Source organism: Gopherus flavomarginatus, chromosome 2, assembly GCF_025201925.1.
Source record: "Gopherus flavomarginatus isolate rGopFla2 chromosome 2, rGopFla2.mat.asm, whole genome shotgun sequence".
Taxonomy (NCBI): Eukaryota; Metazoa; Chordata; order Testudines; family Testudinidae; genus Gopherus; species Gopherus flavomarginatus.
The window spans coordinates 222,570,060-222,640,613 of NC_066618.1; the positions used below are offsets into that span (position 1 = coordinate 222,570,060).

At 44.7% G+C, this 70,554-nt stretch overlaps 1 protein-coding gene across 1 annotated transcript; it reads left to right on the forward strand.

Annotated features, from left to right (window-relative positions):
- The first annotated feature begins 7,589 nt into the window (after positions 1-7,589).
- On the forward strand, positions 7,590-47,961 carry MEP1B (meprin A subunit beta). The gene is made up of 15 exons (XM_050939778.1): positions 7,590-7,646; positions 10,266-10,284; positions 10,463-10,513; positions 10,611-10,654; positions 11,947-12,019; positions 12,739-12,856; positions 28,437-28,615; positions 31,827-32,045; positions 33,980-34,132; positions 36,014-36,229; positions 40,738-41,199; positions 42,969-43,148; positions 43,790-43,940; positions 46,130-46,334; positions 47,884-47,961. The coding sequence occupies exons 1-15, from the start codon at positions 7,590-7,592 to the stop codon at positions 47,959-47,961; spliced, it is 2,205 nt and encodes a 734-aa protein (XP_050795735.1).
- Positions 47,962-70,554: the final 22,593 nt, after the last annotated feature.

Below are 70,554 nucleotides of genomic sequence, written 5' to 3' on the forward strand. Positions count from 1 at the left end.
ACACCCCTTCCCGCCCCCAACTCCTTCCCACAACCTGCACCCCTCACTCTTTTCCCACACAACCCCACCTGATTTAGTGGGTGTTGGTCCTGTTTTGAGCAGGGGATTGGACTAGATGACCTCCTGAGGTTTCTTCCTACCCTAATATTCTATGATCCCACCCCCAACTCTCTCCCAGAGCCTATACCCCAGCCCTTTCCCACACACCTCCTTCCACCCCAACTCCTCCCCAGTGCCTGCATCACCTCCCTCCGCACCCGCTCCCATCCCCAAACTCCCTCCCAGAGCCTGCACCCCCACCCCTTTCCCACACATCCCCTCCTGCCCCCAACTCCCTCCCAGATCCTGCACCCCTCACCCCTTCCTACACTCCCACCCCTTTTCCCAGCCCAGAGCCTGCACCCAAACTCCATTCCAGAGCCTGCACCCCCTCTCTTCGCACCCCCTCCCATCCCCAAACTCCCTTCCGGAGTCTGCACCCAAACTCCATCCCAGAGCCTGAACCCAAACTCTCTCCTGCACACCCATCCCCAGCCCAGAGCCTGCACCCAGCACCCAACCCCCCTCCCACAGCCTGCATCCCAGCCCTGTGCACTCCCTCCCAAAACCTGCACCCAAACTCCCTCCCAGAGCTTGCACCTCTCACCCCCCACTCCTTGCCCCAGCCCAGAGTCCACACCCAAACTCCATCTCAGAGCCTGCACCCCCCCTACCCAGCCTACAGTCTGCACCCAGCACCCAAACTCTGTCCCAGTGCCTGCATCCCAGACTCCCCTCCCCCATCCAAACTCCCTTCCAGAGCCTTAGGCAGGTGGGGGGCGGTTAGAGTTTGGGGGGAGGAGTTGGAGGGGCAGGTTCTGGGCATTCTGGGCACAACCAAAATTTATACAAACCTGCCGCCCTTGCCCACAGAGGCAAGGCCGGGGCTCCTGTAGGTTTGAAGATATTTACTGGAGCTCTGTTCTCTATGTCTCCAATTGAATTTAAGCCCTGGTTTGTGTCTATGAGACATTGCAAACTCTTCCCCAAACACCCTGCACTAGATGGTGGCGAGTTGCACAGTGAAATAGCTAACCCACAGTGCTCTGCTCTCTGCGTTAATGCAAGTGCTGCTAATATGGATGCACACCGGTGACACAAGGATCATAGTGTGGACATACAGCAGCTGTTTAATTACTGCAGCAGCTGAACTTCGACGTAACTTAAGTCGACTTAATTTTGTAGTGTAGACAAGGCCTTAGCCAAGGGTTCATGCAAGATTATCAACATTACTATTTGTGACAAAGCCCTGACCTTGTCTCAGTGGGTCCCGCGCTTCCAGGCAGATTTTCGCTAGCCTCAGAGGCTCACTGTGACCCTCCACATAGCCCCCTTCTCTCTCTAGAGGCAAGGGTCACAGCCTACTGAGCCATTTTCATCATAAGCCAGCAAGGGAGGTGGGAAGAGGCAACCCTCTCTCGCACAGTCTCTGTTGTCTCACAGTCTCTGTGATTAATCGGGGGGGGAGGGGAGAAGAGGTGGGGGTGGAGCCCAGGCCCACCCTCCACTCCAGGCTCCAGTCCAGGCAGGGCCGGCTTTAGGAACTGCAGGGCCCAATTCGAATACCTGGTGGCGATCTGGGTCTTCAGTGGCACTTTGGCGGCGAGGGGTCCTTCACTCACTCCGGACCCCATGCCACCAAAATGCCGCTGAAGACCCAGAGCGAGTGAAGGACCCCCCCGCCGCTGAAGTGCCACTGAAGACCTGGACTGCCCTTAGCATATGTAAAAAATAAAAATTAAAAAGGTGCCTAAGGTGCGGGGTCCTCTTAGGTGCGGGCACGGGGCTCAATTCCTGGGAATCGGGGGAATCGGCCTAAAGCCGGCCCAGAGTCCAGGGACCCTAATAGTAGAAGCTATTGGTAGCTGACCTTTTGAAACAGGATGAGTACAATTCCCTGGGCCACTTCCCCACAGCAGCCCCCACTTCCTCAATATCTACTTCACCCTTACTTCAGGCCCTCCTTCCTTGTGCCTGATAGGGTTTGTACTGCCTAGTTTCTCCTACAGCTCCTAATATGCGCACCTCACTGACTAACTGGGAGGCTTTAACTAGTTCCCAGTGGCAGGTTTACAATGTCTCCAGGGGCTCCATGGAGCTGGGCCCATGCTGAGAAGGGGCCCCAGCCAGCTCCGCTTGCACTGCGCCGTGAGACACCACTGGCTCCCTCCCACCCACCACTTGCTCCTTTTGGCCTGCCTCCTGGCTGGCCAAGGGCTCCTCTCCACCCCCTGGCCCCACTCCCTGCTCCTCTCAGCCCCCTGGCTGGATCCCAGTGCACCTCCGGCTCTGGGCAGTCTCTGCTTCCCAACACCTGTGGGACCCCACCTGTCTCCTCGGAGCTGAGCCATCTTGGACTGGTGCAGAAACCTGGCCAGTCTCAGCTAGGTGTGGGGTGGAGACAGTGCGGAGGGCTTGGGTGGGCCCCTCCAGGCAAGTGCGTCTTGAGGGAGCCACTCCGGGGCAGGACCTGGCATGGCTGATTGCCAGAGGTGTAGCGAGCGTCCTCCGTACCCTCCAACTGAAGGGGGCCCCACAAGGAAGGGGGCCCCTAAAAGTGGCCAAAAAAATGTAAGGTATAACTAGGTAAGTGACATTTATTGACGCTATTGCACAATCCATGTCAGTTTTACTGACAAAACCGTGAAGTCATTATGAGACATCATAATGCTATTAGCTACATCAGTTGTCTGTCGGTCAGTTTCGAATTTTAGTTGGACCCATTCCAAGAATGTGTATTTGCATTCATAATGGCGGTCGGCGGATAAATGTTATTAATTTAGTTGTTTAGTTTTTTATTGTTTCCAATGCAGAAGCTTGCTTTGTGATGTCTAAGAGAATGTATAAGAGCGGAGCTAGTAAACGAAAGGCAGCAAAAGATGCCGAGAAGAAACTTGAGAAAATTCCAAAGTTGTCAACGTATTTTGCACTGCAATCCAACGTACAGGTACAGGCACATGAAACGGACAGCGCTAGCAGCGACGAATCGTATCCAGAAGTATCCAGAAGTGCTTCAAGTGAGGTCGAAGGTGAAGCCAGTTGTTCTACCAAACAAACTGTGACAGATATTCCAGCTGCTGCCGGGAAAGAAGTATCTGAATCTGAACCACTGACTGATGATCCAGGAGACTGGCCGTCTATAATATCGGACAGGCAAGTGTGTGACATTGTTGCACGTGGCCCACCGCAGCAGAATGAAAGTTACGAATTTCCATTTAATGAGGAAAGACGGAGGTTCACAAGTACTCATTTCTATCAAACCATGGCAAATGGCGAGAAAATAAGACGTTCATGGTTAATGTACTCAGTTCAGAAAAATGCCATTTTTTGTTTTTGTTGTAAATTATTTGGCACTGGCGACACACCGCTACGTCATGGAACATCTGCTTGGAAAGTACTGTCAAAAAGACTTCAGCAGCATGAAACAGGCAAAGGTCATCAAGACTGTATGGTGAAATGGTTTGACCTTCGGTCAGGCATAGTAAACCGTACTTCTATTGACCAACTCGAATTGCAGGCTTTTCTGAAAGAAAGAGATTTCTGGAGAAATGTTGTCAAACGCATGGTTGATGTTGTTATTTTCTTGTCCGAAAGAAACTTGGCATTTCGAGGAAGTAATGAAAAGCTCGGCGATCCTTCTAATGGCAACTTTTTGGGACTGTTTGAATTGCTTGCAAAGTATGATACTGTCCTGAGCGAACTTTTACAGAGGATTAAGAAGGCAGAGACACATGTTCAGTACCTCAGTCCACAGATCCAAAACGAGCTGATTCAACTTGTTGCCAGTAACTTTCAAGAGGCCAACATAGCGCAGCTTAAAAAAGCAAAATATTATTCAGTTATTTTGGACTGTACTCCCGACGTGTCACATGAAGAACAGATGTCTGTGGTGTTACGCTTTGTTGAATGCAACGGTGAAGATGGTGTCAATATTCGTGAAGCGTTTGTTGGTTTTCTTAATGTTCATGATACAACTGGCAAGGCCTTATTGGAAGCGTTTCTTGAAAAGGCAAACAACTTAGGACTAGACATTGCTGACATGAGAGGCCAAGCTTATGATAACGGCGCAAATATGAGAGGAAAGAATAAAGGAGTTCAAGCCCGCATGCTAGAAATAAATGACTGTGCCTTGTATGTACCATGTGGAGCTCACACTTGGAATCTTGTGATCTCAGACGCGGCAAAGTCATCGAAATATGCCATTGACTTTTTCGGTCTGATTAACAGAATATACGTTATCTTTTCTTCTTCACCTTCACTTTGGGATATACTTCAAGAACATATGCCAATATCTGTTAAAGGGTTATCGGACACTTGTTGGGAGTCGAGAATTGATGCTGTGAAGCCATTGTGTTATCACCTTGAAGAATTGTGCAATGCTTTGTCATCTTTGCGAGAATATGTGCTCGAAAAGAAAGATGGCAATACAGCAACAGAAGCCGGTGCGCTTTTAGACCATGTTACTACGTGGCCTTTTGATCTGACTGTGTACACGTGGTACGATATACTATTTCACGTCAATAAAACCAGCAAATTAATTCAGTCACCAGATGTGTCAATTGACTGCAGGCAGAAGTCGGTGCTACAATGAAGTTTTTGGAAGACTATCGAAATACAGGATATAACTCTGAAGTCACAAATGCACGTGAAATAGCAGAACACATGGGTATTGAGCAGGTGTTTCCAGAAATCAGGGTGCGACATTAAGAAGAGAATGTTTGATTACGAATGTGCTGATGATTTGAGTCATCTTTCTGCCGAAGAAAAATTCAAATCGCAGTTCTTTCTTGTTCTCACTGATCAGGCCATATCTTCTGTTTCATCGCGATTTGACCAACTTGTGGAGTGGTATAAGTTGTTTGGATTTCTGTACAACGCTAACAGCCTGAAGCAGTGTCACAGAGAAAATGAACTGGAGAATCACAGCAAAAAATTTTGAAAGAAAAATGGAAGACATTGATGCCAACGAACTCATAATGGAATTGAATCGTTTTATTTATGTCATCGAGAAAGAGAGAGGACTTGTCACGGCAAACAATTTTTTAACGTACATATACAAGAACAGCCTTCAGGAGATATATCCGAATCTTTGCATTTGCATCAGAATTCTTCTGACCACACCAGTTACTGTCGCTGGTGCTGAAAGGAACTTCAGCGGAATGAAACTGATCAAGAATATCCTGCGCTCAACCATGACAGATGACAGGCTTTCTGCACTTGCAGTTATCTCAACCGAAAACAAGATTGCCGGATCTCTGGACTATGACGCATTGATTAACCAATTTGCAGAGAAAAAGGCTCGAAAGAAGCGCTTTGCGTAAATACGGAATACATGTACACTGTAGGCCTATATATACATAATATGAACCCTGTATATTGTCTAAAATAAATACCGCATTCCAGTTTCTGCATTGTAAGGGGCCCCGGACATATGTTCGGAGGGGGCCACGTTCTTTGTTGCTACGGCCCTGCTGATTGCACCACTCCCAAGAGACCGAGTGATTCCCAGCCCTGGGACCAGCCCTGGCTGCGCTGTCGGCTCAGCCCGGCAGACACAGTCACCTCCCAGAAGGGCTGGTGAGAGTGGCCAGGAGGCAGACTGTAGGGGAGTGGGTCTGTGGGAAGTGTGGGGGGGTGCTGGGCTGTGAAGGGGCAAGGAAGATCTGTGTGTTTTGGGGCACGAGGGAGTGGGGGGTGCTGGGCATTTGTGGTGGGGCTGTGGGCAGGGGTGGTGTGGTGCAGGATGCTGTGCATTTGTGGCTGGCTCTGGGGTGGGCGCTGGGAATAGTGGGTCCAGGGGGCCTCTGGCCATAGGCAGTCGGGGGGTGTCGGGCAAGGGGGCTGTGTGGTATGGCACGGGCCTGCCCCAGAGGGGAAGGGGCATGCTGGGAGCACAGGGCTGGCCAGGCCACTATGCATCTGGCACCTGCTGGTTTGTAAATAGTGTCCTCCCATTGGACGGAGCAGAGCTGCCCCTGCCCTGCCCTGCCCTGCCCCATTGCCTCTGGCTGGCCCCTCACTTTGGGGACTGAGCTCCCTGCACCATGCTCCATTGTCTCCATGAGGGCCCACAAATATGTTTGGCACCGAGTCCACAAAAGGTTAATCTGGCCCTGCCCTTGATTGGCTTCAGGTGTCCCAATCAACCTAGCTATCTCCACTGCTTTCTAGAAGGATCTTGATTGGCCCCAGGTGTCTTGATTAACCTGGAATAACTGCCATTTGGTTACCATGGTACCAGGGATTTGTTTAGCCTGGGGCTAACATACCTGTTCCTCACTACTTTCCTACAGCCTTCTGGCCTTGCCCCGCCACATATCTCAACAAAGCACTTAGATTCTATTATAATCAGAGTATAATTCCAACCAGACAACCTACAAAAAGGATTGCAATGTGATAAATCCACATAAATAAACCCTCGGAAGATTCCAGAGAGAGACAACATAGTAACCTCACAGCTTCCAAAGAGCATTGACTAGGTGACACCCTACAAGATCATTATTTGTGGATAGAGAATGACCATCCTCAGGGCTGCCAATTTGGTACCCACATATGAAACAATAGAGACCAACTCCATAATTATTCCCAAAGATACGAGAAAAGCATCATGTACCTGAACAGCTAGAAAATATTCCATTGTCCCCATTATCTACCATCAGCCAGTTCTTCTTCAGCAGTGCTGATACTCAAATTTATGGGACATTTTATTAATTCAAGTTTGTTCAGCTTTGAGACCCCACTATCCAAAATTGGGACAGTAGATATATAAATCTAATGTCTAATACAGAAAAATTGTAATCATTACATTTTTGAGGAATCTTGATCAGATGCAGCACATTAAACTCATGGTTACCTAATTTTACCAAATGTAGGTACCTTTTATTCTAAGTATGAGGAACATTTGTGGTAATCATTTGTGTTGGCAAATGGTGATCACTGTATATGCAAAATAGTAGAAGGCTTAACTGAGGCTTGCAAGATGTTAAACAAAATCTAGACAGAAGTAGAACTGTGATCAAGGATAACAAAATGGTAATGACAAAATGAACAAATTCAATCTGAGGAAACTTGTAAATGATCCAGCAGGATACCATGACTCAACTTACTGACAAATGCAGTACTTCAAGTTAGAGAAAGGCATTATATAGAGAAGCATGGTCTCAACTTTGAGTATTGGCTCTGACTAGTCCTCTTATATGGCCTTAGGAAAGTCACAAACTTTCTCTCTCTGTAAAATAGATATATTAATAATAATTTCTCTGCCTCACAAGAGTCTTGTGATTAGTTTCCAAAATTAAATGCTAAGTATTATTACTCTTATTTTTCATAAGGAAAAGTTACTTGTAAAATACGCATTAATGATCTGTATGGTGGTAATAAATCTGATAAAAGAAATAGACTTTACTCATTGGACAATTTAAGATAAAGATACAAAACCACTAACTACAGATACCAGGGCAAAGGTTCTGAAGTGTTAAATTTATGTCCTTAATTAGAAAGTTGCTCTGAAATTGAGTCCATAACCTTTCGCAGAGTAAAGCAAGATGGGTATGTTGTCTATGCCTTTGCTCCTGACTTGGTGTCTTCTTCAGTTTGGCTGTGGTCTGGTAAGAAAACAAAGACAATCTTTACATTTTGAAGTGTAATATATGTCATGACAAGCTTGTAAAAAAAAAAGAAAAGAAAAACTGATGCATATAGTTCCTGCAAATGACGGTTTCTCTCCAATTGTTAAGAACATCAAGGAGGAACACAGAACATTTTGTTTTCTGAGTAGATTTCTTACTGCTGCTACTTATAATCAAGTCCAGCTCTATATCTAGAGAGCCTGATCCTACACTCCTTACTCAGGCAGAACTACCACTGATTTTTGTATAGTAATTTTGGCTACATACATAGTCTAGCACTGGGACAAGGGTAAGTGGTAACATCTATTCTACTATTTGGAATACAGATAGTCATATCAAGTATTTTGTTTAATATAATAAATATGTCAATGAAGCGAATGCCCTCTTAGTCAAGCTGGACATGCTTTTCTTTGGCTGTACTAGCAGCTTCCCCAACCTGTGGTGAGCTATTTTATGACAACGTTCAACAATAGCAACTTTGAAATGGTATACTGCCTTATGTTTTTCCAGAGAAATGTAGTATTTTCCCACTTCTGTGCATAAGACTCAGTGTGATTTGCAAGAATTTGGAGCACACAATATTCTGAATCTGTGGGTCAGACAAACACTGTGTGAATGGAAGTGGAGTTTGATTATACTGCTATTACTTTGCCAGGATCTGGTACCTTTTCTCATGTCGGTATCACTGGGACAACTCATGGAGCAATATATTACTTAATATGAGTTAAGGTGGCCGAATATGGCCGCCTTACATTTTAATGTAGGTAACATCATTCACGTGCCTCAAAGTGTTTCCCATAGTTAGGCTGAATTAACCTCAAACGGTAAATTATTCGGAAATGAGGAAATGTCTGCTGGGTAGATTTTAAAATAGTAATTCAGTGGACTAACTGGATTTCTCCATGACACACCCTTAATTAGTGTTAGCTGGCAGTGTTATTCTTAATTGTGAATTTGTTATAAATGTACAAAATTGCAGCTATTCCTAAAATAGTAGGTGCTGGCATTCTGGTAAATTGTGTTGGCTTTGAGGCTATGGACACCTGCAGCTGGATCCTGCAGCTGGTGCTCCCCTGAGTAATCTTTACACGCACAAGTATTCCCACTAAAATAAGTAATCTCACTGGGACTTGTTGGATTCAATAGCCATGAGTAAGGATTAGACCCTATCTAGCAGGAAATCACCAACTCCTTCAACATTGAAGCCATCAGTTGGTGACAGTTTTCAGTCACTATTGAGCTGGGCTGGATTTGATTACATGAGGAATTAGAAATAATTTTGTATTTGAATAATCTCACACTCATGCTTTTTCTTACTCACCAGGAGTGTATAGGTTGGAATCAATTAAATTGTTTTATGGTTCTACTTATGAAAGTTTTGATGTAGCTGGAAAATCTTGTCCAGGGACTGAAAAAAAATTAGCTTTGTGATGTATGTGTTGTTTGCATAATGGATTTTGAAGCCTGGAGGCATTGTGATTGTAATCATAGTGACCACAGAAATGCTTTACCTTTCATTAATGGTACTAAAGGTATTCAGCACTTTGGATAAAGTTTGTTTTTTTTTTAAATTTATGTTTATAGAAATTTTTGGATAAAACATCATGAAACTGACAATATTAATTAAATCATTCTTGGGGGATTAATTTTAGTCAGATTAACTATCAAGGCAATTATTAATTACTTCCAAACCAGATCACCATTAATTGAATTATGAAACTTTTTTGCTGTTTGGAAATAAATTGGCTTCTCTGTGTATTCAGTTCAGCTGCAAATTACACTCTTTCATTACCAGTCTCTGGCCTCTGAACCAATACATGGAACACTTCTTATTAGTAGGGGTTGGTTTTTTTTTATTTCCCTACATTCATCCTCACCTTGCACTCATTTACTCCTCTCAGTGAAACTGCTCTGATTTGGCCACTTAAGAGCCTGATCTGAACCCCATTGAAGACACTAGAAAGTCTCCTACTGACTTCAATGGACATTGGATCAGCCTCCATGTAAAAGAAAATTAAATAAGCCTAGGAAAATGAACAGGATGACAACTATGTATTCTATGCAAGCTGGGCTGTAGCCTGCCAACCCTTACTTGTGTATGGGTAGTCTTTACCCATATAAATGAGCGCTACATGTGTAAGAGTTGACAAGATCGGATTTTTCAAAAGTAGACAGAGGCTGTAAAAATCTTTGGCATCATTCCCATGGTATACGTGTATCTGTTAGACATTGTACTATGGAATAACATTTTTTTAAAGGTAGATTTATGAGATTGTTGCACATAAATGCCATAAAACTTTAGTACTTAATGGAGGGCTATTGACATTATAGAATCAGGGAAGATTGGGCTGAAAAGGATCACTTGTCTTATCTAGTCTATACTCTGTACTGGAACATCTGAGTACATGCACACACACAAACAGCCAAATGGTTCCCAGTGCAACCTGATTGTAGCCTATAAACACATACTCAAAGTGGCCAGCAATAAATGCTGTTAGTTGAGCTCAAGCTGGATCTGCAATATTATTAAAAGAATAATTTCATAGGATTTCATTTTGTGTATCCTGATAATCTCTCTCTTTTTTTCTCCCTTGCTAGCCTACTCCAGAGTCATTTGGTGAGTTCTGTTTAGAGTTCTATATGAGTGCACTGAAGGCAGCCAACAAAAACAGCTGCTCATAAACACAGCAGGGACAGATTTATAATTACTATTATTGTTATTACATTAATTTTCACACTTCATAAAGATAATAGCAAAGACTAATGTCCTGTCTCACTTGTCTCTTGTTTTTCAGAAGTAGATGTAGATGGTGGAAGTGATCAAGATATCTTGGACATCAATGAAGGTTATTTTTTAATTTTCTTTTTCATATTTTGAAAGTTTCATTGTAACAGTGAGAGATCAGTACAATGTCTGAATGTTAATCAGCATTTACTTTTTAGCTTTAGGACTGAACCTTTTTGAGGGAGATATCAAACTTGACAGGGTGAGTTCAAACATAAAATATAAAACCAGAAATATGTCATTGACTTATGTAATATAAAGCACATATGAACATGCTCAGACCATCCAGCTTGAACTAGCCATAAATGTTGTTTATGTAACAATAAATTGAAATAATTTGGGAATGTATTTGTACAAAATGTCATAGATAATGAGTCACGTACATTTACAGAAGCATTAACTAGAATAAAAATCAGTTCAGCCATTAGATCAATGTAATAAACTTCTTATTTCCCTTACTATGATTTAGACTTGTAGTTTAAAGAGTATTGGCATTAATCACATAGACAGGTGTGCTTGAGATATCCTTAGTTTATCTGCAATTCTGCACAATATTTGTCAGCGTATGAAACCTCAGACTCTTCCCTGCATACCCTTCCTCCTCATGTGAGTTGTCTCCTCATTCAAGTTTAGGTCCTTGATTAGCATCTCATCTTAGAACATCCCTCTAGTATCTCTATTGACCTCAAAAAATCACTGCATTATATAATGCATTATATCTCAAAGAATCCCAGTGGGAATGCCTGACAATCTACTTTAGCCTAATTCCTTTGAAGTCAATAGCAATGTTGCCATCTAATTCAATGGCAGATGATTATTAGTCACTGCTGAATTACTTCTGGGATGGAGGATGGAAATCAATCTGCACATGGTACATCAGTGACAGTAAGGAAAGTTTTAGTCAAGGCCACTGGAACAAATTCCTACACTTATGAAAAAGGTCATGGAATTGTTAATGTTCAGGCAGAGTAGATAGGACTTTATATTATAATAATATACTGAAAGATAGACCCTCATAAACAGCAAGGAATTTAGGATTTAGCTGACCCTGCTGGGATTTGAAACTCTGGTCCTGGGAAGTCTCTAGCATAGGCGTTGACTTTCTAATGTTCTAAAAGGCCTCACCCCCACTCCACCTCTTCCCCCAAGATCTCATCCCCACCTCGCCTCTTCTCGCCCCTTCCTTGCCCCATTCTGCTCCATCCCCCGAGCACACCCCAACCTCGCTCCTCCATCCACACAGCACCACTTGTACACCGTGGAACAGCTGTTGACAGTGAGCAGGAGGTGCTGGGGGGAGCAGGAGGCACTGATAAGGGGGCTGCCAGTGGGTGCCCAGTACCCACCATTTTTTTCCCATGGGTGCGAGCACTCATGGAGTCGGTACCTATGGTTAGAGGTAGCAGGTTAGAGCTACTAAATTTTCTTTTTACTACCTACTCCTATGTCATCCCTTACTGAACTCTTTACATTTATTTTTCTTCTCAAATACAGGAACGAAACTCCATTATTGGTGACAACTATCGGTGGCCCCTCACCATCCCATATGTCCTTGAGGATAGCCTGGGTACCGTATTTGCCTTTGAAATAAATAAATAAATAGATATAATAGTGTCTGCTTTGGTTGAAAAGTTGCACTAGTTTTAAATACAAGTTTGTTTTTAAAGTCATCTGCCTCGGGTATGACACTGCATTAAGTGAAAAGAAAGAAAAACTTTCTTGGGGATCTTTTTAATTTAGTGAATCTCACCTTTCCATTTGCACAGTTCAGAGTCACCAAAAGTTTGGATATGAATAGATGAAGGGGAAGATTAACCGATTTAAGCCAAGCAAGTCTCCTAGAGGAGATGACCCAGATGTATTGCTAGCATTAAAGGATCTGAACAGTGCCACTGAGGTGTTTATAACTCTTTACTTGCTCTGGATGAATCTGAGGTTTTTACTCAGTTTTTATTCAGTCCTTGGTCCTATAAACTCTACTGAAGTCAGTAGCAGTTGAGAGCACTCAGCAACTGTCAGGATCAAGCATTATGTACTCATCATCTTATATTGTATACATGAAAATCCCACATGAAACGTATTGTATTATGTTTAAACAAAACAAAGGTAGAATCCAATTTTCCAGCAGTCCAGATTCTTAGACCTTTACTGAATTTTTGCTCAATCCTTAATATGTCAAAGTCCAAGATTTTAATAGCACTTGTCAGAGTGAGGTCTATAAAAGCTCAGCAAGGACCTCAGGATTTGGCTTTATATTTATAACAATTCTATTTGTTTCCCTTACAGAAATGAATGCTAAAGGACTTATCCTCAAAGCATTTGAACGGTATCGCCTAAAAACCTGTATTGACTTCAAACCTTGGGAAGGAGAAAAAAATTATATATCAGTGTTCAAGGGCAGTGGGTAAGAGGAAAAATGTGACAAAACTCATTCCATTTGGCTATATGGCCAGTTTTTATATGCGCTAATTAGTATGTTCTCCAAAACCAGGGAACTGAATATAATTCTTTATCTCAACCTAGTCATTCTCAGATTTTACACATTGGAAACTATAATAGTCCAAAACCTGGTATGAACTTGGTAAAGGTTAAGTTTTCCCTTATCATACTTGTTTTCAAACAAACACTCTAGGACCCAATGGAAGTTGTACCAATGCAACTGAGTACAGAACTGAATCCTTAACAGACATGGTACCTTACCTTTCACTGTAAATCAAGCTATTTGATCAAATCATTTTTTCTTGTTTGGTCTTTGGGCATATGAAGTTCTATTCTCATGTTCTCATGCTAATTTTGCCTTATAAAAAAAATCCCTGCAGTGGAAATGCCATAGCCTAGACTGCAGGACTGCAATTTTTCCAACCATAATAAAGGGAATTACACATGGATAGTGACATAGCAGGGTTGTTTTGACTCCAACCTGAGCCTGGAAAATGATACAAAGTCAGCGCCAGGCTATTTGTCACTATAAATATTTTACTTTATAGACCTGTGTACTAACTGTAAACCACCAAGGTGCAAGTGTGATCTGAATGCTATGGGCTAGAACCACAAAGGGATTTAGGCATGTAACTCCAAAATATAGAGCCTCAAAACCTCCACTCATATGCCACCTAACCCTGTAGTTACCTAAATTTCCGCCACTGGACAAGCCCACAGCCACTTCAGTCCTCATACCCAGCTCACATCCATGCCCCGGTAAGATCTTCAAACTAGGCACTGCCCCATCTATCTTGCTTGTGGGGCCCATTCCAGTAGGCATATTGAGAGTATGACTAGTAGATCAGGCTTCACATGAAATGCTATCAGTGGTGGTCGTGCCACCTCCTTGTAACTTTTAGCCCAATGGTTAGCACATGCACCTAGGAGTGGGGAGAGTCAGGTTCAAATCCCACCTCTGTCTGATGTGGAGCAGGAATCTGAAGTCAGGTGTCCCACCTGACAGGTGACTGCCCTAACCACTGCACTAAAAAGTATTCAGAGATGCCTGTCTCTCAGTCTTTCCTGTTGAATCTCTTCCAGCTTGTATGAAATACTTAAGGCATTGGGCCAGAGAGACAATGATAATGACTCTTGGAACTACCCATCCCACCTGGGACGTGTGAGGTCCAAGTTCCAGGCCCTGTTCTAATGACTATCGATACAAAGTGGAACAGGTATTATTTTAGATGTCTACCTCCTTTTGAGGAGTGGGGCTTAGGCCAACTATTCCTCTCCTCTTCATTTTCTGCTTGTTAGCTCAGGTGGCTCCCCACTCAGTACCATGCTGGGCTTTGGTGGATCCTATTCTTGGCACCTAGCTGGCAGAACATCTAAACATTAGGCATTGAAAAGCTGAACCTAACCTATGAATCTATGGTCCTAGACCTATGAATTTTCCATGTTAATAAATCCAGGTATTTTAGCAGCCAGATCAAAAAGACCATATAGCGCTAAATCCTAGACTTCTGAACTCCCACTGACTTCAACAGCAAGAATTGCAAGATTTAGCCAATGGTGTTTAATAAACCTCATCATTATCATAGAATCATAGAACTGGAAGGGACCTCAAGAGGTCATCTAGTCTAGTCCCTTGCACTCAAGGCAGAACTAAATATTATCTAGACCACCCCTGACAGGTGTTTGTTCAACCTGCTCTTAAAAATCCCCAATGATGGAGATTCCACAACCTCCTTTGGCCATTTATTCCAGTTCTTAAGTACTCTGACAGTTAGGAAGTTTTTCCTAATGTCCAACCTAAACCGCCCTTGCTGCAATTTAAGCCCATTGCTTCTTGTCCTATCCTCAGATATTAAGAACAATTTTTCTCCCTCCTCCTTGTAACAACCTTTTATGTACTTGAAAACTGTTATCATGTCCCCTCTCAGTCTTCTCTTCTCCAGACTAAACAAACCCAATTTTTTCAAATCTTCCTTCACAGGTCATGTTTTCTAGACTTTTAATCATTTTTGTTGCTCTTTTCTGGACTTTCTCCAATTTGTCCACATCTTTCCTGAAATTTGGTGACTAAATATGCCAGGCTCTGCCTCCGTCCTCTCCAGAACTGGACACAATACTCCAGTTGAGGCCTAATCAGTGCAGAGTACAGCGGAAGAATTACTTCTCATGTCTTGCTTACAATACTCCTGCTAATACATCCCAGAATGATGGTTTCTTTTTCTGCAACAGTGTTACACCGTTGACTCATCTTTAGCTTGTGATCCACTATGACCTGCAGATCCCTTTCCACAGTACACCTTCCTAGGCAGTCATTTCCCATTTTGTATGTGTGCAACTAATTGTTCCTTCTTAAGTGGAGTACTTTGCATTTGTTCTTATTGAATTTCATCCTATTTCCTTCAGACCATTTCTCCAGTTCGTCCAGATCATTTTGAATTTTAGTCTTATTCTCCAAAGCACTTGCAACCCCTCCTAGCTTGGTATCATCCTCAAACTTTATAAGTGTACTCTCTATGCCATTATTTAAATCATTGATGAAGATATTGAACAGAACAGGACCCAGAACCGATCTCTGCAGTACTTCACTCATTATGCCCTTCCAGCATGACTGTGAACCACTGATAATTACTCTCTGGGAACGATTTTCCAACCATTTATGCACCCACCTTATAGTAGCTCCATCTAGGTTGTATTTCTTTAGTTTGTTTATGAGATAGTCATGCAAGACAGTACCAAAAGCTTTACCAAAGTTAAGATATACCACATCTACTGCTTCCGCCCTATCCACAAGGCTTGTTACTCTGTCAAAGAAAGCGATCAGGTTGGTTTGACAAAAATTTGTTCTTGAAAAATCCATGCCGATTGTTATTTATCCCCTTATTATCTTCTAGGTGTTTGCAAATTGATTGTTTAATTATTTGTTCCATTATCTTTCCGGGTACAGAAGTCAAGCTGACTGGTCTGTAATTCCCCAGTTGTCCTGATTTCCCTTTTTATAGATGAGCACTATATTTGTCCTTTTTCAGTCTTCTGGAATGTCTCTCCTGTCTTCCATGACTTTTCAAAGATAATTGCTAATGGCTCAGATATCTCTTCAGTCAGCTCCTTGAGTATTCTAGGATGTATTTCATCAGGCCCTGGTGATTTGAAGACATCTAACTTGTCTAAGTAATTTTTGAGTTGTTCTTCCCCTATTTTAGACTCAGATCCTACCTCATTTTCACTGGCATTCACTATGTTAGACGTTCAATCATCATTAATGTTCCTTTTTGTACCTCTGTTAGAGGTGAATTTGCCATAGCAAACAAAAGCATTGGCCCATCTAGTCTAGTAATGTATCTAGCCTTCATTGCTAAGTTATACAATGCCGTGCTTAAGGAGAAATTCCTTCCTTATATGCTTACACAGTTAGTTTCATTACCCTTATCATCTTGACTAGCTTATCAGTAAAATTTATTAATAGTCATAAACTTTAAAAAATGCAGCTAAAGGATATGACTTTATAGCCTCTTGGCTAGCAAGTTTCAACAGGTACTTTTTCAAATTGGTTCCATCCTTACTACCCTTTTGTTTTCCTGTGTGCCCATGTTTTGTTGTTATAGGATGGAGTAAAAAAGACAAGAACTGATCACTTTTCACTCTGTCCTACATAACTTTGATTGTTACAGTCAAGTCTCCTATGTCTGTAGATTAAATAACCCTAGTCTAAAGGGTGTAGTTTGGGCAGCAGCATAAAATTCATGCGGATGACAAACAGATCCATAAAACTTTATCACCCCAGAAAAGATCTGATAAATCACCTTCTCCTTTACATACATGTATCTGATTTGCTTGCCTCTATAAAGGATGCATTGAGAGGTGGGGAAGTAGGTGTTTTAGAAGATTAATAATGGGATATGGAGTATTTTAATGTCTAGGTTGTCTTTTTAAATTCAAATGACATCAGTAACAAAATAAAATTGTTACCATCTGATTGCTATTGTGTGTGAAATGAGTTTATGGTCTCAGTCAGTTCTTAATGGAAATGTCTCCACATCACAAACGATTGTCACACTTCACACTCTTGTTAGCAATGTCACAACAGAAATCAAGAACTCGATGACTGAAGAACTACCTGCTCTCTTTAGGTAAATGTGCTCTCTTTAGGTAAAGGTTGCGGCACATTGCCAGGAAGCTGGACTACTGCTGACCTGAAGAACAGCTCTGTGTAAGCTCATAAGACTGGCCATACTGGCTCAGACCGATGGTCCATCTAGCCCAGCATCCTGTCTTCCAACAGTGGCCAATGCCAGGTGCCCCAGAGTGAATGAAAAGAACAGGCCAGTTATCAAGTGACCCCCTGTCATCCAGTCACAGCATCTAGCAATCAGAGGCTTAAGGACACTCAGAGCATAGAGGTCATTTAGTCAAGATGGACTTTTCCTCCAAGAACTTATCTCTTTTTTTTTAACCTAATGGTGCCAAGTTCCACAGGTAGACTCAGGGCTGGCCTTACCACGAGGAAAACTGCAGTGGCCGCATCAGGTGCCAGACTGTGTGCACGGGGTGCCACTAGGACCCAGAGTGTAGAAAATTGTGTCTGCTGCTGGTGCATATGTATTCTCTCTGCTCTAGGTGCACAGAGATGGTGGAGTGCTGTGCTGGAGGAAGGCGGGCACAAGGGACATAACAGGCAGGCAGGAGAAAAGGTGAGACGAATAACAGAAAGCAGCAGGAGCTGCAGAGAGAGAGAAAGGAGGAGGAGGAGCCTCTTATGTACTTCTGTAGCATCCCCAGGAGCCTAAACTGATTCACACCAGCTTCTCAGGGAGCTTCCTGTTTCCTGCTGCTTCCCTGAACCCACCTGAGGAGAACAGGCAGTCAGTTGAAGTAGTAGGAGCCAGTTAGGCCCTTAAGATGCTGATATCTTCCCTCACTCAGACCCTGCTGCCAGCCTGCTTATTTGTCCCCTTCAACTGAGTGTTGAGAGCCACTATAGCTGGCACAGAACAGCATTCATTAGTGAAAGAAGAAACACCCCTCTGGGGCAGCATTCAGAAGAAGAAAGCAAGCAAAGGAAGCTTTTCTATCTAAGCAGGAAGGAGCTCTCCTGAGATACATAGACATAAATGTTCACAGTGAGCCTTCCAGTCCCAATGAGGATGTGAGTGGTGAGGAGATGCCTGATCTTCCAGTTAGTCAGAGTGCAGGTGACCTGGCAGCTACTGCAGCATCCATATCTCTATCTCAAATGGATGTAACCATGCACATTCCTGAAGAAAAGTGTAGATCAGAGAAGAGTGTGGTGGAGGTGCAAAAAAAGACAGTTACTCACCTTTGTAACTGTTGTTCTTCGAGATGTGTTGCTCATATCCATTCCAGTTAGGTATGCGCACATCGCGTGCACGTTCATCGGAAGATTTTTACCCTAGCAACACTCGGTGGGTCAGCTAGGCGCCGCTATGGCACCGGATATATAGCCCTGCCGACCCAGCCACCCCTCAGTTCCTTCTTACCGGCCATTCCGACAGTGGGGAAGGAGGGTGGGTTTGGAATGGATATGAGCAACACATCTCGAAGAACAACAGTTATAAAGGTGAGTAACCGTCTTTTCTTCTTCCAGTGATTGCTCATATTCATTCCAGTGAGGTGATTCCCAAGCCTTACCTAGGCTGTGGGGTCGGAGTGAGATGTGGCAGCATGCAAGACTGCTGAAGCAAAGGCTGCATCATCTCTAGACTGTTGAACTAGAGCATAATGTGAAGCAATGGTGTGGACCGAGGACCAAGTAGCTGCGCGACATATTACTCGGATGGATACATGAGCCAGGAAGGCAGCCGATGAAGCCTGAGCCCTGGTAGAATGTGCGGTGAGATGGCCCGAGGGAACATCAGCCAAGTCATAGCAAGTGCAGATGCAAGTCATAGCAAGTGCAGATGCACCCAAGAGGAGATTCTCTGGGAGGAGACAGGCAGGCCCTTCATACGGTCGGCCACTGCAACCAAGAGTTGGGGTGGTTTACGAAAGGGCTTCGTCTGTTCAACATAAAATGCGAGCTCCCTACAGACATCTAGGGAGTGCAATCGTTGTTCCCGTCGAGATGAGTGTGGCTTAGGGAAGAAGACCAGAAGGAAGATGTCCTGCTTGGTATGGAAGGCCGATACCACTTTAGGGAGGAACGCTGGTGTGGTCGCAACTGCATCTTGCCCTTGTGAAAGACAGTATACGGTGGGTCCACCATGAGCGCTCGAAGCTCAGAGACTCGTCTGGCTGATGTTATGGCTATGAGGAAACTGTCTTCCAGGACAGGTATAGCAGTAAGCAAGCTGCCAATGGCTCGAGTGGTGGAGACATAAGTCTGTTGAAGACTAGGTTGAGGTCCCCAGTAGGGGCAGGGCGGCGTACTTGGGGATATAGGCATTCCATGCCCTTAAGAAATCTAGTAATCATAGGGTGCAAGAACACAAAGTGGCCACTCTCCCCTGGTGGAAGGTAGAGATGGCCGCCAAGTGCATCCTCAATGAAGATATCGCCAGGCCCTGCTGCTTAAGAGACCAGAGGTAGTCCAAGATGGTAGGGATTGCGACCTCAGTAAGAGTAATATTCTGCATTCCGCACCAGCAGGAGAAACGCTTCCACTTGGCCAGATACTTTGACCTAGTGGAAGGCTTCCTGCTACGCAGGAGTACTTGATGTACCAAAGCAGAGCAACGCAACTCTGACTGGTTTAGCCACGCATCAGCCACGCTGTGAGGTAAAGGGCCTACAAGTCTGGGTGGCGAGGACTGCCGTGGACCTGAGTTATCAGGTCTGGGTGGAGTGGCAGGGTAATTGGGTTGGCTATTGATAGGTCTAGCAGCGTGGTGTACCAGCGTTGCCTGGGCCATGCTGGAGCTATCATGATTAAGTGCGCTCTGTCCCTGCGGAGCTTTAGCAGGACCTTGCGAACCAGTGGGAATGGTGAGAAGGTATAAAGCAGCTGGTTCTTCCATGGCATTAGGAATGCATCCGAGATCGACCCCGGTGAAAGACCCTGGAAGGAGCAGAACATCTGGCATTTCCTGTTCACGCAGGAGGCGAACAGGTCTATTTGGGGAAATCCCCACTTCTGGAAGACCGAATGAATAACATCCGGGCATATTGACCACTCGTGGCACAGGAAGGACCTGCTCCGTTGATCCGCTAGAGTGTTCTGAATCCCTGGGAGAAAGGACGCTACCAGGTCTATCGAGTGGGCTATGCCAAAAGTCCGAGAGACGGATGGTCTCCTGACAAAGGGGGGAAGATCTAGATCCTCCCTGTTTGTTTATGTAATACACGGCCGCTGTTTTTTCTGTAAACACTGAGACACAACGGCCTTGTAGATGTTGCTGCAATGCCTGGCACGCCAGGCGGACTGCTTTCAGCTCTCAGACATTTCCGTGTAGCACCAGTTCCTGAGATGACCAGAGGCCTTGTATGCGAAGGTGTCCGAGGTGAGCACCCCAGCCGAGAGATGATGCGTCTGTCATCAGGGATATGGAGGGCAGAGGTGGGTGGAACAGCCGCCCCGCACACACCAGGGAGGGGGTCAGCCACCAGTCTAGGGAGCCTAGGGGAATGGCGACTATTGTGTCTATTGGGTCCCTTCCTGGGCGGTATACCGGGTTGAGCCACGTTCGGAGAGGACGGAGGCAGAGTCTGGCGTATTTAGTCACGAATGTGCAGGCAGCCATGTGACCTAGGAGACCGAGACAAGTGCGAGCCGAGGTCGTAGGGAAATTTTGTAGACCTCGGAATGTTGCCATTGCCTGAAACCGCAGCTATGGTCAGGAGGCCTTGGCTAGAGTGGAGCCCAGGGTAGCTCCTATGAAGTCTAACCTCTGCGTGCGAACCAGAGTGGATTTCTCCATATTGATCATCAGGCCTAGATGTGTGAATAGGTCCCTGATGATGCCCACGTGCTGGGTGACTTGTGTCTCGGAGGGTCCTCAGATGAGCCAATAGTCCAGGGACGGAAATACGTGTATCCGACGTCAGCCATACCCTTTGTAAATACCCTTGGGGCCGTAGAAAGGCCAAAAGGCAGGACCGTAAACTGGAAGTGCTGACGGTCAGCTACGAAGCGAAGGTACCTCCTGTGCGGAGGAGAGATGGCGATGTGAAAGTACGTGTCCTTCATAGCGAGGGCGGCGTACCAGTCTCCAGTATTCAAGGACGGGATAATGGTCCCCAGGGATACCATGAGGAACTTCAACTTTATCATAAACTTGTTGAGTCCTTGCAGGCCTAGCATAGGTCTGAGACCTCCCTTTGACTGGGGAATTAGGAAATAATGGGAGTAAAAACTCCTTGCCCTTTTCGTCCTTTAGTACCTCCTCTATCGCTCCCATGGCGTGGAGTGTCTGCACCTCTTGCAAGAGGAATTGCTCTTGAGAGGGGTCCCTGAAGAGGGACAAGGTTGATCCTGACTGTCATCTACGCCCACCTCGTCTGCGCCGCCTGCCCAAGTCTTGTCTGTGTCTAGGCACAAAGTATGGGAGGTAAGGCTGGGGACGGAAAGGCCTGCGTTGGGTTACCGGTGTATGCATGCCTAGAGAACGCATTATGACCCTATTGACCTTCAGGCTTTGCAGTCTAGGGTCAGTCTTTTCCGAAAAAAGACCTTTGCCATCAAACGGCAAGTCCTGAATTTATACTGCAGCTCCGGTGGGAGGTTGGAAACCTGCAGCCATGAGATGCGTCTCATGGCAACGGCTGAGGCCAGAGTCCTGGCTGCTGAATCAGCTGCATCTACTGAGCAGGGCTTGTTGATTTGCCACCCAGAGCTGTAGGGCCCCTGCCGAATACACTTTTTGGCCAAGCAGTTCCATTGCCTAGCCTCCTTCGACTTTGGGGCTGGCGCCTGTTGGCCATGGCGCTCCCTCTCATTCATGGATTGAACGACTAGGGAGCACGGAGGAGGATGGACATACAATACTCGTACCCCCTAGAGGGTACCATGTATTTACGCTCGACTCCCGTGGCCGCAGGAGGGATAGAGGCTGGGGATTGCCATATAGTGTCGGCATTGGCTTGGATGGTCCGGATAAATGGTCGGGCCACTCTTGTGGGGGCATCCGCCGACAGAATGCTCACCACCGGGTCCTCTACCTCTGGGACCTCCTCCACCTGGAGGTTCCTATAGAGTGCTACCCTCCTGAGGAGATCCTGATGAGCTTTCAGGTCAATTGGAGGAGGGCCCGAGGAGGATATTCCTGCCACAGCCTCATCCAAAGAAGAAGAAGAGGAAATGCCGGGGACGAGCGGGTCCTGTGTGGCCTCATGCTGTTGGGCCACCACCTGCTCCAGTGGGACCAGGGAGACCAGTGGATGGACTAATGCTTCCTCTGTACCAGCCGGAGGGGGACGGCTAGCTGTAGCCTCTAGCACTCGGTGCTCTGATGGGGCAGAGCGAGATGGGACTACTGGAGCACCTTGGGCCTGGTGGTACACCCAAGGTGTCCAGAAGGACCACTGATGTGGGCCTTGGTTCTGGGTCTGGGCCCCCTGAAAGACTCCGGTGGACACATCCGAATTGGGGTCTGGAGCATAATATCTGTCCATGTGGGACAACACTGAAGTGTGTCTGGATGGCCATGGGGGAGTGGAGAAGCCCTGGGCAGAGTCTCTATCTCTGGTGGATCTTGCTCTATTTGGCACAGGAGACCGGTACCGGAAGGCATACCAGTCCCGGGGATGAGATCGGGATCTGCGACTGGAGCGGTGCCGGGAGGTCGACTGAGATCTCGAGGCTCGATGTCGGGAGTGGATACAGGAGTCACGGTGCCTGGAGCAGTGCTGGGAGCCAGAACGGTGCCTACAATAGTGGGTCGGCAAACGGGATGCTGACCAGTGCCGCGAGTGCGACCGGTACCGAGGAGGAGAACGGTGCCGGGACTGCGAACGGCGTTGGGAGCACCGACCGGACCTGAGGCGTCTGTGGGATTGTGATCATGAACGGTGCCGCTCTGCTGTGCCGACAGGGAATGGTCTTATCAAGGCAGGCTTGCCGATAGACTGTATTACCTGCACCGGCGGTGCCAGGGGTTGAGGCAGCCTCGACTTTGTCATGGCAATCAGGTCCCTCGCCATTGAGAATGTCTTCTGCATGGAGGGAACAGTAAGCTCAACCACGGCATGTGCTGGGGAGCTGTCAGGCACCAGACTCAGTGGCCGTTGTGGGACCGGAATCAACGGTGCCAACATCGTCGGTGCCACGGCAGGTGTCGGTGCTGGGCAATCCGACTTAGATGAGCTCTCTGGCCGTAGTGCAGGTGGCACGGAAGCAGCAGGAGTCTTAGGCTTTCTCGACCTTGGATAGAGGGAATGGTGCTGAGTCGACTTCGGTGCCGGCGACGGCCAGTGCCGAGAGGCGTTGGCGGTACCGGCGCGGTCCGGTGTCGAGGAGGTGCTGCTGCCCGCCGATTGACCAGCGCTTGGTGCCGAAGGCGGAGGGGTAAGAACTGCCTCCATGAGGAACTGCTTTAGCCGAAAGTCTCGCTCCTTTGTTGTTCTCGGCTTAAAAGCCTTGCAAATGTGACACTTATCTGTCAGGTGAAATTCCCTGAGGCACTTAAGGAAGGAGTCGTGTGGATCTCCTGTCAGCATCGGCTTATGACAGGCCGAGCATGGCTTGAAACTCGGTGAACCAGGCATGGGCCTCGGCACGGGGTGCGGGGAAGGGGCTAATCCCCGAACCCCTCTTAAATATACACTAAGTGTGAACAATAAAAATTAACTATAACTATATACTTTTGCTATATACATAACGAAATAACTAGAGAACTACAAGTAGCTAGGGAGGTGGAGGGTCAGTGAAACCGCACTCCACTTTTCCAGCGACCAACACAGGCGGTGAGAAGGAACTGATGAGTCGCTGGGTCGGCAGGGCTATATATCCGGTGCCATATCAGCGCCACTCCAGGGGGTGCCCAGTCGACCCACTGAGTGTTGCTAGGGTAAAAATCTTCCGAAGAACATGCACGCGGCGCACGCACACCTAACTGGAATGGATATGAGCAATCACTTGAAGAAGAAACAGCTGCTGCTGAGTTTAGTTCCTTCAGTCTAGATGATCCAGGACTGTGGACCCATTTGAGCAGTAGCCTGAGGGACTTCCTTGTACTGCAAGGGCCACAGCAAGTGAAAAATTTCATGTTCCCCAAAGACAATGAAAATAGAAGTTTCCATCCAACATATTACTGGTGTGAAATCCCCAGTGGTCACAAAGTGGACAGGCCATGGTTTATGTACTCAAAAACCCAGAATGATGTATACTGTTTTTGTTGCAAACTCTTCCAGTCTAATGTTCCAGCTTCATCGGGTTCTACAGGAACAAAAGACTGGAAAAATCTGGCTAGACATCTGGCATGCCATGAGAAGGCAACAAATCACCAGAAAGCATTCCATAGGTGGAAAGAGTTTGAGATGAGACTAAGGTTAAAGGCCACCATAGATGATCAGCATCAAGAGAAGATTGCATCAGAGTCTCTTTACTGGCAAAATTTTCTGCAAAGGCTCATTGCCATTGTGAGAATGCTTGCTACCCAAAACTTAGCATTGCATGGCACTTCAGATCAGCTGTATGTGTCAAACAATAGAAACTTCCTTAAAATTGTGGCACTGATGGCTGAGTTTGATGGTGTACTCCAGGAGCATCAAAGAAGAGTCACCACCCAAGAAATGTACACACACCACTACCTTGGAAAAACAATTCAAAATGAGATCATACAGTTACTGGCAACAAAAGTCAAACAGAAGATTGTGGTAGATCTGAAGTCAGCAAGATATTACTCTGTTATTCCGGACTGCACATCTGACATCAGCCAAATGGAACAAATGACTTGAATGGTGCGTTTTGTAACAACAACAGAACCTAGTGAAAATGTCCTTGCAATGGTGACTGTGAGAGAGCATTTTCTAGAATTTATTGACATCGATGATACTACAGGAGCTGCTATGACAAATGTGCTTCTTAAAAAGCTGGAAGATATGGGAATTGTGATAGCTGTCGTGAGAGTCAGGGCTACAATAATGGTGCCAACGTGAGAGGAAAGAACAGAGGAGTGCAGACACGGATCTAAGAGTTAAACCCTTGAGCTTTTTTTGTCCCATGCAGTTCTCATTCACTGAACTTGGTGGTCAGTGATGCAGCATCAGGATCTAGTGAGGCTGCTGAATTTTTTAATGTAATTCAAAGCATCTATGTATTTTTCTCTGCATCAACTCATCGGTGGCAAATTTTGAAGCAACATCTGGGAACATCCTCTCTGACACTGAAACCACTGATAGCCACACAAAGGGAAAGTCGAATGGAGGCAATAAAGCCTATCAAACACCAAACTGGGACCATAGATGATGCCATAGTTTCCATTATGGAGGATAATGATATGACAGGAACTGTTCGTGGGAGAAGAAGTGGCAGAGGGAAATGGAATCACCAGAAACATACATAACTTCAAATTTCTGTGTGGCTTAGTGTTGTGGCATGACATACTGTTTGAAATAAATGTTGTAAGCAAGAGACTCCAAGGTGTTGACTTTGATATATCTGGAGCAATGGAACAACTGGACAAAGCAAAGTCATATCTATAGTCTTACCGGTCAGATGAGGGATTTCAAAACATTCTAAAGAGTGCAGAGAAGCTGGCAGAGGAACTTCACACTGAAGCTATTTCCCCACCCATTCAAGAATACAAGAGTTACCGAAGAAGACGACATTTTGATTACGAGGCACGGGATAATCCCATACGAGACCGCAAACAACAATTCAAAGTTGAATTCTTTAACCAGGTGCTAGATCGTGCAATACAGTCAGTTGAAGAATGTTTCATGCAGCTCAAGGAACACAGCAGTATATTTGGGATGTTGTATGATATTCCAAAACTCTTCACTATACCTGAAGAAGACCTACACCAGCAATGCAGGGCACTAGAGACAGTGTTGACACATGATGACATGCGCGATATTGATGCGAGTGATTTAAGTGATGAACTGAAAGCCCTTTCAAGATACATTTCAGCAGGATCAATTCCAAAGGCTGTTCTGGAATATATGTGCAGAAATATGACGACCACGCTCTTTCCAAATGCTTTTGTTGCTCTGTGCATACTTCTAACACTTCCTGTAACAGTTGCCAGTGGAGAATGCAGCTTCTCCAAGCTGAAGTTAATAAAAACACATCTATGCTCCACAATGACACAGGAGAGGCTGGCTGGCATTGCAACCATCTCAATAGCGCATGAGCTGGCCCAGACTGTGGACCTTCAGGAAGCAGTTCAAATCTTTGCAACCAAGAAGGCCCGGAAAGCACCACTTTTGATTATTCAAACAGATAAAAATGCCAGTGTTTACTATGCAGACAAGAAAAGTTACATTTGCTCTTCAGGCATTTGAAAGTTAAGTGTTAATTAAAATTTTTGAACAAGGCATTTTAAGTTGTTATTCTCCTTTATTGGAGTAGGTAGCAGAGCAGTACCATGAGAGGAGTAGAACAGGAAGAAGGCAGAATTGAGACCTTTCAAAGTTTTGGCCTAAGCAAGGGGGTTTGGGGGCATCATTTGAGCTCCCCAGCTCAGGTGCTAAAATGTTGTGGGCCCTGGGTAGACTGTGTGCTGTATGAAGAAGTACTTCCTTTTGCTTGTTTTAAGCCTGCTGCCTATTAATTTTATTGGGTGACCCTGGTTCTTGAGTAATGTGAAGGGGTAAATAACACTTCCTTATTCACTTTTTCCACCCCATCCATTATTTTATAGACCTCTATCATATCCCCCCTTTGTCTTCTCTTTTCTAAGATGAACAGTCCCAGTCATTTTAATCTCTCCTCCTATGGAAGCTGTTACATACACCCATTCATTTTTATTGGCTTTCTCTGTACCTTTTCCATTTCTAACAGCATTTTTTAGATGAGGAGACCGGAACTTCATGTAGTATTCAAGGTGTGGGCATACCGTGAATGTATATTGTGGCACTATGATATTTTCTGTCTTATTAGCTATTCCTTTCCTAATGGCTCCCAACATTGTTAGCTTTTTTTGACTGATGCTTCACAAACTATCCACAATGACTCCAAGATCTCTTTCTTTAGTAGTAACAGCTGACGTAGACCCCATCATTTTGCATGTGTAGTTGGGATTATTGTTTGCCAGTATGCATCACATTGCATTTATCAACATTGAATTTCATCTGGCATTTTGTTGCTCAGTTACACAGTTTTATGAGATTCCTTTGTAATTCTTCACTGTCAGCTTTGAACTATCTTCAGTAATTTTGTATCATCTGCAGACTTTGCTACATTGCTGTTTCCCCCTTTTTTCCAGATCATTTATGAATACATTGACCAGCACTAGTTCCAGTACAGATCCCTAGCAAACATCTTACCTACCTCTCTCCATTCTAAAAGAGGTAGGTAGCAAGCTACATCCATTTGACCATTTATTCCTACCTTTTGTTTCCTATCTTTTAATCCATTACTGATCCATGAAAGGACCTACCCTCTTATCCCAGACTGTTTAGTTTGCATAAAACTGTTTAGTTTCCCTTCTGTAAGGGACCTTGTCAAAGGCTTTCGGAAAGTCCAAGTACACTATATCCACTGGCTCGCCTTTGTCCACATGTTTGTTGACTCCTTCAAAGAATTCTAATAAATTGGTGAGGCATGATTCCCCTTTATAAAAGCTGTGTGGAACAAAATATGTTGAACACAATTCTGTTCTTTACTATAGTTTCAACCAATTTGCCTGGTACTGAAGTTAGGCTTACCAGCCTGTAATTGCCAGGAGTGCCTCTGGAGCCTTTTAAAAAAAAATTGTTGTTGCATTAGCTATCCTCCAGTCACCTGGTACAGAAGCTGATTTAAGTGCTAGGTTACATACCACAATTAGTTCTACAATTTCATATTTGAGTTCCTTCAGAACCAAAAAGTCTGTCTCTCTCACCAACAGAAGTTGGTCTAATAAAAGATATTACCTGACTCAACTTGTCTCCCTATTTTTAAGGCTGTACAGATGACTTCATTCTTCAGGGCTGCCAATGCCAGCATCTTCCCCAAGCAACTAATTTCACTAAGGGGGGAAAAAATCCTTAATTAAAAAATTAATTAGATGGCCTGAATGTCGTCTCTTAAAATTTTCCAGAGGAATCACCTTTCTGGCAAAATTTTATGTGGCTCCTCGTTTCTGGTTTTTTTTGAAGTATCAATGAAAATCTCATCAATCCTTTCTGTCATTAGTATTGTGACATTTTCCTGTTAAAGAAATAAACCAATAGAAACAAAACAAGTTCCAGACAGACAAACATAGTGAAAACCACTAAACTGAATATTCAAGGAAGGAACAAGTCTGAAGAACTAACTCCAAATATATTAAACCAGAATAAGTTATAGAAAAAAAGAAATGCGTTCTCTGTGTATCAAACACATTATTTCATAAAACTTTGTAACTCCTACATTTAAACTGTGTCTGTCAGAACAGACTGATTAAAAAGATTACTGGGGGACATCAGTTACGTATTTCTCAGACCTGTCCTGCATTTTATTTTATTATTAGTTGCTGGTCCTATGTAGGGAACCGCCAACAAGGGAAGCAGCAACTCTCAATTGGAGCCAACTGCGACAGGATTGGGACTATTCAACATGAGTTCCTTCATGCACTCGGATTCTGGCATGAGCAATCACGATCTGACCGGGATGATTATGTCTCCATAATGTGGGACAGAATTCAGTCTGGTAAACCATTTTCATTGGCATTCTTTTCACTTAAGTCAATGGAGAAGACTAATCTGTGTAACATCTCATACAGCTACAGTAGGATTTTAAAAATATAATTCCTTCACTTCAATTTATTTATTTTAACAACTACCCACACCAAAGAGATAAATGTTAAGGGACCTATAATGAGGGCAATAGACCTCAATTATTATCATCATCATCTGTATCATGGCATTTCCTGGAGGCCTCAATGCAGGATTGGGGCCTCATTGTGCCAGGTGCAATACCCAGAGTAAGAGAGCACTTAGGAGCACAGTAAAATGATTGGATTCATTTATTGTAATTTACAGTGGTGCCACCTACTTCTCTAGAAGCTTTTGACATTATTTAAAAAACAAAGAAAAACCCAGTGCAACCAAATCAAAACCAGGAGCAAACCACAGAAAATCCCAGCAAAGCTACAACTCGCTGATACCTCCCAACCTGTGGGACTTTTTCCCCACTAAGGGTTCTAACCCCCTGAAACAGTCACCTGGGTAAAAATATGAGCCATGTAGCATGTGAGTTCAACAATCCTGGACCATTACAGGCAAGGGTAGAATCTTCTTCCACAACTGAGGCCGTCTCGGGAATCTTATTGGTCTCTATTTCTTTGGCTCATTATGAGCTGTGTTTGTCAGGCAACATGAAGGTCATGGTACTGGATATGAACTCATTCCTTCCTAACTCAAGAACATCTACAAAATCCAACACTAAAAGACATAATTATTAGATCAAATACATCTTATTTATGGATGATCAGCCAGAAGCTGCAGAATAAGAATATATTGTAGAGAATGACTTAATTTAAACTGTATCTGTTTTTTGGATCTGTATTTAATTATTTTTTGCCTTACAATGAGAGAGAAAAGAAAAGAAGCTCAGCCTATTTAGGTTAACAAAAAGGAAGGTTAAGAGGTAAGCTGATGACAATCTAAGTACCTACATGGGGAGAAGATTTCTGATAGAGGAGGACTCGAATTTATCACACACAGGGTTTATAGCAGGAATGGTGTTTAAAGTGGATCAAGCTGAGTTAGACTGATTTGAAAACAGCTGCATACACGATGCACTCAATCATTGTGCACTAACTCCACATTTGCTGTGAACTCTGGAGTCCTCTTGCCAACTAGACTAGGTTTGCTGCAAATTGAATTAGTGCAGTCTACTATTTTTGTGGATGTAATTGCTGTGCACCACTTTTTCCATGCTTCCAACAGCTATCCCACAGTGACTTTACAGGTTTACCATTATGGACTTGTCCATTCACCTGTGTGCCTGCCCCTGCTCTGGTGTTCAGTTCCCAGGACATCTCCTTTGATAGCTGGTGCGGAGTTAGAATTTGCCCGTTTACTCCTGGATCTGAGTGTATCAGCATTTTTGCAATGCAACCATGATAGCACTCCAGCTGTCCCACAACATGTCTCACACAGCTGCTTGCAGCTGTGCTGAAACCCTGGATCTCATTGCCATCTGGGGAGAAGTGTCAGTGCAGGAAGTTCTTGTGGCCAGCCCCTGGAAGAAATACTTTTTTGTGTACATTGCTAAGCAGATGTCTGAGAGGAGCCACAACCAGGATGCCAACCAGTGCCAGATAAGGAGCTCAGGAGTAAGTATATTGAAATGAGGGACAAAAGGAAACAATCCAGCAGAGAATATGCAACCTGTCCATTTTATGGTGAACTGAACAAGATCCTACACTGGGGTGGCCAACCTGAGCCTGAGAAGGAGCCAGAATTTACCAATGTACATTGCCAAAGACCCACAGTAATATGTCAGCAGCTCCCCATTTGCTCCCCCCATTCCCAGCCCCTCCCTCCCACCAGCAGTCCCTCCCAATCAGCTGTTTTGTGGTATGCAGGAGGGGAGTAGCGAGGGCACGGATGGCTCAGGGGAAGGGGTGGAAAGGGGTGGAGTAGGGGCAGGGGTTGAGCAGTGAGCACCCCCCGGCACATTGGAAAGTTGATGCCTGTAGCTCCAGCCTCAGAGTCGGTGCCTATACAAGGAGCCACATATTAACTTCTGCAGAGCCGCTTGTGGTTCCGGAGCCACAGGTTGGCCACCCCTGTCCTACACAATTATAGCACTACCCATCCAAGACACCACGTGGAGCCTGCTGGCTGCACTCTCCCCCCACCCTGAGGACAATCAGCAAGGTCCACTAGAGGATGAGTGGGAGGATACTAGAGAACAGAGGCGCTGACTTTCTGAGTTCCCCAGGGGGTGCTTGACCCCACTTTGCCCCAGACCTCTCCACTACTCCACCCCTTCCCCCAAGGCCCCACTCTTCCCCTCTCCCACCAGCGCCTCCTGCATGCTACTGAATTGCTGATCGCAGGAAGCATGGGAAGGGAAGGAGAAGGGGAGGAGCACATCAGCCAGGCCATCCGTGGGCACTGAGCACCCACTATTTTTTTCCCATGGGTGCTTCAGCCCCAGAGCACCCATGCAATCAGTGCCTATGCTAGAGAGGAGCTGTCCCCTAAGAGGCAGGATCTATTGGGGATCCAGGACCTTGATGCCAGCCAATTGAAGAGCCAGCCCCAGTCATGCCTGCAATAATATATCCCAATTCCTCCCCTGCTCTGAAGCAAAAGACCACATCTCTGCCCCAAGAATGCTATTCCATCAGTTCACAGCAAACTACCACCATGTGTTCACACATTGCAAACTGAAAACAGAACAGACATCCTGTGCGTATGCTATTGGTGCAGCATGCGAACTGGGAGTTACCAGATGTTTTATATTAAACCATCCAAAGTCAAAAGTTTCAATGGTCAGAAACTGAAGCTACAAACATTTCAGACCAGAAATAAGGTGGGTTTTTTTTGTTTGTTTTTTTTACAGTGATGGTAAATAATCATTGAAACAACTTAGGATTGTGGTAGAGTCTTCAGCACCTGAAGTCTTGAAAACAAGACTGGAGGTCCAAAAGATATGCTATAGTTTAATGAGAAGTTGTAGGTTTGATACAGGAATCATGCGGTAAAATTCTGTGGTCAGTGTTATGCAGCAGGGCAGACTAAAAAATCATGGTGCTCCCTTTTGCTCTTAAAAATCTATGACTCAGTCCTTGAACTCTTAAATTACACAGTTTTCTTAATATAAAAGCAGACTGTACATATATGTATTTTAGATAACTTTTATATCCTGATTGATCAGTTATCTCTCCCTTCATTTTCTTCATTAGGTAAAGAACACAATTTCAATACATACGATGATAAAACATCAAGCGCCCTGAACGTTCCTTATGATTACACTTCTGTGATGCATTATAGTAAAACGGCATTCATGAATGGAACTGAACCAACCATAGTAACTAACATACCAGAATTCATGGATGTGATTGGGCAACGAATGGATTTCAGTGATTATGATCTCCAGAAGCTAAATCGCCTATACAATTGCAGTATGTTTTTCAAGTTCTCTTGAATCATTGTTGCTTTTTCTGTCCATTACATGGAAGAAATCAAGAAAAATTTACCCAGCACAGGTAAAAGAGAAGCTAACGGTTTAGAAAAGTGGGTGTGTTAAGAGCTCCAGAAATATCAGTACAATTAAGACAGTTAGAAATAACAGACTACGCCTGCAGGCGTCCTGCTGTGTAGAAGGCAATGCAAAGCTTCCAATGAAATTTTATTTGATCTTAAGTTAAAGAACACTTTTACTAGGCAGCTGATTTGTGTTCATCCCTTGGGTGGTTTCTTTAAGACATGCTTTACTGTACAAAGTTTTTTGATTCCCCTGCAGGTGTGGTAGACGTAGAAAAATGCACATCTCTGCTGTCTCTATTATATCTGCACAGACTGTACCCTGACCTATCACAATTTGGGAGATACAGGGTGTGAGTCATCAAATTACACTGCGGGGGGGTTCTCTGAAGAAAATATGTTTTGTTTTTTTTTAAAGCCCTTCCAAATCCGGTTTAGATACAGGATGGTGATAGTGTGAGACCAGTACCTCTGCATGTAGGCCAGGTATTTCAAGAGGAGGAATGAAAATAAGGTAGAGAGAATTATAGTATATGGTTCCATTATCAACGGGGATTAAAAATCTGTAATTGTGATTGGCTAAACCAGTTCAGATAAGTATACACTGGCATGCAGATCATAACTTTTTTGGTAACCTCACTTCAACAATAAGCAAATCATGCATAATTAGACATTATGTTTTAAAAAAATCAATTATGGTTTCAAAAAACATTTTACAATAAGTATGAGCATTAAAATTCTACAAGCTCCTAGTAAAAATCCCTTGGCTTGCTTAGGTCCCAGGTCAGCAACACACTTTAGGCACATAAAGCACTTCAGATCAGTAGGACTTACATATGTGCTTAAAATTTAAGCGTGTCCTTAAATTCTTTGTTGAACTGGGGTCATAGCTGGGTCTTCCCCTTATCTCTTGCAACTCTGTTTCCCCTTTTGTAAAGTGTATACAACCACTTTCTTGGTCTTTCCTCCACATTTTATTATTTCCTCACTACGTAAGTGTCATTCTATATTTCTTATCCTTATCTCCATTCACATCCACACAGTGGGAGAAATCACAGGCCTATTGAAGTCAATGTGTGTTTTGCTATTGATTTAATCAGGGCCAGGATTTCAACCAGTCTCCCTCCTAGCTTAGACAGAGACCTAAATCTGGCCTCTACTTTCCCTGTATTAAACTATATGTTGTGCATTCACTCAGTATGCTTTTAGTTTATTTTTATATGAGACAGACAAAACTTTCAAAATTTCCATGGGCTGATGCAATCATAGGTTTCAAATGCAAACAAGTTTGTGTGTTACATTTTTTTAAAATTCCAGCTAAATCATGTCCTCCTGACTGCTCTTTAAGTGTTACATTCAATGGATATTCCAAAATTAGTAGTCTAACAAAGACATCAGGGAAATTTTGGTAAAGCCACTGCCCATGCCTGGGATAACTGGAGGAGATGGAGATCTGAAGGGGAAGGAGAGTCCATCGTCATTTTGATTGAGTAAGGACTGGAGGATCTGGGCTATCATTTTTATAAACAACTGTCTATTGCACAATATCAATACAACACTTAAGAGATGCAGAAGATGATTAATGGATCTCTCAGGATGATAGAGTCACTTGATGTTCACGATTTGCTGAAAAAGAACCCAAACTTTGCATTAGTCAGTCCCACTCCAGTATGTCACAGCTAATTACAGGCCCACTCATGTGAAATGCTAAACATGCAACTCATATTGACTTTGATGAGATTGGTGGATGCATAGGATTCCATAGGAGCCTAATGTCTTAGTATTCTCTCTAACACCAGCTTCGGAAGACTAGAATTCAGATGTACCACTTACTTCCTTTTGTATCTTGCAGCCTCCTCACTAAGCTTTATGGACACATGCAGTTTTGAACTTGAAAATGTGTGTGGCATGATTCAAAGTTCAGAAGATAACAGTGACTGGCAACGTGTGTCTCAGGTACCTGCTGGCCCACATACTGATCATACCAATATGGGACACTGCAAAGGTAATGTCAAGGAATTCTTATCTTTTGAAAATGTTTTCTGCTAGGGCAGAATTGTGACTTCGATCTTCTCCAGAGTGCACCTGAGGATGAATTTTTAAGCAAGCAGCATAAAATTATCAGGAACACGTGTTATTTTTGCTGTAGATATTAATGAAGGCTGAAAGTTCTAATCTCTTTCCTGTACTTTCTGGCCTTTGGTATAGTAATAAAACAAGAGAACTATACAAGATGTTTTAATTGGCTTAAAAAAGATTTACAAACCATTGTAGTTCAGATAGATGAAAAATATTTCTGCTATTACCATAAATTCTTGTTTGTGTTTAACTGCTCAGTAGAAATTTTGGAAAGGGTTGAGATTTGAGAATGTATGTTATTTGGGCTGGGTAAACAGTTCATTGGAAATAAAAACTGATTGTTTTGAGCCTGCCAAAACAATCATCATGAGTTTTGGTTCAACAGTGTCAGCCAACACACCAGGTAGTGTATGCAAGCAAATAATGGGCCATCTGGAAAGGAGTCATTGGGGCAAACAACTTGACTAATTTTAAGATAGAGCTTAATAGTTTATTAATGGGATTCTATGACGGGGTTGCCTGAGATAGCAGGGGATTAGACTCAGAGATCAGGAGGCCCCCTTGCAGTCCTATCAGTGATGGATTTAGAATTAGTGGGGCTCTGTGCAGAGCTTCACTTTCAGGGCCCCCCCCTCAGGACCCAGCCAAGAAAAAGAACATTCTTTCTTATCTCCCCTCCCCACCCCTTTTCATTCTTTTTTCTTCATCTTCCCCCTATGAGTAATGGGAAGTAAATGAAAATAAAGTGAGGTATCTTGATTGGGGCAGGGGGATTGGGTGAAGGAGGAGGTGTGGGAGTTGGGCTCTGGGAGGGAGTTTGGATGCTGGGGTTGGGCTGGGGCAGGGGATTGTGGTGTGGGAGGAGGACAGGGGTGCAGGTTCTGAGAGGAAGTTTGGGTGCGGGCTCTGGGCTGGGGCAGGGGGCTGGGGTGCAGGAGGGGGCAGTGCTTACCTTGGGTGGCGTGGCTCCCAAAGTGACTGGCACACACACTTCTCCGGCAGTGGCTCCTAGGCAGGTGGAACAGTGGGTCTCCAGGCGTCTCTACACGCAAGTGCAGTTCCCGGCCAATGGGAGCTGCAGAATTGGCACTTGGAGCACCACAGGAACAGGCTGTCCACTTCTGGGAGCAGCACGGCGTGAATGGAGGAAGGCAGAGCAGGCAGGGAGCCGCCTTAGCCCTGCTGCTGGCACATCTCTGCATGCCCCTTGGGAGGAGGAGGGCAGCAGGTTTCCATGCGCTGCCCAGCGCAGGGGCAGCATGTGGAGCCATCTCCCCCCACCCCACCAGGGGTGCACAGAGACATGCCAGCAGCCGGCTGCTTCTGGGAGCAGCATGGGGCCATGGGCCACAGCATGCAGACAACCTGCCTGTCTGAGCCCTGCTGCACCACCTGCCGAGACACGGGGGAAGATTGTCAGATGAGATTTGTCCTGCATTTTGGAGGCCCCCTGTCATCAGGGGCCTCATGCTACTGAACAGTTTGTTTCGTGGTAAATCCACTCCTGAGTCCCATGTCCCTAAATGGCTAGACCAGAAACGCCTATGCTTTGGAACCTGGATACTAAGAGTCAGGTGAATGGGGAAAATAGCCAGCAAAAGAGAAAAATTCTCTTTACTCCGATTCTGTATCCCCAGAGACTCTAAGGCCTTTGAGGTAAGGACTGTCATTTACTACATTTATACCGGGCCTAACACACTGAGTCCCCTAGGCATTATCACAATGTAATGGTAAATAATATTAATAAAAATGTAACCAGAAAACTGTACTTTCTTTTTCTTTTGCATTTCTCATGCACTTTTGACAGATACTGGGTACTTCATGCATTTTAATACCAGTGCTGGCAGCATGGGAAACACAGCTACCCTGGAGAGCCGAATTCTATATCCTAAAAGAGGATTTCAGTGCTTACAATTCTATTATTACAACAGTGGTCATGAAAGTGATAAGCTGAACATCTTAGTTAGGGAGTATGATTTAGCCAGCTCCACTAGTGCTTTAAGGCTCGTTGAAAGGATACAAGGTATGAAATAAAGTTGCTTTTTAAATGTGTGCCTTCTGGTTGGATAGATATTCAATATGCTTAACAGACTGCTGGGAGGGAAAAGCATAGTACAGTGAAGTGGCATTTTTCCTTTATCGTTGTCCATCTTTTAACTTCTGTCCTCTGTAGTTTGATTATTTGCTTTCTTCTCTCTTGTTATTGCAGTGATTCTATTAGCTGAGGATATAATATGTGATGCAACCTCAGTCATTTTCCAGTAATGTAGTCAGTTACTACAACTGACTTGCACTTATCAATAAGGTTCTCTCACCTAACATAGCTAAAGATCCACAAACATTCATGGTAGCTGATCTAAAATTGCAGGTGTGATGGGTTGGATCACGGAAACCCCTTGGAAACTGCCAACTGATGTGCCAAGACTACTTCTGCCCTTGCTTTCCTACCCTGGCAGCTTGGGATGTCAGGGCCCTGCCTGGTTTGAGCCAGACCCGCTAGCCTGCTGCAAACCCAGACCCAAGTCTGAAGCATGTCCCCTAACAGCTGTAGGGTTAATTGAAAGCAGGTTACGAAGTGTTCCTGCCTTTAACACTCAGATGCTCAGCTTCCAATGGGGTCTAAACTAAATAAATCTGTTACCCTGTATAAAGGGTAAACTCAAATTGTTCACCCTCTATAACACTGAAAGAGAGGTATGCACAGCTGATTGCCCCCTCTCCTCCCCAGGTATGAATACATACTCTGGGTTAATTAATAACTAAAAAGTGATTTTATTAAATACAGAAAGTAGGATTTAAGTGATTCCAAGTAGTAACAGACAGAACAAAGTGAATTACCAAGCAAAATAAAGTAGAATACGCAACTCTATGTCTAATACAGTAAGCAAACTGAATACAGATAAAACCTTACCCTCAGAGGTGTTACAGTAAGCTTCCTTTTACAGACTAGCCTCCTTCAAGTATGGGTCCAGCAATCACTCACACCCCCTGTAGTTACTGTCCTTTGTTCCAGTTTCTCTCAGGTATCCTTGGGAGTGAAGAGGCTCTCTCTTGAGCCAGCTGAAGACAAAATGGAGGGTCTCCCAAGGGTTTATATAGACTTTCTCTTATGAGTGGAGACTCCCTCCTCTCTCCTATGCAAAGTCCAGCTCCAAGATGGAGTTTTGGATGGGCAAGTCACAATTCACCTGCTGCCTTGAATGTCCTCAAGTAGACTTCTTATGTGGATTGGAGCCTTCCAAGGGCACTGGCCTGCTAAACCTAGGGATGTGAGTTCAATCCTTGAGGGGGCCATTTAGGGATCTGGAGCAAAAATCTGTCTGGGGATTGGTCCTGCTTTGAGCAGGGGGTTGGACTAGATGACCTCTTGAGGTCCCTTTCAACCCTGATATTCTATGATGCTACAAGTGCTTCTTGACTGGGCATTTAACTTGCACATTCCTTTCTCAAGAAGCTGACGAAATGCTTTACTAAGGCTACTTAGAAATCAAGCAAGTACACAGCCAATATTCATAACTTCGAACACAAAAATGACACATGCATACAAATAAGATGAAAAGATTCAATAGATCATAATCTTTACAGAGATATGTTACATGGCATATGTAGCATAAAACATATTCCAGTTATGTCACATATACATTCATAAGCATATTTCCATAAAGCCTTACGGAGTGCAACGTCACAGCAGGTAGATGTGTCTTAGACAACATAAAAAGTTGCAGAGCAAATTAATGTTAATAGTTAAGATATTAATATTACAAAAGTGGAAAAGTTGGAGTGAATTTAAAAGATTAGCTGAGTGCCCTGGTCTGAGGGATCTTATCAAGTTGGAAAAAAAAATTTCCAGACATTTATTTAACAGTGTTTGGACTGACTTCACAGAAGTATGTGAATAACATATCACAATTTGCATTTGACATGTAGCATGATATATTCCGTGAGCTTTCAACTGTAAATAGATTTAAGTGACTTAGACACCTAACTCCTATTGGAAATCAACAGGGCTTAGTCATTTGGGTACTTTGAAAATTTTACTCTATATGCAAGTTTCTTTCCTGTTTCTTTTCTCCCTCTTTTTGAACATATAATAAACTTTAAAACGGATAAAAATCCCACCAATCTCCAGGTTTACAGAACCAGTCTACAATAGTGTATTCCCCATATAAGGACTAATTAAAATGCATTGAAATCTACAGAAGTTTTTTCAATGATTCATCAGGTTTTGGATCAGGCACAAGATCTTTTGTCATTGTTAATAAGTCAGAGCAGATCCCATTAGAAAAGGTAAATGAATAATAATTATACATAGAGTACCCAGTTATCCCTATGCTCACTCTTTTACACTGAAGAATAATAAATACTAAATAATAAAAAATACACTTCTTCCCCTTTACAACTAAGGTTTGTTCTACACTTAAAAGTTAGTCAATATAGCTATGTTGACCAAGGGTGTGAAAAACACCACACATCCATGGACTTAGCTGCATCTACATGGGAGGAGGGGGGTGTTAGATCAGCATACCTATGTAGAGGAAAAAATAGTAGCTATCAATCATTTAGGGAGATGGTATTTCCACACTAACAGAAAAAAACTGTCAATGCAGGCTGTGACTACAGGGTTATGCCAGCATAGTTATGCTGACATGGTTTTGTGGGTATAGTCTGCATAGTGTAGAGAGAGCCTATGTCTAATTAGACCTGTTTGCTTGCAAGGTCTTCCCTGTAGCAAATATCAAATCCTCTACACCTTTCTTTCCTGCGTGCTTGACCGCCCCATGAACCTCACCAGCTGGTTGCTCTGGTGCTTTTGGCATCCCTATAAACTATCAGATTCCTCTCATACAAACTGGTATCAGGGCTTCTCAGGGCCTGTGTAGATCTCAGGTTAATTTAAAGGGAACCCCTAACTCTCACTAAACCTATCCCGACACAAAGTTTACTCTCTCTAGATTTCAAGTAGGCTGAAGTATATCTCATGGATATTTGGTTGCAGTACAGGGTGGATAAGTCAATGAATTAAAAATATATATATATTTAAATCAGATTTTTAAAAAAATAAAAATTAAGTACAGGGTTTTTTTTTAAATAAAGCTGTTTAAAATTAAATTTGAAATTGAAAACCCATGTTAGGCCTAAATTTATTATCTATCAATCATTTAAACTAAATACAAAAACAACAACAATAAAAAAACCCTTAAGCAGTACACATTTGCTGCCAAGTTTTAGAGGAAGTCAAACCACTGAACTGGTGGAAGTCACTGGCTAAGCACCTGGAACCAGAGTTTGTTGATGCGCTAAACCAGATTTTGATAGCAGTAGTCTCTTTTGAAGCTGCAGAGAATGTTTTCTGCATTTCAGTTTATTCAACTAGTTCAGTTCAATGATTAATTAATTCAAAGTTAAGAAAGCAGTTGGCAACCAAAAAAATAGGTGTGAGAGGATGAGATCAGCTAGTTGCAAAATCCTGGAGAACATGGTGAGAGGAAATAATCCGTTCAATTCACTAAATACAGATAATATTTCCTTTGCTTAATAGATCAGGTAGTTTTCAATACAAAATATTTGATAAACTTTTTTTCCTTATGCATCTAGAATATTTAAGGTACACACAGCTATTTTTTATTTAATTAAAAAAATAAAATGCTGGTCTTGTGCATTTTAATTGATTTGAATTTCCATACAAATAGAGCTTGACACAAACCACAAGTAAAAATTAATCTAGTAAACAAGAAATGCATCATTTACCATTTTCTAATATAAAAATGTAAAAATTAAGAATCTGACTATGCATAAAATAAGCGATATAACTACTTAAATAAATATGTTCAGATATAGCATATTCTCCTTATTAGCAAAAAAGAAGCACCAAATTTAGTGCAAAAGTTATATTTAGTTGCAAATCAACATGTTTTAATGGTTACCAACCAACAAGAATCAGTCTTTCTTTAAGAAAATAGCTAAATGATACAAAGGCAAAACACAAATAAAATGTATTTAAATCAAGGCTTCTTGCTTGCTGATTTACATCATGATTAAATCAATAATTTAAATAGATCTATTTAAAATCAATCCATCCTTTTCTGGTTTTGAGATGTGTAACTGTTCACGTGCATGGGCTGTGTTTTGGTGGTGGCAGAGGTGGATTGTTTTGTTTAGGAGGAGTTTGTTACAGAGATACTAGGTAGGATTTTGTGCATGTCCAGTTATCACAACATTTGGATTAATTCACTGCCAAATTCTTTGGAAAATATATAATCAAGAAAAAGAAATCTCTAAGAGCAATAACTTTTTTCCACTATTAAATTCAGTAAATATTATGCATGTTAAAGAACTAAACATATGTTAGAAAATTAGAAGGGAAAATAATGTGCTCCTGTATGCATATTTAAATTTCATGAAAAGCAGCATTTATAAGAGAGATATTGACACAACTTCAACTCTAGTGGAATTAATAAATTTTTGTGTAATGTTGTAACAGGTCCTGAATACTGTACAGTATTTGACTGCTCTGTTTGCCCTCTTTTTCAGGTTCACCTCTGGATTATTGGCAGCTTTACCATGTTCCTTTGAAGGCCACAAGGAAATTCAGGGTTGTATTTGAAGGCGTAAAAGGAAATGGTTCATCAAATGGAGGCCTCTCTATTGATGACATTAACCTTTCAGAAACACAGTGTCCCCATCATGTCTGGCATATAAGAAATTTCACGCATCTCCTCAATACAAGTCCCGCAGGGAGAAAAATATACAGTCCACCTTTTTACTCTAGTGAAGGATATGCTTTTCAGGTTGGCTTGTATGTGAATGGTACCAGTAGCAACCCATTTAACTTAGCGATATATTTGCACTTAATCTCTGGAGTAAATGATGATCATCTGCAGTGGCCTTGTGAATGGCAACAAGCTACTATGATGCTGTTGGATCAAAATCCTGATATTCGTCAAAGCATGTCAAATCAAAGAAGTGTAACAACAGATCTATCTGTATTAACAGGTTAGTTAAAAACTGATGACTACACTGTCCTGTTTACCCAACACATTGTCTTGCTTTTGTAAGAACAGAACAAAAAAACAATGGGTCACATTCTCTCCTGGTACAAGTGGATACAGCTCCATTGTCTTCAATGGAGTTTCATCTATTTACATTAGTAGGGAATTTGATGCAATGGAAGGAAGCAGTGACATAGTGGAATTGTGTGTCCCAGAGCAGGATAATAGGGTTGAGCAGGGATGGCATCCTTTATATATTATATTACATATAAATATATACGTGTGTGTATATGAGTGTACATATATATTTTAAAGACAGCATGCTCAAGCATGATCATATGATCCATGCAATAGCCTTTACATCTGCCTTTGAGAACGTGGCCTTCCAGCCCTCTTAAAAATAGAAATGCAGAGGTGACCAGCTATTAGGCATGATTTAATACAAGACAAGAGTGCCATCATTAACCAGAGTCCATGATGAAGGGAGCATTGGTGTCAAACCTAATCTTCAAGTGGACAAAGGACTAATAATTCAGATTCAATAACCTGCAGCTAGAGTGGGGGAGAGGGAAGAGAAGAGAAGAAATGATGACAGCTCAGAGTCATTTTAAAAGGAGAAAATTCAATGAAAAGGTAAAAACTGAAAACAGAAGAGAGTAAGAATTTCTATGGGGAGGTAAATTATAGGATTTTATTTTAATGTACATTGGATATAGGCCTGAGACACTTTCTATATATTAGTGTAGTAAGGATTTTGCTATAAAAGACAGCTACCAGTATCATAATCTTTAAGTTCTTGCTTTGCATGGAAACACATCTAGCTGTGTGGATTCCCAGACTTTGGCAATGCTAGGGTCTGAAAAGCATTAAAAAAAATTGTCTAAAACTCACAATATATTTTTTTTAAGTACAAATGTTCTGTGATACACACACACATTAAACTTCCTAATGGGGAAAGTATGTGATATAAATACTCTAGAATGACAGGATGGGATCCCCTTTTAATAAATTAAAACAACACTACACAAGATTTCCTGCTGATAATCATCTTCTTGCCCTATACAGTCTGGTCCTTGCCACTTCATTCCTTTCTATCCTACACACCTGGGCATACTGTTCGGCTCCCTTGGTTCTCTGCACCCATGCACATGCAACTCACTTTCCTTCTTTTTCCTCTTGGTCATTCATATCCTGCTGACATCTCCAATCCCTGAGGGCAACTCTTGATTCTCCTTCCTCTAGGTAGTGGAAGCCCCAAATACAGGCAGCTAGGCTGGCTCCTTTACATTACCAGCTACTGTCACAGGTGTTTGATCTCTGCCTTATGATGTCAAGCTGGCATATCTGGAGGAGGAGCCAGCAAACCAGCTAGTTCCCCACAGACTACCAACAAATACTTCACTTTGAGAACCACCAAACTAGTGCATTTTAAAAACTAATCCTGTGTTACCAATTTTTATTCCAACTTTATTCCAAAAAAAGATTTCACAATAATTTTTTTTGGCTGACATGCAGAATAGGCCTCATGTTCCCCTGCTCCCATTGCAAGATAAAAATCTATTTAACAAGCCACTGGAAGACTTTCTTGATATAGCCTCCTGAGGGACCTATCACACTTGAGTTGATTCTCAGGCCCGGGAAATGTGGAGGGGAGCGAGACAGTAATGTACATAATCCGACAACCAATATAACTCCTTATCTGAGATTTGAGTGACTTCCTGTTTAAATATTCAGGACACACACAAACATACACACTTTTTTTCCCCCTTGCAGATTCCTCATCTTATTTTTGGGACAGGCCAGACAAAGTAGGATCACCTGCTAATTTCACTAATGGGACTCAATTCATGAGAGGGCCAGGACATGGAACTAGTGGATTTCTAACTCATGAAACGCTTAGAAGCCTCAACTTCATCAAAGAAGATGGTGTTTACATTCTTTTAACAATGGAGAGTATGTAAGCATTAATGGTAGCTATATAAAGTTACTGTTTATAATGCAGTAAGTATGCAGTATGATGTTTTTAGTACCACATAAGGCTCCACCCCTACAAACATATATGCACAAGATTAATTTTATGTGCAAGTAGCCTGAGAATCAGTGGGTCTACTCATGTGTGTAAAGTTAATCATGTGCTTGACTAAATGTTGGGATAGCTATATTCACTGTATAATCATCTACCTAGTTCATTACTAGGTTAAAAATCTAATTATACAATATGTAATGCTATTCCTATGCAAAATTTCTTAGCTAGACCACGTCTGGTCTCTTGTCTGTTTCTGAACGTAGACTGCAAAACATGGCAGAGGCATTTCATGCTGCTGAAAGGTGAAAATACCAGTTATTTATTTATAACAGCTGAAAATTGCTTAGGTTGTGTCACAGCCAGTGTATTATTGCTATTCACTTTTAGAATTCATCAGTAGTGCAGACCTGTGTGTTTTATGTATTCTCATTTTAATGTAGGGAAAGGTTGTGTCCATTTGCAGAAAATCAGAACGTTTCAAAAAACAGGGTAATGGAAAAGTCTTATAGCTGGTCTATTAAAAAATAGTATGGCATGAAAACCTTGTGCTCTTTTTTTTCCCCTTTAGATATCTCACATCTGATATCAACTCAACAAAACTTTTCAGTCGCCATCTCCAATACCACCACCAGTTCCACTACAGTACCTGTGACAGCAACTCCAAATTTCTGTGTAAATGGTGGTATCTCCATTGTCGTAGATGAAAAACCAGTGTGCAGGTAACTGACTTAATTCAATCCCAAGATTAATTTTATGATCAGAAAAAAATGTAGTAGAGTTTATCATTCAAGAAAATAAACTAAACATGTTACCCTTGGAGAAGGCTGGCAGGCTTTAATACAGTGAATTTCCAACATCACAAATCCAGGTGACCAGATTTGTGGCCAGTTTGGGCAACACAGCTTTTCCCAGTCTCAGCCTTTTCCTATTTTAAAGTATTCTGTTTTTAATTTATTTTAGTTAATATTTATTTTTAATAGATTTGTTAATGTGTTGTCATAATTAAGTATTACCTCATCCTATTCTGAGAGTTAAATATTAATGGAGATGAAACAGAAGTTAAATGTCATCTCAAGGGAACTGATATTTTTGAAACAAGAAGTCAACACAAGTATTGTTACATGCATTCTGAACAGTTTCTTCAGAAATATTAGGTGGTCCTGATTATGACTTGGAATTTCAAAAGTGTAACAGTTTGCCTTTGAAACTCAAGGGGACATGAAGTTTGCTGATTAAACTAGGTTTTTGCCTTCAAGGAAGTGAATAGCAGCATTTGTGGAATTTATTACAGCTAAGCAAGGTGGATTCATTTACATATGCAATCTCATTGGTTAACATTGTTCCAGAGCTCAGTATCATCATCCTTTCGATTGGTTAGTAGTACAGCAATGTCATGCCTGAGCATGCGCACCTTGGGATTTCTGTGAGGCAGAATTCTGAGTGTCAAATGCATCAAGCTTTTAATTTAAGCCTTGATCATGCAAAATCTCATTGAAGCCAATGCACTTCATGTAAGCTCATAGTTTCTATGCAAGTGGATCCTTTTCTAGAACTGAGGCCATAATTTAATAGACAGGGAGTTTAAAGGGGCCAGACAGCCACAAACTGCAGCCTACAGAGCTGCCAGGCTTATCGATTAGAAGGAAAGTGGCAGCTGTAAACTCAGTAGTATTATAAATTTACAGTAATATTTTTCAATAACGACCTCAGGAGCACCTGCTCCATGTGTTGGAACTTATATCTCCTGGGGACAATAGCAGCCCAGGCTAAGGAGAAGAAAGTAGTTCTTTAGAACAGAAAGCAATTTCTACTTTTTGGTGGGATTTGTCCAGCTCTGTTTGAGTCTTTCCAATTTCTTTTGTTGTTGCCCGAGCATAAGGAAAATCCCCAGGTGGCAGCCCTACACCAACATCCCACTCAGCTACTGGGTGAGGAGGCCTGGCCAAGGAAAGGGGACATGACTGAAGCATCTTCAGTTGGGCCAGACACAGAATTGGGGGTACTTTGCTTCCTTGGCCCCAGCTCCTGTGCCAAACACTACTTGGTCAGACCTGAGAATTTGGCCCATAGTTCCTGTCCTGATTGTCTTCCAGTTTAAAAATTGATAGGTGAGATTAATTGATAATGAGGGAGAGGTGAGGGTGCAGAAGAAGAGGGTTGCTCGAACATGCTAATTGAGTTCTTTTGAATTGTAAGGATAGAGTAAGGCATCTGGATGGTTCCACCAGGTGGGTTGGTTGAGCTGCTTTTGTTGATAACCCTCTGCTCCCATCCACATGCTCTTTTGAAGCGATTGGCTGAAGGAAACAGAAGTGCAACAGAAAGGAGATGAGCATGGCAGGGGGGCAGAACTGAAGCAGGTCAGTATGATGAATTAACAGTAATGCGGACAAACCGAATAACAGCTCTGCTGGTAGTAGCACCAGTTTCCAGGAGTAGAAAATTAATTTTGTATTACCAGGAATGCCATCACTTCAAGGGGGAAAAGAAGAGCTAAACAGCAGCCAGAGGGTGGAGAGATCCAAGGACACTGAATTCTCCTCATAGGTGGTGCCCTTTCAGTGGTGGGGTTTTTTTTGTTTTTGTTTTTTTAATAGGGCCACATACAACCAAGACAACAGCTAAAGTAATCAGAATAATCAACCAGTCTGGCCTTTAGACTTTCCCTAGAAGGCTGTCAACTAGAGTGGCTCCATCTGCAACAGGAGAGCAAAGGGCAACAGCAGCAAGGTGGCAGCTCAAGTAGTGTGTATATACAGAGGGGAATACCCCACAGAGCAACTTTAATTCAGAGTTAGATTGCATCAGGAAGGTTTCGTGTATGCTAATAATAAACCTACAGTTTACAGAACTGTATCTCTCTTTAATTTTTGTTAGCTGTTGAATAGATGTTGCTCTTATTTTATAGATGTCCCGCAGGTGATGACTGGTGGTATATGGGAGAAAAGTGTGAGAAGAGAGGCTCAACTAAAGAAAATATGATAATAGCTGTTTCTGCTTCGATTGCTGTGTTTGTCATTATGCTGCTTGTCACTATTATAAGCATATGTTGCATGAGGAAGAAATACCAGCAAAAAATTATAAAAAACAAAGAAGCTTGGATTTTAGAAAATGTAAGTATTGTCTTTTTAGTTAAAAGACTCGGGTATTTTCTAAACAAGGCCTTTTTGCAAAAGAATTGTGTGCTGAATAGGTGATATAGTTACATTAAGAAAAGTGAACTTAATGAACAGGAGCTGAACAAATATCAGGGAAAAAAGATGATGTCCAGGACACACTGGCTTGATACTTAAAGATAAAATAAAAAGCCTGGAACTTACTAAACAAGGTGGCAAGGTTTCAATCCCTTTATCTGAAGTACTTCCTTTCCTCCACTCTAAATAGTATTGTTCTCTAAAGCCAATCCCTGCAGCTAATGCCAGTAGCTTATATAACCTGTATCAGTATGCCTACACACTCACAATGGTAAGCCTCCCACCCTGTGTAGACAGACTCACGCTAGCATGCTGAAAAGAGCAGTATAGACAGCATTTTGAAGTTGTGGCTCAGACTTCCCTGCCTGAGCTCTAGCTGAGGGAGTGGGGTGGGCTCCGGAGTCCAAGCTACAATTTCAAAGCGCTGTCTGTGCAGCTATTTTAATGTGCTAGTGCAAGCTTGGGTCTGTCAACCCAGGCTGGGCAGCTCGCTGCCACAGGCTGTGTATGTACACGTGTGCACGCACACACATGCTGACTTTCTGTATTACACATCCAAAAAACGTGTATACAGCTTCCCCAGAAGGTATACACCATTCTATTATAAGAGAATGTTTTTCAGATATCCACCATTAAAGTTATTTGATTCCAACTCATCCGTGAGTAAAGTAGCAATTAAAGTTAACCTAAAAAGTGAAGGAAAACGCATTGAGTCGTGATGGGTGAAATCTTCACCTCATTGAAGTTAATGGCAGTTTTGCCACTGACTCCATTGAAGCCAGGATTATATATTACACACACACACACACACACACACACACACACACACACCCCTCTCACTGTCTCTCACTGAGTGTAAACCTGATTCCAACTGGTAACTGTCCTCATCTCCTCTGTCCTCAGTCATTGCCAAACTTAAAACATCTGATCTGCCACTGCATTTTCTACTATTTTTATTAAATGATCATCTTAAAACTTCTGGGTTACTGCACAGGACGACAAGCATCTCTGCCCAATGGCTGTTCCTTTTGCAGATAAACATTTTTTGATATAATGTGTTAAAATAATAAAAATAATAATTAACAATAAAGAAGAGAGCAAGTTAAAACGGTTTTAAAAACCAGAATCACCAAATCAGGTGGCCTTCACTGAATCTTGAATAAAATGGGGTCTCTGGCAGTCTTCTTGAGGCAGGGAGTTCTACATATGAAGTCTTAAACGGAGAAAACTCTTTATTTCAATCTGATCAAGATGAAACCTCAAAATACAGTGAGGATGAAGAACTGGCTAATCCCAGCATCCATGGCAAGGCACGGGAGTACCCTGTAAATGTAGAGACCAGCAATAATGCAGTACAAGTCTTCCAACAGCATACTGACAAAGATTCGCTTCCCCTGAAAATTTCTGTCTCTTACCTTCTCTTGATCTGCACTCAAATTACACTGTTTAATGTTGTTTGTGTTTCTAGAGTCATTCAAGTTTTGGCATTTCCCTTATTGATAAGTTGCATTTTCTTCATTTAACAGAACAGACATCTGTGACATAAAATGAATGAAATCTGAGACATAAAAACCAATGACCAAGAGTGATCAGTGTTTGAAGTCACATGGATGCCTCAACCACACAATTATTTTACAGTTACCGTTCATCTTAGCCATCTTGCTAAAATCTGTTAAGAATGAAAAATTAAGCATCATCTTAGATAAAGTCTGTGTACTATGACAAGACCAATAAAGTGTCTGAAATTGGTAGGCCTAAGGCTTCTGCTCATTGTACATGGAAATATGTCATTGTGTGAGATGTCTGACATTCGCTTTAAGTCTCCCTGAACATGAAGAAGGTATACAGAACAAAGACAGACTAGATTATCTATTTTACCAAGACAACGAGACACTGTCTCATTGTGCTGCTGGCACCTCAACTCGGCATACAAAGCCAAGTAAATATATACACTTACTAAGTGCTCCTGATGCCTTTTCATGACCTGATTCATGAGATGTTGCTGGCAGCTGCATATTTTTATTATATAAAACAAGACTAGTATCAAAGACCTGAGTACATAACAGTAGCTAAGCATTAAATGATAAATACAACGTTATCAGACACCATGACTTGACTGTCTTTTTGCGTCTTGTCCAAGAGATGCCACACTTCCTTAGATTTGAAAGGTTGATTATTTCCACTCTTTATAGAGTGAACAAGCTGAGGAACAGGGATATATTGTGAGCAAGTTGCTCTCAATGCTTTCAGAAGAGCTGCTTTAACCCCTTCACATCTGTCAAAAGTGAGAACAGTTTTAAGGAAAAAGGACAGACTTTTTAGAACACTCAAGTTCCAGAGTACTTGAATCACAGAAAACACATCTCTAACTATATTTCCAAACAGAGTGTTACTGATGGTGTGTATTAGTGATAGTATCACCTGTAATTCATTAAATAAATTTTAAACACTGGCATGCTCAGACAATTACTATTATTCAGCATATTCACTATAGCTCTTGGAACGTGTTTGTATTTAATTTTTTTTTAGATCAAAATTGTCTTTTATATGTCCTTCAGCAATAGATTCTTCATTTTACTCTGCCAGTTACCTGCATCCTACACAAGGCTGTTATTTATTTTTATTATGTCAAATATACATCCTACATCAGGAAAGAGGATGTTCTAGAAACGTGTTTATGCTAAATTCCACAGCACTTGAAATTTCTTATATTTATTTATATTACCGTAGCACCTAGGAGCCATAGCCATGGATCAGGACCTCAGTGTGCTATGTGGTGTACAAACACAGAACATGATTAAACTCCTTGGGGTAAGGACAGTCTCAATATAAGGCAAGAGACAGATACAGAGACCCAGGGAAGTTCAATAAAACAGTATTGGTAATAGTGCAACACAGCACATCAGCAGTACTAGGTCTTGTGTCTACGGTATTTATATGACTCCCACCATGGCAGTATCTGAGCATCTCACAATCTCAATGTATCCTCACAACCCCTTGAGGTAGGACAGCATTATTATCCCCATGTTATAGATGTGAAACTGAGGCAAAGAAATTCATAGACTAAATCAAGGTCACACAGGAAGACTTTGGTAGGAGAGGATCTGAACCTTGGTCTCTCCAGTTCCAGGCTAACACTCCAGGTATTAGGACTTCCTTTATCTCTGGGCCTAATCCGATTGAGCACTAGAAATTAGCGATCTACTGGATTATGTAGATTTGGATGTACAATGCCCAGAGGTGTAACTTTCTACAAAGAATGTGCCAAGAGATTTTGCAGATCTGTAGGCAATTCACCAATACACATTTCACATTAATTTTAGATACCAAGTACTTGAAAAAAAGTATTAACATAATAGCAAATACAACTTGTCAAAAAAAGATGGAAAATGTTGAAAACTGAAAAGAATTACTAAAAACAGAACTTACTGCCCTGAACAATTGAAAAATGAAAAATTTTACCCAAAAATCATAATCCAAAAATTTTCATTTCTTTAGATTTTTTTTGTGTGTAAAATAGTTACCATTTCCCCATAGGCTCTGTGATCAAGGCATTTCACCAACATTGTCTGAAAACGCAGCTAATATTTTTAAAGCATTTTTAGCCATTTTCTATTAGCCTTTGTTGGAGCTGAAGACTACAGAGACCAGTCAAGCAAAACTAATAAGGGTGATTAGAGGCAATATGCAGGGTGGATTAAAAATATATATCTGTATCATACTGTATCTAACTTGAAATAAACTTCCCTTGTCTGAGGCACCTCACTGATCAATTTGCATGTAAACAGTGAAAAATACCCCAACTGTTAAAATATTTAGAGTAGATTTGCATGGATTTATGTAACAGCAGACACATAAAAAAGTCTTATGATTTTATATGTTTCAACTAGCTCTGGCTGAAAATATTTAAGAATGGAATGTTGCAATCAGCCTTTCATAATTTTAAACCAACTACAAGACATGGGACTTCAGATATAATATTTTTTTAAGCCAGAAGCTTATCCAATTTATTCCTAAGAGGCCTGTAAATAACAGTCCCACCTGAACTCTAACGTGACTAACTCTATCATTAAAGCGAGAAAGCTTAAGGTATATAGTACTCTGCTGACCAAGGCCCCAATTCAATCAAACACTTAATCATACACTAAGTTCCGCTGACTTCAAATAGCAATCAATGAAGACTGCATAAAACTAGGAGACTAAAGTTGCTTTTTTACCGGGAGGGATAACGATCAGAACACACCATTCAGAGCTCAACTAACTGTTGTGATACTATTTTTCTATACAAATAGGGTGGGGAATTAAAAACACACACCTGGGTTGGGTGATTAAAGTGCTGCATTTTGGGAATGTCTTCACTGTCAACAGGAACTTGCCTTGGAGTTCTAATTTGACGGGATGAAGCTGAATTGCAATATGACCATTTCTAGTAAAACCAGCACTGAAGATATATCAAGATCTGGCCATGTATAGTCTTCTCAAAGACCTAACTCACGTTGTCTCAGAATGAAAATTTCCCTACAGAGGTTCTAGCACTGGGTCCATCGTGTTTAGTGAAACATTTTAACTTTTTAGATGAGCTAAAACAAATCTTGGAAGGAAGTGACCACATTTCAAGCTGTTAATTAATACTTTGTCAGTAAACACACATCAGGGTGTTACAGTTAATGTACAGATCAGGGCCTATACAAGTAAACTAGACATCCCACACTGGCTCGTGACTTTAAAAAAGGAAGAAAACAACTGGGTATATTTTATTAAGATCATTACATACTTGGCTCGGTACATAGGTGCTGGAACGAGGGGTGCTGGAGTGCTGCAGTATCCCCTGGCTTGGAATGGTTTCCATTATATACAGGGTTTGCAGTTTGGTTCAATGGCTCTCAGCCCCCGCACTGTACAAACTGTTCCAGCTCACCTGGCTGGGTACAATCTTTACCGGTGAAAAGTAGGAGTCCTGAAGTGCTTTCAGTTCATGACTCTTCTTATGTCTGGAGCTCGTCCTTCAAGAGAACATTAAAAAAAATTAACCTGCTCCACAGATGCTAGGGCTTTTTGTTGTTGCTTATTTTGGTTTTATCTGATGCCACATTGACTAAGCGCTTCTTGGCTTGACCCCTCATCCACGTTCTCTATTTACTTTTCTTTTTTTTCTGGTTCTCCAAGACCTTTAAGATAATTTAAAAATTTCTAGTCATTCCATCTAATTTCTAAACTAAAAGTTAATTGTATTAGAATACTACCATTTCACCTTCTTGAAGGAAGCAACCTGGACCAACTCCAATGCCATTTCAGCATCTTGAAGGTCTATTGTCCTGCTCATTGTGGCTTTTGCATGAGCAGCTGATACAGCCAGAGCACTGATTGGGTTAACTGGCATTGTTTAAATGTAAGTAAATATGTACAATTCAGATAGCTATTATCTAGCACTATGTTTCAACCAAGCCCTTTCAGGGTGTACAGTTTATGAGACTTGTACCCTCATTCCAAGGGGACAATGTGCTGAAGCAGATTTCATTCTTGTGTGTGCAAAGCAAGAGATTAACATTTGGGATATGTCTACACTTGGAGTTGCAGGTGTGATTCCCAGCTTGAGGAGACATACTAATGTCATCTCACATCCAGCTAGTGTACTAAAAATATCCAGGCACCCACAGTGGTGCAGACAGAGGCTTGGGCTAGCTACACGAAGAACAGATGCATGGGGTCCAGTCTGAACAGGTTTGTACTCTGGGCTGCTAGCCCCTCCCACCGTTGCCCATACTACTGCAGCTACAATATTTTGTTAGCATGCTAGCTTGACGAGAGCTAGCACGAGTGCGTCTTCAGGAGCCTGACACGCCCAGCTTCCAGTGTAGACATACCCTTGGAGCCAAATTCAGGTCCATAGAAATTTTACCTGCTTACTCTAGAAGTCTCTGGACCAAATTCAGCAGTTACATAAACGGGTGTAAGTGACCCAATTTTCTGAACATCCTACACACATCCCTCAGCCTGCGCTGCTTCCTGCCACCCCCATTGGTCTGGAGTGCCGAACCGTGGCCAGCGGGAGCCATGATGTGCCGAACCTGCGAACGCAGCAGGTAAACAAACCCGCCCGGCCCACCAGGGTGCTTACCCTGGCGAGCCGTGTGTCAAAGGTTGCCGATCCCTGGTGTAAGGAATAAATCTTCTTTGAGTAGTGTTCCTGTGGGTCCGCCACTGTAGGTGTGCTTGTGTTCCTGTGCTGCTGATTGGACAACTTCAGTAACAGCATCCATTAGGCCCACACGTGAGCTGTCTCTCCTCGTGCCCTGCCACAAGGCTAGCCAGCATGCACAGACTAACCCCCCTCAGTTCCTTCTCAACCGACCTTGGCTGGAGATGGAGCTATTAGCAGTCCATTTGTGACCATTATTTTCATTAACATTTTTATAGTTAGTAATACTTCCCAGTCTTTGTTGTAGTTTTCTTCTTTTACTTTCTTCTTGAACAAAACCAAACACACACCTTGCTTTCAGCTGCTCCTGTCTTGGGGCTTGGCTACACTGGAGAGTTGCAGCGCTGGTGGTGGGTTTACAGTGCTGCAACTTACTCACCATCCACACTTGCAAGCACATAGCCTGTACTCTTGCTCTGCCTGGGGTATAACGATTGCAGCGCTGGTGATCCAGGGCTGCTCCCTCAGGTTGGCCACCAAAAGCGCTGTAATTGGCCTCCAGAGGTATTTGAAGGTATCCCAGAATGCCTGTTCAGCCACTCTGCTCATCAGTTCACACTCTACTGCCCTGGCCTCAGGTGACCCGCCCTTTAAATGTCCCAGGAATTTAAAAAATCCGCTTCCTCTTTGCTCAGCCAGGTGTGGAGTGCCATCAGTGAATCTTTCCAGGTGATCATGCCTCCAGGTGCCAAACAAGCCCCAGCACGGAGCAATGGCGAGTTGATGGACCTCTTCAGTGTTTGGGGGGAGGAAGCTGTGCAGTCACAGCTGAGTTCCAGCCATAGGAATTATGATACCTATGGGCAGATATCAAAGGCCATGCTGGAAAGGGGCCATGACCGGGACGCGGTGCAGTGCAGGGTTAAAGTGAAGGAGCTGTGGAGTGCCTATTGCAAAGCCCACGAAGGAAACCGCCGCTCCGGTGCTGCCCCCAAGACCTGCCGTTTTTACAAGGAGCTGGACGCGATACTTGGGGGTGACCTCACTGCCAATCCGACGACCATGATGGACACTTCAGAGCGGGAAGGGGAGGGTGGGGGAGAGGAGGAGGAAGGAGGGAGGGGAGGAAACAGAGACTTAGGATACTGGGATGGGGGGGAGACACCCCGGAGTCCCAGAAGGCATGCAGCCAGGAGCTCTTCTCAAGCCAGGAGGAAGGTAGCCAGTCGCAGCAGCCGGTACTTGATGAAGGACAAGCAGAGGAGCGGGTTCCCGGTAAGCGGCTTTTATTTTCAGGATGAAAATGTTTTGGGAGAGGAGGGGGGGTTAGGGCTGCATGCATGCCTAGATGTGGAATAGCCCATTGATGTGATCTATCATGTCGTGGTAATCGGCCTCGGTAATCTCTTCAAAAGTTTCAGCCAGAACGTGGACAATGCACTTGCGCAAGTTTATAGGGAGAGCCACTGTGGTCCTTGTCCCAGTCAGGCTAAAGAGTCCGTGCCACTGTGCCGCGAGGGGTGGGGGGACCATTGCTGCACACAGGCAAGCTTCACAGAGGCCAGGGCAGAATCTGCGTTGCTGTAGAAGACCCTCCCACTCTTCCCAGGTGACCCGCAGCAGCGAGATATCTTCCAGGATTAACTCCTGTGGAAAATGTTGGGAGACTGTTCAGTGTAGATGCTCCCTGCAGCAGTTTGCTTTCCCCAATGCACAGAAAACTCTGCACATCCCTGAAGCAATCAGTCCCCCTTACTCACCATTTCGTGGCTCCTGTGGGTTATGTGCGCTCTGTTTGGTATGGGAAAAGTATGCTAAAGTGAAGACTGTAAACGCCTTCACTGTGTGGGAATAACTGTCTGGGTGAGATTATAAACAATGCTGCCTCTGTTAACTGTTGCCATTTTTGCCTTTCAAAAAAAGTGTCCTTGACTACTCGACTGCCCGTATCATCGACTGCTCAGAGGCTACAAAACCTCAGGAAGAAGCTGCGAAAAAGCAAAGACATGCTGAAAGCAGTTATGGATCACTCTGCCAGAGAGTAAAAAACTGCAGGACTGGAGGAAAAAACTGTAGGACTGGAGGAAAAGGGAAAGCAGGATCCGCCAGAGAAACACAGCGGCTAAGAAGAAAAGCACAAAGCAGCTGATAAGCATCCTGGTGCACCAAGAGGACTCTATCCAGTCACTCGTAGCCATGTAGGCAGATCACTACCATGCCGGCCCCCACCCCCATCCCAAAGCGCTTTCCCTTATGCCCCAATGTCAGCTCCAAACCCCTTCCCCAGCATCCAGGTTCTTACCACCACCAGCTGCCCCCCACACCTGTACGTTCACCAACCAGCCTTGAGAATTACGACCCTTACCCTCTGCACTCAACTCCTATCACCATGCAGTATTTTCATCCTGAAGTGCAGCAGTCATTGCACAGCACTCCAGACAGGACATATTCAAACCTGTGACTGTACAGTTCACCACCCCACCCCCCTGCCCTTTTAGGTTCCCAAAATTTTGTGTGTCTGTAAAGAAAGTTATTTTCTTTTCAATAAATGAATTCTTGGCTTTCAAAACAGTCTTTATTATTGCAGAAAGTGAAAGATACCGTAGCCCAGGAAAGAAACAGGCATTGCAAATCATTTTATGAAAAACAGATTCCTACTAACATTGTAACCACTGCACTTCACTCCCGTGCAAGGCACCAAACATTACTGTTGGTTTTCAGCCTCAAATTCCTCCCTCAAGGCATCCCTAATCGTTGTAGCCCTGTGCTGGGCCTCTCTAGTAGCCCTGCTCTCTGGCTGTGCAAATTCAGCCTCCAGGCGTTGAACCTCGGAGGTCGATTCCTGACTGAATGTTTCACCCTTCCCTTCACAAATATTATGGAGTGTACAGCACGCGGATATAACCGCAGGGATGCTGCTTTCCCCCAAGTCTAGCTTCCCATACAGAAATCGCCAGAGCCCTTTTAAACGGCCAAAAGCACGCTCCACAGTCATTTGGCACCGGCTCAGCCTGTAGTTGAACCGGTCCTTGCTCCTGTCAAGCTTCCCTATATACGGTTTCATGAGCCAAGGCATTAACGTGTAAGCAGGGTCTCCAAGGATCACAATGGGCATTTCGATGTCCCCTACTGTGATCTTCCGGTCTGGGAAAAAAGTCCCTGCCTGCAGCTTCCTGAACAGGCCACTGTTCCGAAAGATGTGTGCATCATGCACCTTTCCAGGCCAGCCTGTGTTAATGTCAATGAAACGCCCATGGTGATCCACAAGCGCCTGGAGAACCATAGAGAAAGACCTCTTCCGATTAATGTACTCGGATGCTAGGTGGGGTGGTGCCGGAATAGGAATATGCGTCCCATCTATCACCCCTCCACAGTTAGGGAAACCCATTTGTGCAAAGCCATCCACAATGTCCTGCACGTTCCCCAGAGTCACGGTTCTTCTTAGCAGGATGCGATTCATGGCCCTGCAAACTTGCATCAAACACGATTCCAACGGTCGACTTTCCCACTCCAAACTGGTTCGCAACCGATCGGTAGCTGTCTGGAGTTGCCAGCTTCCAGACTGCAATAGCCACCCGCTTCTCCACTGGCAGGGCAGCTCTCAATCTCGTGTCCTTGCGCCGCAGTGTGGGGGTGAGCTCAGCACACAGTCCCATGAAAGTGGCTTTTCTCATCTGAAAGTTCTGCAGCCACTGTTTGCCATCCCAGACTTCCATGATGATGTGATCCCACCACTCAGTGCTTGTTTCCCGAGCCCAAAAGCGGCGTTCCACGGTGCTGAGCATTTCCGTGAATTCCACATGCAATTTAGTGTCATACGCGTCAGGCGACTAGATATCATTGTCGGACTCGTCACTGTCACTTTGGAGCTGAAGGAATAGCTCAACTGCCAAACGTGTTGTGCTGGTGAGACTCATCAGCATACTCCTCAGCAGTTTGGGCTCCATTTCCCACAGAAATCACGCTGCACAGAAACTGTTGGGACAGTCACAATGGTGCCAAATGTGGATGGAAAAACAGTGACTGCTGGGATGTGAAGCGATGCATCACGGGGCACTGGGACAGGAAGGGGAATGACCCGCACCCTTCCGTCCCCTTCCCACAACGCCAAAATGGGAAAAGGTGCTCTGTGGGATAGCTGCCCATAATGCACCACTTCCAACAGCGCTGCAAATGCTGCAAATGTGGCCACACTGCAGCACTGGTAGCTGTCAGTGTGGCCACACTGCAGCGCTTTCCCTACACAGCTGTACGACGACAGCTGTAACTCCCAGCGCTGTACAGCTGCAAGTGTAGCCATAGCCTTGCTCTCTGATTCTTTGTGGGTTGCCCACTCACAACCTCCCACAATCCTTACCCAAACTATATTGAACAAAGCCCCTCCAGCCATTCAGTCCAAAGCTGCTGGGTGGGCTCACATGCCCCTTTTGTCTTGTCTTAGGGAGGGACTTGTGATTAACTTATTCTTACAGTTATGTTAATTGAAGTGTCTGTTCACACCCATCAATCTCAACAAGGTTTGTAACCCATGCAGTCTCCAGTACTTTTCAGCATAACATGTAGTTATGGCAGATAGTAGGGTAGCTCATTTCACCATTTTACAAGAGAGGAAATTGAGTAATAAGGTCACAATAAATCACTGTCAAATCTGAGATTAGGTCACTGAACACAGCACCTCATGTTATGGAGCTGTCAGTCCTTCCTCATGTTCAGAGTCAGCTCAACTGCAGACATCCACCTGCAAGATAGTCTGGAGCAGCCCTAGGGCCATTAGAAGCAGACTGGGAAACATTACTCTCCCACAGCCATGAACTGGGTTGAGGTCCTTTCCCTTTTTAACCCCCATCCTAGCTCCACCCCACAAAAATCACACACACAGCAAATACACCCATGGGGGGAGGGGCGGAACCTCTGGTCACAGCTTTCATAGACACCTGAAATCAAATCTGGTTAACTGGACTGAGGTTGTGGGAATAGGACAGAGAACGACATGTGACCTTTTAGGATGGCTCAAATAACAGGATTTTAAAACTAGCAATTGGCTTACACTTTTGAGTATTTCACAAGGCAGCAGGCTAGGAATTTACTTGTTTAAAAAACCTCTTATGTTAGCCCTGACATTTCTAGGTCCCTCACTTCAGACGAGCCTGCAACCATGGACTTCAAGGGCCCGGCTTTGGCAGCCAGCTAAAAGTCAGTTGTAGCTAAAGTTTGTAACATATATTTTAATTGCGGTGACAAATGCTTCATATGTTGGACTCTTTTGGACTGCTATTCCTGTGCAAAAAATGGGTGAAGGTAAGAAACCTCTAAAAAGAGAATATTTAAATGACTGCTATAGAATCATATACAGATACATAATTTCCAAGACCAGAAAGGACCACTGTGACTAGTCTAGTCGGACTTCCTGTATAACTTCTTAAGCCATGAAACTTCCCCAAAATAACTCCTAGAGCAGATCTTTTAGAAAAAAACTCCCAATCTTGAATCCATCAAATCCTTGATAAATTGTTCCATTGCCTTCACTGTTAAAAATTTACACCTTATTTCCAGGTTGAAAAGATGATATATCTGATACACAGATCTGGCAATGTTTAATTTAACTCTGGAAGAAGAGGTGTAGGGGAGGGAGAGAGGGACTTCCAAAGCTTCAGTAAGTCCTGTAAGTAACTTCAAATATCAGTAATATGTTATTTCCAGCTTCCGTGACTTGTATTTTATACTCCCCCACCCCAAAATAGCTGTTAAAAAGTTAGGATTTAGGCTAGGTAAAAGCAAGAGCATTGACCTAGCTTTTTTAATTATTCTAGGAATGGTGATCTTCTCTATTGGACCCCATGTGTTGCAAGCAGCACAAAAACGAAAGTTGAAGCACTTTAATAGACCTTTACAATGAGATACTTGTAGTTTAAGCCTTAACATTTTAAGAATCTGCGTGAGAAGTCTCCTCTGCATTCTAGAATTCAGATATTTTATATCAGCACTTCCTTTTGTCCCACCTAGTTTCAAAATCATGCCTCAACAATTAACCACCAAAATGATCTCCCTGGACCTAGGCTAACATGTATGGTGCTAGTGTACAAAAAATATTGCAAGCAAAGAAAGTCATGTTGATTTCAAACTCAAATTAGAAACAAGAAAGAGAACATTGACTTTAGAAACAGAAGTGTTAGAGTGTAAAGGACACACCCTGAACTTCGTAAGAAAGCTACATTTTACAAAATCAAGCTATTTTAGTACAATATTTATGAAGAACTGGAAAAAACCAAACAATCTTTGTCCATTGAAATAAGGCTAGAATGTTGAAGGAATGGTCATACTATTTCGATGGGTATGATAGAACCTCCCAGACAGAGACTTTCCCTTATGATTACTAGATTCCCTAGCTTCAGAATCCTCATGGAATAATTGTCATCAATTATATATTCTTCAGAGAAATGTACCTGAATTTCCTGTTCCCTGAACATTCAATGAAGATTTTTTTAAAGCCGTATTCCCATTACAACTGTTCCAAAGAATTAGTTCAATGTCCATCCCAGCATTTTGTTTTACTAACGACAGAAGTTTGATGGATATTGTATTGGGTCAAAAGGCCCTGTAGAGCCATTTAATGACTAGTCTGAACATTAGTGGCTGCACACACAATGTGCTTTCATACATTGCAAGGTAGTTCCTTCCTGCTCCTATACAGGCCCCTTTAGACAAGAAAAGATGGGACTACTATTTTTAATTGAGTTAGTTAAAAAGTTGGCAGTAAACTGTACACAAAGTATCATTTCGATGACACCAGTAACTGCCTATGTAAGTTATCCATTTTAAAAGAAAAGGAAAGCATTTTTCAAAGAGATTCTGGGAGGATTTAACACTCATTATTTCATGTTAATCCATTTTTAAAGACAATTTACCAAAATAACTTGATCAGTTTGATATATATAAGAAAGTTGTTATCTCTACCAAGAGCTGTCAAGTACCATGTTGGTATCATCAAGTTAATGTAGTTTAATTATGAACACCCAAAAGAACTGGTATTTGCAAATGAAGCAGTAACTGAACTTCTACTATGCCTATATGTAACAGAAGAAGTCTAGTTTCACAAACTTGATGGACCATTCTTGAAATCAACTAGTGTTTTGACAGAAAAAGGAGTGCAGGATTAGGCTGTACATTTATTGCCCATAATGACTCCAAAAATTATGAACATAGAACAGATGTCAAGCAAGCGGGAAAGCGTGGGACAAAATAGAGACTGTAAAAATGTGCCCCAAAATAAAATACATTGCTCCTAAGATAGTAACAAACATGTTTGTAAAAGACAAAATGATGCGAGTCATTGTACTAGTTTGGCATTTATTTTCATACTAATATTGCATAACAGAACAACACTAGCATGAGGAGGAGGAGGGGGATAGTAAAAAGAACTCATCAATGCACTATTAACTCTACATGTCTTACCTATTAATAAGATATTGATGTCTCCTCTAATGCGTGTCCTATTGTTGAGAACTTGCTCATTACTTCCAAGTAGCATACACAAAATGACTTTTTTAATATACTCATGGCCACGAATGCTTGGTGCTAAAGATTTGCTTAAATGGTCAAAAATATCCTTTAAGAAACAGGAAACACTTATATTGCACATTATCAGCATTAGAATGGAATCTCATTACCCATTAGCAATTTGTAATATACTTTAGTTTAGCTTTGCAGAATTGCTTGATCTTTGCCACACCATCAGCTGAGAATATGGTGCTATTTCTTTGCTCATCAGTTTTCATATTATTAGCCAGAATTATTGTCCTAGACATTTTTTACCCAGATGCAAAGAAAATTACATAAATTAACTATTAAACAAATACTGGAATGAAGACAATTTTCTTCATAACACAAGAGCTGCTTAGGAAAAAAGAGGGCAAAGAATCAAATTCTTGGTTTTAAATTGTTTATTAGATTTATCCTTTTTACTATGCCTTAATGAAGGAAATCCTCCCCTAAAAAGAGGATTTAATGAAGTCTCAACATCAGAATAGCATAATTTTCCAGCACTTAAGATTTTTCTGTCCCTTCTGCCATCCTTCCACCCTCCTCACCCCAAAAATAACTCGTTTAAGCCATGCTTTCCATGCTGTAGGTCAGGAGGTACCCAACTACAGAATGGATTTTGAGTTTTGGGAGGGGATTTCTACTTAAAGGAAAATGAAAGAGAATGACAAACAAGTTTTTCGTTTTCAAAGAGGCTTGCACTTAGTCACGTACAGTTGACCAGACAACTGTTAAGCTATGCTGCAAATCAGAAGAAATATTTTGAAAATAAGCTGCATTTCTGGACCAAAAAAGCAATGGAATACACTTTGATTTGTAGCCTCTAAGATTATCCCTCTTTTATTGGTTTTCTTTATTCTATAAGCTACTTTTGAGAAAAGAGTATGTAAGAAAGTTACTTTTAAAAATGTGTAATGAGAAAATGCCTCCCCCCCCAAGTTATCCAAATGAAATATAAATAAAGTTATTGTTCACGCAGAGCACAGTCCTTAACTTGACTGCAAAGGGTTGGTATATTTGTTTAGAATTGTTGGAATGGAAAAAAAATGTTTTCTGTTTCATAATTAAGACAACTTAAACTGAGCATAAATTAGATCCTACCTAAACGTGCCAGAGGTGAAGTTTCCTTTCACGGATGGGAGGCAGTAATATATTCATACTACCTGAACTCTGTCTCCAGGTTTACATATATTCACCAGATCATCATAAGTAATAATAGCCAAGAGCGAGGAAGCTGACCAGCTGGCGCTTTTTCAGGCATTCCAGAGGACTGGAAAAGAGCAAATATAGTGCCCATCTATAAAAAGGGGACTAAGGACAACTCAGAGAATTATAGACCAGTCAGCTTAACTTCAGTACCCAGAAAGATAATGGAGCACATAATTAAGCAATCAATTTGCAAGCTTCTAAAAGACAGTCAAAAAGGATTTGTCAAGATCAAATTTCGTCAAACCAACCTGATAGCTTTCTTTGACAGGGTAACAGGCCTTTTGGATAGGGATAAGCGGTAGATGTGGTATATCTGACTTTAGTAAGGCTTTTGATAGTGTTTTGCATGACCTTCTCCTAAATAAACTAGGGAAATACAACCCAGATGGAGCTACTTTAGTATGGGTGAATAACTGGCTGGAAAACTGTTCCTAGAGAGTAGTTGTCAGTGATTCACAGTCAAGCTGGAAGAGCATATTGGAGTTGGGTCTTGCAGGGATCATTTCTGGGTCCAGTTCTGTTCAATATCTTCATCAGTGATTTAGATAATGGCATAGAGAGTACACTTATAAAGATTGCAGATGATACCAAGCTGGGAGGGGTTGAAAGTGCTTTGGAGGATAGGATTAAAATTCCAAATGAGCTGGACAAATTAGAGAAATGGTCTTAAGTAAATAGGGTGAAATTCAATAAGGACAAATGCAAAGAACTGCACTTAGGAAGAAACAATCAGTTGCCTTGCTCTGCAACCCAACGGCTCTGGTCAGCACTGCTGACCAAGATGTTAAAAGTCCCGTCGGCAGCGCTGCCTGGCTAAGGTAGGTTAGTGCCCACCTGCTCCAATACCACACTGTGCCCCAGAAGAGGCCAGTAGTGGGCCTGGCTTCTAAGCAGGGGGGCCACAGGGCTCCGTGCGCTGCCCCTGCCCCGAGCACAGGCTCTGCACTCCCATTGGCCGACTCCTGGCAAATGGGAGCGGGGGGGTGGTGCCTGCAGGTGGGAGCCGCACAGAGCCTCTTGTACGCCTCCGCATAGGAGCCAGACCTGCTGCTGGCCACTTCCATGGTGCAGCATGGTCCGTGGTGCCAGGACAGGTGGGAAGCCTGCCTCTGCACCGCTGACCAGAAGCCACTCGACGTAAGTCCATGCCTCAACCCCACACCCAACCCCCTGCCACAGCCCAGAGCCCCCTCGCACACCCTGAAGCGCTCATTCCTTGCCCCACCTTGCAACCCGCAACCCTCACCCCTGCACTCCAACCCTCTGCCCCAGCCCTGATCCTCTCCCGCACCCCAAACCCCTCATCCTCAGCTCTGTTGGGTCATGGGCATCAACAATTTTCTTCAACTGGGTTCCCAGAAAATCAGTTTGAAAACCACTGGTCTAGATCATACTTAGTCCTTCCATAAGTGTGGGGGATTGGACTAGATCAGCAGTTCTCAACTAGAGGTCTGGGGCCTCCTGCAGGGCCATGAGCAGGTTTCTGGGGGTCCACCAAAATAATTCAGAAAGCAGGTCCGGGCATTGGACTCGCTGGGGCTCAGGGCAGAAAGTTGAAGCCTGATCTTTGCCACTGGGGCTGAAGCCGAAGCCCAAGCAACTTAACTTCGCGAGGCCCCCTGTGGTGTGGGACCCCATGCAATTGCCCTGGATGCTACTCCCTAATGCTGGCCCTGGCTTTTAATCTACTGTATATGCAGAAAAACAGTTCTTGTGGAACATGGAGTTTTAGAGCACGGGGTGGGAGGGGTGGGGAGGCCTCAGAAAGAAAAAGTTTGAGACCTCCTGGACTAGATGACCTTTTGAGGTCCCTCCCAGCCCTGTTTTAGTAATAATCATAGAAGTCAATCACAGAAGAAACAATATTTGAAATCATGTTTACAAGAAATCATTTATTTTAATATTTTTATTAATATAAGATCTTCCGTGGTTTATATACCCAGTTATACACCTCAGTCATTCCCTATATAAAGTTAAAAATCTCATTCATTCATTCATTTTTAAGAGGGCCATTTCAATTTGTAGTTGATTCGGAGACACATCGTCAACCAAATATATCTAGATCTGGATTTGAGAGCATTTTTATGACTTCTTCCATCCGTGCCCTCCCCGCCCCCCAAAAAGATAATTTAGCTACTTAATATCCTGTGATAACCCTTTGCAGAAATTGTAAACTGAATGTTTCTGTCTCAAGTATGCAACATCTTTGCACTTTTCCACTCAGGAGAACAAGGTGGAAGGAAGGGTGTCACTGTCATGTTAAAGCACATGTAACCCTTCTGCCCCTCTGAGTTGGCAGCAACAAGGGCCGGGTTCAGTATCCAGGGGTTCCGTTTCAGTAACACAATGCATAACCGGCTCGAGCCCCCACCCAGTGACCTGGGACACTCACATACCACACCCCCCTGGGCGCCTCTAGGAGGCAATACTTCCCCTCTCGCAAGCACGGAGTCTGAGTGTAGCAAAATCTTTTTAATAAAGGAAGGAATTAATGCGGCATCCCATTGGAGAAACATCACAAACAGGGTTATAACACAAACCATAAACAAAAACCCACCTCCAAGTACGTTTGGCACTGTCCTTTTTCCCCTTAGGGTTTTAAGTCCAATCACCCCAAAGTCCAACAACCCAAAAGTCTCTGGTCAATGCCACCCCAGAGTTCGAGAGTTTATCTGTAGAGGTCCCTCCCCCCGAGCCTGGATAGAAAGGGGCACCTTACGTGGTCCGGGGCCAACTGCCCTGCCTCTCCGTGGGTTCTGCTTCCGCCTTCTCCACGAACTGCTCCGCTTTACCAACCGCTCCACGCTGCTCCTCCAGCCGTCCTCAGAAACTGCTCCGCTCCACCAGCTGCTCTGCTCCATGAGCTGCTCCAGTTCTCTCTGCAAACTGCTCGGCTCCGCTCGCTCTGTGGGCCGCTCCACCCGTCCCACAGCTACTCCGCTCTGTCAGCCGCTCTGCTGCCACCAGCTGTCCCGTGATCCGCTCCAGCCGTCCCCACAACTGCTCCACTCCGCCAGCCGCTCTGTTCCACAGCATATCTTCAGGCTCCCCCACTAGTTAGCACAGTACTCAGTGCTCTCAGCTCAGTTATTTCAGCTCTTTAGTGATTTCAACTCTTAGTGATGTCAGCTCTTAGTGGGGGAGCCCCAGAGCGAGTGCACCATTAGCCCAAAGTGATTTCAGCTCAGTAACCTGTATTTCAATTCTTAAGGGAATAAAAAAATCAACTCTGACATTCCATAGTGGAGAGAGGAGGGGGTGCAAAAGACGGTTACTCACCTTTGTAACTGTTGTTCTTCGAGATGTGTTGCTCACATCCATTCCAGTTAGGTGTGCGCGCCGCGCGTGCACGTTCGTCGGAAACTTTTTACCCTAGCAACTCCAGTGGGCCGGCAGGTCGCCCCCTGGAGTGGCGCCGCCATGGCGCCCAATATATATCCCTGCCGGCCCACCCGCTCCTCGGTTCCTTCTTGCCGGCTACTCCGACAGTGGGGAAGGAGGGCGGGTGTGGAATGGATGTGAGCAACACATCTCGAAGAACAACAGTTACAAAGGTGAGTAACCGTCTTTTCTTCTTCGAGTGATTGCTCACATCCATTCCAGTTAGGTGAATCCCAAGCCATACCTAGGCGGTGGGGTCGGAGTGAGAAGTCGCGGCATGGAGCACTGCAGTTCCGAAGGCCGCGTCGTCTCTTGACTGCTGGACCAGGGCGTAGTGGGAAGCAAAGGTGTGGACCGATGACCAGGTCGCTGCCCGACAGATTTCCTGGATGGGCACACGGGCGAGGAAAGCCAGCGACGACGCCTGCGCCCTGGTAGAATGCGCAGTCACACGGCCTGTAGGGACGTGGGCCAAGTCATAGCAGGTCCTGATGCAGGACGTTACCCAAGAGGATAACCTCTGGGAGGAGATAGGAAGCCCTTTCATGCGGTCCGCTACTGCCACGAAAAGCTGGGGGGATTTGCGGAAGGGCTTGGTCCTCTCCACGTAGAACGCGAGAGCCCTACGGACATCAAGCGAGTGGAGCTGCTGCTCCCTGCCTGAGGAGTGAGGTTTCGGGAAAAAAACCGGGAGGAATATCTCTTGGTTGATGTGGAAGGCTGAGACCACCTTGGGGAGAAAAGCAGGGTGTGGTCTCAGCTGCACCTTGTCTTTGTGGAAGACCGTATATGGGGGGTCTACCACAAGAGCCCGGAGTTCCAACACCCTTCTAGCTGAGGTGATAGCTACTAGAAAGGCCGTCTTCCAAGAGAGGTAAAGCAGGGAGCAAGTAGCTAACGGCTCAAAGGGGGGCCCCATGAGCCGGGACAACACCAGGTTAAGATCCCAAGTTGGAGCAGGGGGACGGACGTTAGGGTATAAACGTTCCAGCCCCTTAAGGAATCTAGACACCGTCGGGTGAGAAAAAACAGAGCGACCATCCGCACCCGGGTGAAAGGTGGAGATAGCTGCCAGGTGGACTCGCAACGACGATATGGCCAGACCTTGCCCTTTGAGGGACCAAATGTAGTCTAAGATGTCGGCTACCGAAACTTCCAAAGGGCGGAGATTTCTCTGCACGCACCAACAGGAGAAGCGTTTCCATTTGGCCAAATATGTCGCTCTTGTGGACGGCTTCCTGCTGCCCAAGAGCACCTCCCTCACCGGCGTGGAACAGCGCAGCTCAGAGCCAGTCAGCCACGCAGGAGCCACGCCGCTAGGTGCAGCGACTGCAGGTCCGGGTGACAGAGGGTCCCGTGCTCCTGGGTAATCAGGTCCGGATGAAGCGGCAGGGGAACTGGGTCGGCTATGGTCAGGTCCAGCAGCATGGGGTACCAGTGCTGTCTGGGCCATGCCGGGGCTACCATGATCACGTGAGCCCTGTCCCTGCGCACCTTCAGGAGGACCCTGTGAACTAGAGGGAATGGGGGAAACGCATAGTACAGGTGGGTCGACCACTGGATGAGGAAGGCATCCGCTATCGACCCGGGCTCCCTGCCCTGAAAGGAGCAGAACGCTTGGCACTTCCTGTTCCCCTTGGACGCGAAGAGGTCCACCCGGGGATAACCCCACCTCCGGAAGATGGAGAGGGCGACGTCTGGGCGAAGGGACCACTCGTGTGACAGGAAGGATCTGCTCAATCGATCCGCCAGCGTGTTCCGTACTCCGGGGAGGAAGGAAGCCATGAGGTGAATGGAGTGGGCTACACAAAAGTCCCAGAGTCGTATCGCCTCGTGGCACAGGGAGGAGGATCTGGTGCCGCCCTGCTTGTTGATATAATACATGGTCGTCGTGTTGTCGGTGAACACCGCGACACAGCGACCCTGAAGCTGATGACAGAACGTTTGACAAGCAAGACGGACCGCTCTCAACTCCCGCATGTTGATGTGTAGCCCCACCTCCTCCTGGGACCACAGGCCCTGTGTCCTCAGGGTCCCTAGGTGGGCCCCCCAGCCGAGATCCGAGGCATCCGTTGTTAGGGACACCGAGGGCTGAGGTGGGTGGAAGGGGAGACCCGCACATAACACTGACTGGTCTAGCCACCAGCCGAGGGAATCTAATACCCTCTGGGGGATTGTGATTAACATATCTAGCGGCTGTCTTGTCGGCCTGTAATGATTGATGAGCCACAACTGGAGGGGCCTCATGCGGAGCCGAGCGTAATCGGTCACAAAGGTACAAGCCGCCATGTGGCCTAACAGGGTTAGACATGTCCGTACTGACGTTAAGGGGGCTGTCCGCAGCCGTTGCACGATCGCTGACAAGGCCTGGAACCGCTGCAATGGCAGCAAGGCCCTGCCCACAGTGGCGTCCAGGACGGCCCCAATGAATTCCACCCTTTGTGTGGGAACCAGGGTGGACTTGTCCGTGTTTACCAAGAGGCCCAGAGTGGCGAACATGTCGGTGATCACGCGGACATGGCTGCAGACTTGTTGTTCCGACGTGCCCCGAATCAACCAATCGTCCAGATACGGAAACACGTGGATACGACTGCGCCGAAGCTGCGCCACAACAACTGCCATGCATTTCGTAAACACCCTCGGGGCCATGGACAGGCCAAATGGGAGGACTGCAAATTGATAATGAAGAGGCCCCACAACGAAGCGAAGGAAACGTCTGTGACGTGGCCAGATGGCAATGTGAAAATACGCGTCCTGCATGTCGAGGGCGGCGTACCAGTCTCCCGGATCCAGGGATGGGATAATGGTCCCCAGGGATACCATGCGGAACTTCAACTTCACCAGGTACTTGTTGAGCTCTCGCAGGTCGAGGATAGGCCTGAGGCCCCCCTTGGCCTTGGGGATCAGAAAGTAGCGGGAATAAAACCCCTTGCCTTTCTCGTTCTCCGGCACCGCCTCTATAGCTCCTTTGCCGAGGAGCGTCTGCACCTCCTGTCGAAGGAATTGCTTGTGAGAGGGGTCCCTGAAGAGGGACGAGGAAGGGGGGCGGGAAGGAGGAAATGAAACAAACTGCAGGCGGTATCCCGACTGCACCGTGCTTAAGACCCAGCGGTCTGATGTTATTAGGGACCACGCTGGGAGGAAAAACGAAAGGCGGTTGGAAAACGGGGGGGAAGGATCCATTGGGGAAACTGTTACTGCGCCCTCGGGCGCACCTTCAAAATGAAGGCTTAGGTCCAGGCGGGGGCTTAGAGGAGCCTTGGTTCTGCCCCCCTTGGTTCCCCGAGTGCCTGCGCCTTCCGTTCCTGCCGCGGCGCCTGTTAAGGTCCTGCCGCTGGCGGAACTGGGAATACGGCCTGCGCTGTTGTTGCTGCTGCGGCCGGAAGGGTCTGCGTTGCGTCACGAGTGTGTGCATCCCGAGTGACCGCATGATGACTCGGTTGTCTTTCAGACTCTTGAGTCTGGGGTCTGTCTTTTCCGAGAACAAGCCCTGGCCTTCGAAAGGAAGGTCCTGTATAGTGTGCTGGAGCTCCGGCGGAAGGCCAGAAACCTGCAGCCAGGAGATGCGACGCATTGTTACGCCCGACGCGAGGGTACGGGCAGCCGAGTCTGCAGCGTCCAAAGAGGCTTGCAAGGACGTGCATGCGACCTTCTTGCCTTCCTCCAAGATGGCCGTAAACTCCTGGCGAGCATCTTGTGGCAGCAGCTCCTTGAATTTGTCTGCTGCCACCCAGGAGTTGAAGGCGTATCTGCTCAGTAGGGCTTGCTGGTTGGAGACCCTGAGCTGCAGCGCCCCAGCCGAGTACACCTTACGGCCGAGGAGGTCCATCCGCCTGGCCTCCCTGGATTTGGGGGCTGGAGCCTCCTGGCCGTGACGCTCCTTATCGTTCACTGATTGAACCACCAGGGAACACGGAGTCGGGTGCACATGGAGGTACTCGTAGCCCTTAGAAGGAGCCATGTACTTCCTCTCGACGCCCTTCGCAGTAGGAGGAATGGAGGCCGGAGACTGCCAGATGGTGTTGGCGTTGGCCTGGATGGTTCGTACGAATGGTAGGGCGACTCTGGTGGGAGCGTCTGCCGAGAGGATGGTAACAATTGGATCCTCTATCTCCGAGACCTCCTCGGCTTGCAGACTCAGATTTTGGGCTACTCGCCTGAGGAGGTCTTGGTGCGCCCTGAGGTCCAGCGGGGGGGGGCTGTTGGAGGAGGTACCAGCCATCGCTTCATCCGGGGAGGAGGATGAGGAGACCCCCGGCAAGAGAGTGTCTAACGGCGGGTCTCCTTCGGCCCTCGCCTCTGCCTCAGGAGCCAAAGCGGAGTCTTGATGCTTGGACCCTTCCTCCCCATCCGGGGAGGGAGGGGGGCGAGACAACGAGGCTTCAGGTGCCCTGCGCTCCGCAGTCGCCGGCCTAGCAGGGAGCTGTTGGGGGCCCTGGGCCTGATGGTATGCCCAGGGTGTCCAGAATCCCCATTGATGCGGGCCTTGGTCCTGCTGTGGCGGATCGCTGAACAGCGCCGCCTGCCGGTCGGTGCCCAGCGCATACCCGCTGTCCGTTTGCGAAGATACGGACGGCTGCCTAGAGGGCCATGGCGGGGCGGACCCTGGATGGTAAGGGTCTGCGCGGGCCGGCACGGACGATCTTCTCGGTGCCGGGGACCGGTGCCGGGAGTCATATCGGTGCCGGGACCGGGACCGGGTTCTGTCACGGTGCCGGGATCTGGACCAGTACCGGGCGCCGCTTCGGTGCCGGGATTGGGACCTGCCACCAGCTCGGTGCCGGGAGGTCGACCGGGACCGGGACCTGCCACCAGCTCGGTGCCGGGAGGTCGACCGGTGCGGCGAGTAATGTCTGGATCGGCTCCTGGAATCGCGGTGCCGGTATCGGCGGCTGGAGTCCGACCGCGATCGTCTTGATGTCGACCGGCGCCGCGAGTGCGACCGGTACCGCTGAGGGAAGCGGTGCCGGGACTGCGAGCGGCGGCGGGATCTGGAGCGACCGTGACGTCGGGACCTGGATCGAGAACGTGAGTCCCGAGACGGTGCCGACATCATAGGCTTGCCTCTGGACACGACCCGCACCGGAGGTACCAGGGGTGGCAGCTGAGTGGGCTCAGTCATGGCTATGAGGTCCCGTGCCGAGGCAAAGGTCTCCGGTGTGGATGGCACCACTATCTCAACCCCAGATGTCATGGGGGAGCTTGGCGGCACCGGACTCGACGGACCCGCCGGGCCCGGAGTCGACGGTGCCGGCGGCGCCGCGGCCGATGTTGAGGCCGGGCGCTCCAGTCGGGTCTGCCTGGCCGGAGTAATAGACTTCGACGGCCTAGGCTCTGTCCCCGGTGCCGGAGAAGGTCGGTGCCGGGGAGTCTTCTCGGTGCCGGTGCGATCCGGTGCCGGCGCCGAGATCACGGCCTGCGAAGCCGCCGGGTCAAGTGCCGCCTCCATAAGGAGAGTCCGGAGCCTTTGATCCCTCTCCTTCTTTGTCCTTGGCTTAAAAGCCTTGCAGATGCGGCACTTGTCGGATCTGTGCGATTCCCCCAGGCACTTCAGGCACGCGTCGTGGGGATCGCTGGTAGGCATGGGCTTCTTGCAGGCCGCACACTGCTTGAAGCCCGGCGAACCAGGCATGAGCCTGGTGCCGGGTGCCGGGAAGGGCTAAGCCCCCGGCGAAGAACTATTTACAAACTACTTAACTTAACTACTACTATCTACACTTAACAATCTAATTAACAACTACAATAGTGCTAGAGATAAACGATAGATAACAAGGAGAGCTAGGGACGTGGAGGACAGCTATGCCGCGCTCCACAGTTCCAACGACCGACACGGCGGTAAGAAGGAACTGAGGAGCGGGTGGGCCGGCAGGG

Bases quoted from the DNA above. Each gene is read 5' to 3' on its own strand.
- MEP1B (XM_050939778.1), top strand. From the start codon at position 7,590: ATGTTGTCTATGCCTTTGCTCCTGACTTGGTGTCTTCTTCAGTTTGGC. The intron at 28,616-31,826 runs GTAAACCATTTT...TTTCTTCATTAG, and splicing joins GTGGGACAGAATTCAGTCTG to GTAAAGAACACAATTTCAAT. The intron at 36,230-40,737 runs GTATGAAATAAA...CCTCTTTTTCAG, and splicing joins GCTCGTTGAAAGGATACAAG to GTTCACCTCTGGATTATTGG.